The sequence below is a fragment of the Euprymna scolopes genome, chromosome 5, assembly GCF_053919585.1.
Source record: "Euprymna scolopes isolate OS-2025 chromosome 5, ASM5391958v1, whole genome shotgun sequence".
In the NCBI taxonomy this organism is placed as follows: Eukaryota; Metazoa; Mollusca; class Cephalopoda; order Sepiida; family Sepiolidae; genus Euprymna; species Euprymna scolopes.
This window is the reverse complement of record NC_136486.1, coordinates 109,381,887-109,453,975: the sequence shown is the minus strand read 5'-3', so window position 1 is coordinate 109,453,975 and position 72,089 is coordinate 109,381,887. Positions and strand designations below refer to the sequence as shown.

The 72,089-nt window shown below is 35.0% G+C and overlaps 1 non-coding gene across 1 annotated transcript; it reads right to left on the bottom strand.

Annotated features, from left to right (window-relative positions):
• Positions 1 to 42,774: 42,774 nt before the first annotated feature.
• On the bottom strand, positions 42,775 to 42,847 carry Trnar-acg (transfer RNA arginine (anticodon ACG)). Its single transcript has one exon. It is a non-coding gene; the product is annotated as a tRNA-Arg (tRNA).
• Between the last annotated feature and the right edge of the window lie 29,242 nt (positions 42,848 to 72,089).

Below are 72,089 nucleotides of genomic sequence, written 5' to 3'. Positions count from 1 at the left end.
TGACTCTCGTTTATTTTTAGTTTTGTCTGTTTTTTCTTTTCAAAATGTGTCTTATTTATGTATGTGTTATCGCTTTAACTACTTTTCCAAAACTAAGTTGTTGTTTTTTTTTTATTGTGAAACTTCAGCACGAAAAGTTTAATCAAAATTTGTTTTTGTGGGAGGAGAAAAAATGCTGTTGTCGTCTTTATAATATGGGCTTGAAGTACGGTGCATACACCGAAAAAAATAATCAGTAGTCGTCTTTTTTTTTCTCTTTTTTTTTTCTTTTTGTTAGGGTGGTGGTAGTCATAGGCGGCGCTGTTGAACATTAAACACGCACATCAAAGGAAACATTTTTGACATAAACATTCGTGGCCGGAAATTTATGAAGTGAGCCACCACCGCCACCGGCACAAACAACAAAGACATAAATAACTAAATAAAAATAAAACAAAAGTGTAAAGGTCTTAGTAAGGATTTCGTTGACAGCCATCGAATGAAATCGACAATAAAAAGGCAACAAGTTCATCATTAAATATTAAAGGGTAAAAATATAAAGTATAAAAAAGTATCCATTATGCTGTTGGTAAACAGAAAAATAGGACTCGGTGGAAAAGTTCGAAAAATCTAGCGTCCAGCGAATAGATGTGGAAAGGTTTTCAGGGATAGCTAAACGATAGATACAGAAATGTCCTTCTTTGGAAATAAAGATTATTCAACAACAACAACAAAAAGAGGGATTAAGAGGGAAGGGAGAGGGGGAGAGATAGAGGGGAAGAGAGATTAATGAAGTAACAGGAGAAGGAGAGAAAGAGTCAGGTGTAAAAACAGGAGAGAGGGACAGAGAAATTAATGAAAGGAAAAGGTGGAAGAAAGAGAGAGAGAAAGAGAGAGAGAGATGAAAGAACACAAGGAAAGAAAGGAAAACTGAAAAAGAACAAGAAAAATTAAAACAAAAAAAAGTAGGAAAAAGGCAGGGTAGATTACGAGGTAGATAAATGAAAGAATATGAAAAGAAACAAATATAAAGAGGAGAAAATAAAGAGAAAGAAAGAGTCAAAGAATAAGAGAGAAAAAGAGAGATAAAGGTTAAGAAACAAGAGAGAGAAAAAGAGAGAAGTTAAAGAAGAATAGAGAATAAAAGAAAGAGATTGAGAAACAGGAGAAAAACTGATAGATTAACGAATAGGAAAGAGTGGGGGATACGGCATAATCACGTTGACACATTGGTTCTCGTTAGATCACCAAAGTTAAGCGATGTTGATCTTGGTCACTACAAAAATGGGTGAACAAGGTGATCTCTGCTTATCTTTGCATTATTTCCGGTCGGTCTGGACTTCTTTCCACTAAAATCATACAGATTCGATTCAGGAGAGGTGTGGCTGGATACTGCGTTACCCTTGCTTTACAATTACATGCGCATCTACACTTGTGCATGGTATCCATTGTCTCTCAAGACAGAACGGAGGCAATTATGATAATAAGAGATAAAGAGTTTACAAGTTAATAAAAGGAAAACGGAAGAAATATAGAAAGACTAGCGAGGGCGGGCGGCTTTGTCCGGTTGTAAAATACGCTTAAATATGATATTTTACTTTGTCCAGATTTCGTATGTATTATTATAAAATCGTGATTTCAAAAGTAAAAAAAAATGTATTAGTGTTATCAGTAAAATTGAAACCAAAACTGTTGCATTCAAAACTGGTAGCGTTACCAATGTACCCACGTGATACGCATATGAACTGATTAAAAATTGACTAAGATGAATGTACAAAATATATAACAGTTTTTTTTCACTTGTTTTGTCCACTTAAAACTATTTTAACGGGCTAAAGATTCATAAAGAACAGCCCATAAAAATCCAATCCTTTGAGGCCCCTAGCGCCACTCTACGACTTTTAGTTTCGGAAGAGAGAGAGAGTTTGAAAATAAGGAAACAGACAGACAGACAGAGTGCCTTTTGTAACTTAGATAAAAGTTAAGAAAGAAAATAGAAATAAAGACAAAGAAGGGAATGGAGAGGCATATAAGTAAATGAAGGAGATAGAAAGTACGTAAGAAAGAAAGAAAGAAAGAAAGATAAAAGTATATGCACGTGAAAGAAAGTATTTCTACTCCAGTAGTTTCTTCCCCAGAACCGATAGACTCTGGAATTCCATTCCAGGTCCCTGCTTCCCCAACTGTACTGACATGCAGAAGTTCAAGTGTAACGTGAACCGACATCTTGCTGCCCCAACTGTACTGACATGCAGAAGATGCAGAAGTTCAAGTGTAATGTGAACCGACATCTTGCTGCCCAAATCCCAACATAGTGCCCCAGTAGTTGCTGCCCCTGATAGTAGCCCCCTACACCAAAGTGGCAATGTGCTTTGTTTGGGGTGAAAATGTAAAAAAAAAAAAAAAAAAAAAAAAAAAAACAGTACAAGTAGGAAAACAAACATAACAAGAAAACATGAGAATGAAAAATAAAACGAGATGAATAAATAAAGAAGAAGAAAGCCAAAGAGAAAGAAATTAGAACGTTAATATGAAGAACGTAAGAAAAAAAAGAAAACATAAGACGGGACGAAATAAATTAAGAGGATAAAAATAAGTTAGTGAGAAACATAATATAAACGAGAAAAAAAGGTTGAAATAAAAAAGAAAGAAAGTAAAATGTTAGAAAGAAGGTGACAAAAGAAAGGAAGAGAAATAAAAATGGAACATGACAAAAAAGATGTAAACAAAGAAAGGAAAGAAGGGAAAAATGAAAGAAAGAACAACAAAAGGGAAAACATACTGGAAGAAGTTAGGAAGAAAGAAAGAAAGAAAGAAAGAAAAAATGTACAAAAAGACACAAAAAAATTTTTTAAAAATAAGGAAAAAGAAGGCTAACATGTATTGGGAAAAGAAAACAATGAACAATAGAAAAAAAAACAAGGAAAAGCCGATACATAAGTACTGGAATAAGTTTGATACACAAGAAAGAAAAAAGAAAGAAAAGGGGAAAAAAGGGAGAAAGAGATAATCACATTTAAAAAAATGGTGATACGACAAAAAAAGAGAGAAAGAAATAGACAAAAGATAGTGAAAAGAAAAAAGAAAGAAAATTAAGAAAGAAAGAAAATAACCAAAGACAGTGAAACTGTCTTTGTCTTTATCTCTTTTAAAGATTTTAAAGAAAGAAAAATAAGGGAGAAAAAATAGTGGAAGTAAAAAAAAAGAGAAAGAAAGAGACAGTGAAAAAAAATTAAATTAAAACCGGGTTATTTATTTTTAATGAAGGCGTGTGTTCTAAAAAATATTTGAAAACTTATTCGAGTTGAACTGGTTGAACAGTTTTTAACTTTGGAATTTATCAGGCAACACTTTTTAGAAACAGTCAAAGAAACGAAAACGTACCGTAGGAAATCATTTCTAAATCAAGCAGTTTACGAAGAACAACCAAATATTTTCAAATGAATTGCATACAGCAAATCAAGGAAAAAATAATAAGTCATATAATTCGAGCTTCTAGAAATAACGAAGCCACGATTAAAAAATGAGCAGAAAATAAAAGCGTCCGAAAGAGTTGCACAAGATTTTTTTCTAAATGCAAACAAAAAGAGAACGAAGCGTTAAAGAAAACACAAACACCAATATCCACCCGAACCAAAAGTAGGATTGAACAATTAGAAAATGGTTCGATTTTCCAGGTTCTAACGCCTCAGTTTTTTTGTATAAAGATAGACCTACCAAAATAACTGAATTTACGCAACGAAAGTCGGATGTCATTCAGCTAACTAATGAATATCACTAAAGAAACATAGACCTTAAATCGAAGTGTAGCGATAGCGCGTATACCATACAAGGTAAAAAAAAAATATTCATAAACACCACCAAAACCATTTTTAAGTTAATTAGGTGACACTAGACGCACATTAGACATATAGAAAGAGCCGATCGACGCCATTTTCGAGACCTACAACCTCTAGCCACTCAAATCAGAACAGCAAAGAAAATTCACCAACCACTGACCATCGATTCAAAGTGGAAAAGATATTAACAAGCTTTTTGCAGTGTAAAACAGCTGGGGGAGGACTCACCCATGAAAAAGATATGAACTGTATGATTAAACCGACAAGTACCAAAAGAGCTTTTTAAAAAGACAACCGAAATTTTCCAAAAATTCTACGAACATCTCAGAAAGCGACGTAGATATCATTATGTAATGTTGTACAACGGAGAACAATGGACGGGAATAGAAAATTGCTTCTTCGATATAGCCATAGGACCCCTGGACTCAGCACAACTAACTGACCTATTTAGACTATATATATATTACATAATTATATTACATAACATTACAATGAAGCATGAAATAGAAATAGAAGCTATGAATGTAAAGTGTGATAGAATTAGAAGAATAATACATAACAAGATTGACGAAATAAGTAGTAATTTAAGTTAAATTCTTAGATGTTACGTTTTATTTATAAAAAGGCATTTACTAACCTTACATTAAAGAAACCGCTAACCCTATGTATGTCCACTCACAGTCCATCCATCCACCGCCATTATTAAACACATGCCAAAATACATTGAAACCAGAGTAAGTAGCAACTCTTTTGATAAAGAAACATTTAATAGACAAAAACACACCTATAATAATCCACTTAAGAATAGTGGGACAAAAACCACAATATAAATTATGAAAATAGTAATATAAATAAAAATAGAACTAGAAAGGTGGTAAGATAAGATGATGTACTCCGCCTTTCAACCTTATGCTAAAAACTAAACTAGAAAATAAATTCTTACACCTCATAAATATACATTTCCATCCAGATTTCATAGGATGTTTAACATGAATACCTTAGAATTAAGCTATAAACACAATAGCAAAATATTAACGACTACTATTTCAATTAGAGATACTAATAATACAAGGGGCGTGCAAGAGGTAATGCCCCTGACCCACTTCCAGTTTTCTGATCTAGCTGAAATGTTGCATGTGCAATGATTTATATCTCTACGGGTTATGTGGAAAATTACAGCTCTGAACTAGTTGTGGTTTCTGTTTTACAGGTGTTTGAACTGAGTCAGGTGTGAAATGGAGCCTGTTGAATGTTGAGCAGTGATCCGGTTTTTGTAGTTGAAAGGACGCACACCACAGGAGACGTTTGATGAAATGAAAGAAACTTGTGGTGATAATGCCCCATCATATGACCTTGTAAAACGCTGGCATCGTGAATTCAAACATGGCCGGAAGTCTGTGGAAACAGCTCCCAGACCTGGTCGCCCCCCCTTCTGCCATTGATGAGGCATCTGTCCGTCAAGTTGAGGCTGCCATTTTGGAAGATCGGCACATTACTATTCGCCAAATAGCCCAAGATATCAAGATTAGTACAGGGTCTGTGGAAACTATCATTCATGACGATGGGTGAAATGCATATGCATAAGGTGTCTGCCAGAGAAGCGATTGCTGGATGCTCGAGGATGAATTTGGAGATGTGCCAAGAAGATGAGTCAAAGTTTTTCAAAAGACTGATAACAAAGGATGAACCCTGGGTCCATCACTATGATCCAGAGATCAAACCCCAGTCAATGCAGTGGAAGCACTTGGACTCGCCACCTCCAAAGAAGGCAAGGGTGCAGCCCTCCGCTGGCAAGGCCATGCTCACAGTCTTCTGGGACCAGGACGGAGTAGTGATGACAGATTTCCTGGCAAAAGGTACCACGATTGCAGGAGCCTATTATGCTTCACTTTTGAGAGAATTAAGGAAAGCAAAGGTTCGCTCTTCCTGCAGGACAACGCTCCGGTCCACAACTCGTATGTCGCCAGATCAGAAGCATAGGCGTGTGGTTATGAAATCATTCCCCCATCCTCCATACTCTTCTGACCTTGCACCCTCTTACTTTCACCTCTTTCCAGCCATGAAGTCGTTTTTGAAAAGAAAGCGCTTCCCAGATGATGCAGCCTTGATTTCTGAAGTCACGTCGTGGTTGGAGGGCCAACCTGGGGTGTTCTACAAAAACTGTCCCTAGAGCTGTATCAAACGATGGGAGAAATGCATAACTATGGGTGGTTCCTATGTAGAGAAAGACTAATTGTTCCGTTTCGTTGCTCTACTGCTATGGGAAATGGATCAGGGGCATTACTTATTGCATGTCCCTCGTAACAACAAAAATAATAACTATAATTGCAAAGGACCAACTGAATTCTCGCTAAGTAAACGAATGCCTTATATCTTCGTGGGAGTATTAATAATACATTAAGGAAAATCCAATACTAAAAAAAAATTTAAGTAGGGAGTGTCTCAGTGACATTTAAAATAGATTCTATGAAAATATACTTTTAATGAATAATATTACATACGAAAAGAACACTTTCGTTGCATTACTGGAAATTAATTTCACAAAACAAAAGTCCTATACTTAATAGGAAATATTTAGGAATGCAAAAGGCTGCAGGTCATTCAATTTACCTTGTTTTTTGTGCCTAACTGGAAAACATGAAATGATTAGATTTAAAGATTGAGAAAAAATATTCAATATTAAATTAAAATCGGCAATAAGCTGTAAATATTTCAAATCATATGCACTAAATAAAAAGCAAACAAATCCAATCAATAGAAGCGATTTAAAATCCTAGACTTCCTTATTTTTCCTATAGCCTATAAAAATAAGAAGAGATAGAAAAGAGAACAGTGTGTGTATGTGTGTTGGATCAGTACAGTTTTAATCGAAAATTAAATTAACCCCCGAAAGAAAGTATTCTGATGACTAATGATTAGTTTGTTTTTTTTAAGAAACCCAGCTGAGTGCTCAATTAAATTGAAAATCCGAAAAATAGGAGCGTATTTATATTTTGTATTTTGTGTACAGAAAGTTGTTAGATGAGATAAGTCATTGGTACCGTCGGTTTCAAGCTCGATAATTAGGACTGTTTTAGATATCGATATCAAGCTCTCTTCAGCCAATACTCATCTCTGATGGCAAACTACAATGTATATATATATATCTGTATAATATAAAGCTGAACGTCTGTCTGTGTGTGTGTGTGTGTGTGTGTGTGTGTGTGTGTGTGTGTGTGTGTGTGTGTGTGTGTGTGTGTGTGTGTGTGTGTGTGTGTGTGTGTGTGTCACGAATAGACTCCTATATGGTTGACTATTTTAAAAAACCGATTACATATAATGATAGAAGATGTATCGAGGATCAGGAATGGGTATGTTTGATCTGGCAGAACGGTGGTTCATAAAAATTGTGAGGTCTGCGTTCGCGGCTGGGTTCCAGTATGGAAATAAAAAATTATATATATATATATATATATATATATATATATATATATATATATTCTTATTGCAGTTTTGATTTAAAACTCGAAACATCTTAACTTTACTTATGCTGTTTTGCTATTTCTCTTGTTTTAAATCTTTTTTGTCAAATATGCCTGGTACTACTCTGAACCAGTCCTTAAATGAGATTCTCCAATCCAAAAACATAAGCCGACTTCACAATTTCCATTATTTGAACTTAATTATAAGGTGAAGCTCGAAGATTCTACCTCGAGGTATCAAAAGCAACAAAAAAAAAATTCCACGGATAAATATGGGAGGGGAAAAAAGTACTATCCTAAACTGGGAATGGGGCAAAGGACTTATACCAAGTAGATATTAATAAGTCCCTCTTACCTTTATTATTTTATTTTATTTTATTTTATTTTAATGGAGTGGATGCGTTATCGGCAGCTCCAGTAACGTTCGCTTCTCCTTTTCTGTCCCTCAGTCCTCATTTCCAATGAGTGATGTTTCTGACAAAGGGTGAAGAAAAAGCTGCTTCCCAGGTCGGTAGTACTTTGTGAACAGTAGTCTGAGATGCCGGAATTTTTCTGTCTCTATGCCAATCGTTGCGGCCATGCCACTACTAAGGCTGCTGGAGGTAAACGTTTTCATCTGGGCTGACGTTAACCGCCTGATAGTCAGGGACCCGAACCATGGATTAACCACTAAGAAGGCTGTCCTATCAACAGGTGTAAAGTACTGAGGCTACTGTATTGCCATTTGGTGAATGGATTCTGGACCATGTAGTAGTCTCTGGTGGGGCCTCTCGATGCCATACTAGTGGGTATTTGTTACGGCTTTATCTTACCATGTGCTACAAAAAAAAATCCCGTCTTTTCTCTCTTACTTTCCCTCTCTGTACTGCTCTAACCAAGTATGCTGACCTGTTCCACAAATCCCAAAATACGCAACATGAAATATCCCCCCCCCAAAAAAAACACGAATAAACCTCCTCCAACGTAGACCCCTACTACCATGTCTCCTTCTCCAACATCAGGGGTCTACGTTCTAACCTTCCAGAGGTTAAACCCCAATTACAGGAGACGAAACAGAACATATTCTTTCTAAACGAACTGGAATAGGGTCGACCACCTCCCTAGATGAGTTCATAATTAAAGGATACTCTAACTTAACATCTAAATCTGACCCCTCAAGATCGCCATGGGCATGGAATATGTGCCTACATTAAAGATGACTTCCCGTGTGGCAGGGATATGTCCAGCGAAGACCCTAATTTACCTTATATGTGCTTCCGGGTTGCACTTGCTTACCACTGCATTTATATTTACCCTCTTTCGCCCACACAACAGCGGAGTTAATATCTTTAAGAATATATCGGAGAAAATTGACCAAATCCTGTCTGCTCATCCTTCGGCTAACATTCACATTTGCGGTGACTTCAATGTCCATAATGTGGAATGGCTGACCCACTCAAATAAGACAGATGATGAGGGGAGGTTCTGTCATGATTTTGCCATTGCCTATGACCTCACTCAGATTGTTCGCGTGCCCACCCGTGTGCCCGATACTACCGGTCAGTATACAAGACCTTTTTCTTTCCACTTCCCCTGAGATATACACGGAAAAAATAAATATACAAGAAATAAATGTTGCCATAGTCAATAAAAGTTCAGTTCATGTTTTTTTGTTTTGAAATAGTTTTTAATGCTCTTTACTAGAAATAATTTCAGCGACCGAAATTAAAACGAAATTTGAGGCGATAACTACTTAAATTAAATTTTATATAAACTACACCATACATGCCATAATCGAATATTCCTCAAGCACAAAAGAACGAAAAACATTAAAATATGTTTATAAATATTCCTTACGTTGACAGAACTCTCTTAAATTGTTAACACAGAATGCTCAGGTGCCCCTCCTTCAAATTGAAAACGGGGCTCTCTATTTCAAAGTTGCTGCCATTTTGATTTTTTTTTTAAACCCGGTTCGTGAATTTAAAAAAAGATTTTTTTTTTTTTTTACAAACTACTTAAAAATACAAACCAATGAACTTTTCTACCATAAACGTAACTTTTATTGACTATGGTAACATTTATTTCTTGTATATTTATATCATTATATATATAACCTTTTCTCTTTGTAAGGAAACATCATTTTGTTGGTCACTCTTGGCTACGAATGGAAACAAAGTTGATATAAAAAATATATTTTCGCGAAAATTGTGTTTACTTTCATCATATTTTGCTTAGGGTAAAATTTTTGAGTATCAAAACCTATCTCTTTACAACCCCCTCCTTTTCATAACCTACCATACTTTCATCAATCACAGTCCATTTTCTGTAGGCTGTTTTTGAACCCAGTCAACGACGGGCACTTCTGCTAATATATATATATATATATATATATATATATATATATATATATATACTAGCAGTTAGCCCCGACGTTTCCCGGGATTGAATATTGATAAACAAATGTTTCACACACCCATATTATTATTGTGGATCGGGTCGATGAAATAGCCCATTTGTTTTTAATCAAATCGATTGATTGTCTGCTTTAGTTAGGGATCCATTGCGATGCACCTGGAGGAACCTTCACATGCCTCTCGAAGTAACTAAGTTCGCGATTTATTATAGTTTACATTGCGCTCTAGAGAATCTAGAGTTGATTTTATAAAATTATTTCATAAAAGAGCATAGTGTTGATATATATACCTATATAAACGTTTTTACCGTTATGAAATGTTTTAATCATAGTTATGTTTCTCCTTATGAAACGGATTAATAATTTCACAATTTTGATTTTTCGTCCTCTCTATTAATATATTGATATAGCTCTCGGTAATTACATCTGTTGACTTTATCATATATCTGCAATACCCCGAACACAGATTATAAATTGAATTTTTAAAAATCTTAATTCTGCAATATTTGGTTATAAATTTATTATATTTTTACTAGAATATCTTGTTTTTTTTCTTTTTAGTTTTAACAACTAGTCCTTTACTTTTCCATGTTTAAGCTTAACCAAGTTACTTTTCATGCCTGCATTTTTCTATTGTAATCCATGATTTTTCTAGGCTTCCGGTAAATTCACCTGTTCTTTGTTTAATTTCAGTCTTATTTTTTGCCCCCATAAACACATATGTAATAACAATGTATGCTACTCGTCTGCTTTCAATAAACTCCCCTCAATTATCTCCCTTTCATGCTTTCATTCTCTTTGTTTCCTTGTTACTTCTCTTTTCGAGACAGCAGTGAATTAATAGTAACAATAATCGCTGAAACAACGTGATTGCCATGGAAATTAGTCATTAAAAGCGTCGCTCACATCCTTACATATTTTTACAATTTTGAACACCAGTAAATTCATCATAACTTTTGTTTTACAGAACGAAAATTGAATTTTTATTGTTCACGGTATAACTGAGAAGGTGATCTATAAACTGTAATAATTGTTTGAAATTTAGTCGGAAAATGAGTGGGCGGTGAAACTTTAAAGCAATTCTAAATCACTAAAACTACCACTTAACCATATATTTATATGATATTGTTATGATATATATATATATATATATATATATATATATATATATATATATATATATATATATATATATAACTCTCTCTCTCTCTCTCTCTCTCATGAGGTAAATAAAATAAGAGGGAAAGAAATTATGAATAAAAAAGAATCAAATAATGATAGGAAGAAAATTTAAAAAGTAGAGAAAAGCGAAAAAGCTATACGGAGAGGAGGAATTAGAAAGAAAAGGTGTAAGTCTGGAGAAAAAGAAAGAAAGAAAGAAAGAAAGGCAAAAAGAAAGAAAGGAAAAGTTGGGATTGGTCTTGCGGAAACGACCAATCCGAACAAATGTGAGGGACTCCGCTTCGAATTATGTTACAAAAACAGCCATCAAGCTTTATCTCTTTATCTCAATAACAACCATATCATACACGGGGCCGCCCCAAAGCTGATCTCAGCGGGTGGGGCGATGGGGCCCACTGGAAATGGGAGGGGTGGTGATAAAAAGGTGGAACCCGACGTAGCTTATTATTTGTTATGTTGGTTCCGAGCAGTTCGGTTCAGGGGTGTGGGTCGGTTAAGATTCCTGGGCGTGCAATTCTACCCCCTTTGACCTTTGCGCTCTGACATTTAAATAATAATAATAATAATAATAATAATAATAATAATAATAATAATAATAATAATAATAATAATAACAGTGAAAAATCTGATAGAAAAAAAAAAAAGAAATAACTCACTGACGCGTAAGATCAAAGGACGAATCAAAGTTCTCCCACTAAAAGAAAAATTGCTGAATGGGGTCCGTAATTACGGGTCGATAGAGGGGAGATAAGAAGGGATTATTAATGCCATTTTTCCTCCTTTTGTTTTCTCATCTTTTTTTGTTTTTCTTCTTTTTATATTTTAAACAGCAAATTTTTTTCTTTTTCTATTATTTTTTTTTTTTTTTGAGGTACCGTGAATGGTCATTTGTCAGGGCAGATTCAGCAAACAGAAGTTATGTTTAGATTATAATACTGATCAGAGATTGTGGTTAGAAGCTTTAGACATTCCTATACATACACACACATGCATGTAGATTGTACAGACGCGTATGTGTAATCTGCTCAACTATCATATCGCGTCCTCAAATCCCGGTAGGACGTCTCAACAAGAACTTGTTTACATTGGACTTGAAAACGACCATGTTAAGGTCAGCTGGGAAGAAGCTTCCCGGTATTGTATTCCACTGACGAACAGTTCTAGGAAGGAAACTTAGGCACAGACAGAAAGTAAGTGAAATTGTTGAAGGTTGTTGTAGCCAGATGAGTATTGGTTGCAAATATTTTACAGAGGATTAGAATCCCAGACAGGAGCTCAGTCGAGCACCTGCCATGAAGGAAACGATAGAGCAGAGATAGACGAATTTTCATTAGTTGTTAGAAAAACCGAATGGTATCAAATAAACCTAGTTACAAATCGATAGATCAATATGTTGTTCGGAAATAAAAGTTAAATCACCCTGGCAATGAACCCGGGAAAAAACAGTGTACGTATCCCCCATCCCCTGGGCAGTAACAAATCCTAGTGTGTGGACAGTGTCCTAAGATGGCCGAAGATTGTGAAAATGTTTATCACAATATAATCTATAATATACATCTCACCTATCTGTTTAAATGTATGTATGTATGTATGTATGTATGAATTAGTGAATGTATGTATGTATGTATGTATGTATGAATTAGTGAATGTATGTATGTATGTATGTATGAATTAGTGAATGTATGTATGTATGTATGTATGTATGTATGTATGTATGCCTAAAACTTTCGATAAGAGGCGACGGATTTTCACGAGATCGGTATCATTTTGAAACACGATGTCTCCGACGACAAATATCGAAATATTGGCCCAAAACATTGATTCCTTCACCCTCAACTGGGCAGTTTTCTACAAGGATGAATCGATTTTTTGCGAGCCATTTTTGCAAGTTATCGTATCAGTTAGATTGACTTTGCCTAATTTTAACATTCCGAACTTCCGTTCCCGTCATGGAGTAGTGGTAAGACGTCAGATTTTCTTTCACTTTCTTTTCCGCCTTCGCGTCACGGGTTCGAGCCTGTCTGCCTACTACATCTTTTTTTGTTTCAACACACACCTACAAACACTCGGGTAACGCCGAGCGCCCAGGCTAGTCTCTACTTAAACTAGAAGTGGGTGTGTAATTTGTTCAGTTAGCAAAATCCCATGCTCGAATCCCGGTGGAGGTGTTTTTTGTAGATTTAACTAATACCCTTGATTATGAATTCAGCTAACCCTTATTGGAAAACGGGAGGATAGTAAAACAAGATATAGAGTAGGGAAACGAGTGAACGTTGTTCGTTAGTGTTGCGACATTTACATAAACCGCACCTTGCGTATCAACTTATCAAAATAAAGTTTAGGGGATGCCGTGGAAGACACTTGAGGCTCATTCATTAAGTCAGTGATGCAGGGCAACTTAAGCTGATTTGAGAGGATTTCATTTTTTTTTTTTTACTTGTAAACAGTAAGACAACACTCTGGTTGTGGAACTTAGTTAGAGCTTAATTATATAAGCGGGAGGTTCAACAAGAATTTATTTAGATTGGGCTTGAAAGCAACCATGTTATGGTTGGCTAGGAAGCAGCTCCACGGTATTATGTACCACAGACGGGCGGTTCTAGGAAAGAAACTGTCTTATATAATTGTTCGTTTAGTTTTAGACATAGAAATGGGGTGAATTGAACTGTTGGCAGTTATTGAAGCTAGACGAGTATTTGGTGCGAACGTTTTACTGGGGGCGGGGAACATAGGTTGAAACTCAGTCGAGCATCTGCTATGAAAATAACGCTAGAGCATAGGCAAAATCGCAGCGTCTCTTCTGTGAGAAAAAGGAAAAATAGGGAGGCGAAAAGGCGCTCGCTTACTAGATTTCAAAGACGGTTTTATACCCTGTCAAGGCCTGGTGCTATCAGATCAGGCTATCTATTGGCTTCCCGAGAGCAAATGCACCTACATCGATTTTCTGTTTTTGTTTTCTCGTTTGTAAAACTTAATTATGTTCTGCAAAAACAAAAACAAAAAAACAGCCCCTCCCCCTTCTCCTCTCCTTTATTTTTCCTTTCCTACTTCCCAACCCTGTCGGTGGGGCATTAGAATACACTGACTGCTCCCTGCAGAGATTAAAGTCCCTCAATGGACCCACCTGTTGGCCATAGGTGGCATACCGTAATGTCTATGAAAAGGATCCTGGTGGCTGAGCAACTGATAGATAGGGAAATAAAGGTATCAGTTGCAACACTCCATTTTGGCCTCGTACTGGGCCAGACGGGCGGTCGGAGAGGCCCGATTCGATCAATCGGCTGGTCTCACCACGTCTATCTCACCACTTATACACATATAATCTGCACCAAATCTAAATCGGTCCTGGATATGACCTTAAACTATATCTGATGGTGAAACCCCAGCTTGCGGGCTTTGGGGAGTGTTGAGCCATCCTTTAATTGCCATTGCTCCCAGGTCCACTCTGACTCGGATTGGTAGTACCTGTAAGGTTCCCAACTATGGGTTAAATAGAAACTGACTTAAAATATATATATATATATATATACTCTATTGAAAAATTGTTCTTCAAAATCACTGGATTCGGCATTAAATAACCTGAAAAGGGTTGATATGCCGTAAAAAAAACAACCAACCTGCCAAGGCAGGAAAAGGGTACTCTTAGCAGCTCTTCCTCAGATGGCAACAATACTCCATCTTGTATAGGTAGAGGATTGAGGTATTTCCTGGGGCGATAAAATGGTCCAAATATTTTTCCAACGAGTGTGGCAACCAATTTGATGTACGTCTTTAAGTTCAGGTTAGGAATGAAGGTCAGCCCCAGAAGTTTGTCAAAGCAGAGTGCTCCCTCAAGACGAGAGCCGTTCATATCAATTGAGTGAAGATCAGACAGAAATTTTGTTTTGAATGTATTAATGAAATAATGCATCCAAATAAAGCTAACTACCCCCTCCCGATTGTACCCGCGTTCAAAATAGGAGTGAAAAACAAGATCTTGGTTTTGCCGACCTTTGTGTGTGTGTGTGTGTGTGTGTGTGTGTGTGTGTGTGTGTGTGTGTGTGTGTGTGTGTGTTTGTGTGTGTGTTTGTGTGTTTGTGTGTGTGTTTGTGTGTGTTTGTGTTTGTGTGTGTTGGGGGGTTGAATCATATTGTGTCGAATAAATTCACCTCATAAATTCACGTTCTTATTAAAGTGAAAGCCAAAAAAAAAAGTCGGAACTTTGGACAATTCTCGACACAAATTTTGCATAACTCTGTTTTTTCCTTCTCCACTTGCACGTAGCACTCTTTCGAAAATAGATAAATAGATAAATAATAAAAAAATAAGAACGTTACTTGTTATCGTGTCAAAAGAAAGAAAACATTCTGCTCACGTGATTACGCGTCTTTTTAAAAACATTTACGTGGCCTTATTATTTTTATTTATATATCTGTTTAAGCTTTTTTGTCAGTGTACTAGAAGGAATTCGGTTGATTACAATCCTTTCTGCGTACAATAGTACAACTCTGAATCCGACGGAGCAATACTAAACCGTTCAATACTGTGAAACTGAAACGAAGCTGTTCTACTTGAAAAGGGCCCCATTTTCTTCTTATTCATATTTATATCGATTCTCTGCTTTAAAAAACTAAAGTAATTGCGTGTTTACTTTTTTAATATCCCATTTTGCTGTTTCGGATTATTTTACTAAAGTAAATAAAGCTTTATTATTTTTCAAAACTGTTTTAGTTTCTTTGTTTTTCGATATTTCGTCGATATTATTTATTAAGAGTGTTTAGCAGAAAAACCAACAAACGACTACCCGAAAAAATAAATATATAAGAATTAAATGTTACCATAGTCAATAAAAGTTCAGTTTATTTTTTTTGTTTTGAAATAGTTTTTAATGCTCTTTACTAGAAATAATTTCAGCGAACCGAAATTAAAACGAAATTTGAGACGATAACTACTTAAATTAAATTTTATATAAACTACACATGCCATAATCGAATATTCCTCAAGCACAAAAGAACGAAAAACATAAAAATATGTTTATAAATATTCCTTGCTCTCTTAAATTGTTAACACAGACTGCTCAGGTGCCCTTCAATTTGAAATTGAAAACGGGGCTCTCCATTTTAAAGTTGCTGCCATTTTGATTTTTTTTTAACTGTAATGAAAAGAAAAATTTTTTACACCTACTTATGAATTTTTATATAAACTACACATGCCATAATCGAATATTCCTCAAGCACAAAAGAACGAAAAACATTAAAATATGTTTATAAATATTCCTTACGTTGACGGAACTCTCTTAAATTGTTAACACAGAATGCCCATGTGCCCCTCTTTCGAATTGAAAACGGGGCTCTCCATTTCAAAGTCACTGCCATTTTGATTTTTTTAAACCGGTTCGTGAATTAATTTTTTTTTTTTACACACTACTTTAAAATACAAACCAATGAACTTTTCTACCATAAAAGTAACTTTTATTGACTATGGTAACATTTATTTCTTGTATATTTATATTATTATATACATAACATTTTCTCTTTCTAAGAAAACATCATTTTGTTGGTCACTCTTGGCTACGAATGGAAACAAAGTTGATATAAAAAATATATTTTCGCGAAAATTATCTTTACTTTCATCATATTTTGCTTAGGGTAAAATTTTTGAGTATCAAAACCTATTTCTTTACAACCCCCTCCTTTTCATAACCTATCATACTTTCATCAATCACAGTCCATTTTCTGTAGTCTGTTTTTGAACCCGATCAACGACGGTTACTTCTGCTAGTATATATATATATATATATATATATATATATATATATATATATATATATATATATCGCTGTATTTTTAATACAGAACTCACGAAAATGAGATTGATTAATGAGTACGAAAATATACTTAAAAAGTAATATAGTGCCACACAGTTCAATACAAAAATAAAATCACATTGTAAGAGACAATCTTTAAGTTCCCCCTGTCAGTCCAGCACCTTTTGGTAGACAATTTTTTTTTTGTTATTATTATTTTATTTTATTTATTTTTATTCTATTTTTTTATGTTGTTTTGGGGGGGTCGAGTGTTCCCTTTTTTACGTTCTGTGAAGAATTTCTGCACGTTATAACATCCTTGCAACAACGGTGATATATTATAATAATGTTCGAAAACGAGGTTACATCAAATGGAGATCACTTTCATATTCTTGCCCAGTGCTGCCAGATTTGACATTCGCAACCAAATACCACGAATGTGGCCTTTTTATGAAGCAGTTTGGCTATTTGTAGATATAATTTTTTTTGTGATGTACGGACCAACTAAGGAAATAACATGATTAATATTATATAGATCGTAACTTTACGCATTAATTTTACTTTTAATAAACTCTATTCCATAAGTAGAAATTTAACCTACATTTGGGTAATCCCCACAATGGAGTTTTGATCTGCTTACTTTTAGAATTTCTTTCAAAGTGAACCTCGTAAATACTGCTGAAAAATGTGTCACACGCGAATGAATCTACAAAACAGAAAAAACTAAACTAAATAGAACTTACCACCAACTCTACAAGCAATACTCTTTCTTGATATTCTACTCATAAACAATAATACATTAAATTACAGAGCTCACCGAAAACCAATCAGTAATAACGATTATGTTCATTTTTATTCGCAGCACAATAATAAAGTAAAAATTAACATCATAATTGGTGTTCAGAGCGCTGAGAATATGCAACAATAAAAATGTGAACGAGAAATTAAAATACATTAAACACATTCCCAAAAAATTCACAGTACAGTGCTTTATAAATAACTCAAAAAGAAAAGCTATCTACATTCACTCAAATAGCAAACAAAATAATTCACAAACTACACCCTATAAAAATAGACACGTACTATGACCATTAACCATCCTATTCACATGAAATTGAATAAACTAGGTATTGTCATAGCACAAATAACTTCATCTACTATTTGGGAAATAGGCCTCAAATCTAAAGCTGACACTAACAACGACAATCAAATCTGGCATATATGTTATTTCTTATCTGGACTGTAATAGTCTTTATATTGGAAGTACCCGGCGTGACCCCGACATGGGAATTTACGAGCACAAAAGAGACATCAAAATTAAAAACACATTCATTCCTTGTATACTCTGGAATTCAATAATCGTTTTCACTTTAAAAACGGAACTTAAAACCTATACAGAACAAATCTACACAACTATTAATCGAGTCAACAGATACCATAAAAAAACGGCCTTATGTTTCTGAAATTTTTAGGCGAGAATTAGTTATTCGTATTATGGTAATTCCTAAAGAGAGGTCCAAAGAAATTCGCAATGGTATTTTTCGGTCGACCACACTGAAAATTCAACCTTCAGCCTTCAAGGGAATATCAATTTTACAAATGCGCAAGGACCCATGGCGCAGTGGTTAGACTACATGAAAAGATCAATTGTAAAGGGTATATTCTCCTAAAGGTTGAATGTTCAATTTTCAGTGTGGGCGACCGAAAAATACCATTGCGAATTATTCTGGAATGGCTAATGGAACGAAAGCATGCTAACTCCGTGAAGTAAATAAAGGGTTTCGTTTGAACTTTCGTCGAAAATTACGAGTTTAACAGAAACATTACCGAGTTTGACTGAATATACCTAAAGAAGGTCGGAAGTTACATCGACCGAAATGAGACTCAAGATGAGAACCGTATTCAGAAGAATCACATTACTTGACGAACGGATTTTTTTCTGAAATTTTCTTATTCATTGATGTTTCAAAATGGAAACGTTATTGTTGGGTAACCTTTGACTTTTTATTATTATTTAGATTAATTGTTAAATTTTGAGTAGGGGGTTAATTTTCTATGTAAATTTAATATAAAATGTTCTTTTTGACTTTATTTTTTATTTTGTCGATTTTAAGAGACATTTTCGAAATTTTTACTACAAAGAGAGTATTTTACTTTAATCAACTTGTCAATATTTTATTTAATTCTTTTTATGCATTTCCAAAGTGTGGACGTGTAATCGCAGGAAAATAAATGAAAGTTCATTTATATATTTCTGACGTTGTTTTTTTACGTTCTTTATTTTAAAATAATTCATTTTGACTTAACTTTTTAAAAATTGGTAAAAGCTGCATTTCACGTCGTAAGAAAGTTAAATTATTTTGAAAGTTTGTTGTAGTTTGTTCCAAGCCGTGGGCATAGTGTATATGAAGTTCAATGGTGATATCCCTTTCGTTGAACACATCGTTTGATGAGGAATCGCTAGTCAGCGTTTTGGAAATCCATCCTTCGTTTTGCCTTCAACTCTCGTGCCGTGAACAAGGGAGATGGGCGTTACATACAACAACTGAGCAACTTGGACATTGGTTAAGGGCAAGCAGCGATTCTGTATCAATCTGCCTTCTATCTACACCAGAACACGGCAGAAAACAAGAGGGGACACTGAAGAATGATCCTTAATACAACATACAGAAAAACATGACACACGAAACAGCGTCAGAACAGGGGAAGACAGACTCGGACAGAGGGAGATTCGAGAGGAGGAGCAATCTGGGTGTATAGGCCATATACTCCTGTTTTTTTATTATTCTTTTTTCTTCTTCTTCTTCTTCTTCTTCTTTTTCTTTAGTTTCGTAGAAATTTATTTTAACGACAAAATATTCCTTTTGGCTAGGAACAAAGTTGTTTTTGTTTTTATTCCACAATTTATCTTTTCTGTTCTTAATCAATGAAAGAGAAATCGTTCTAAACTGAGAAAATTTCTTTATTTTATGACAATCTGGAGTGCAGGTTTTGAGAGAGCTACATGTTTCCCACATTAAAACCTGACTTTGTCCCTAACTTTGCCCTCACCGGGAGAAAAGTAAATAGGGACCAAATAACGTTATTAAGATACTGATAATGTTTTCCACCGGGTTAAAATCACATGCACATAGAACATTATGTATCTACTGAATTATTATGTTATGTAAACAACATGTTTTCAAGGAAGAGAGAAATAATTTTTAATAAGAAACAATTCCACTATCTACATCACAGGAGGCTAGATCTGTGGAATTTAATATAAACTAGCCTGAGTGCCCGGGTGTTGGGGGGGGGGTGAGCAAAAAAAAAGTGGTATTAGGCAGGCAGGCTCGAACCTGTACTGTGAAGGGAGAAAAGAACATAAAAAAGTGAGTCTTTTCCGTTGCGTCCATTACTAAACCGGAAGTGGCGAAGGTTTAAATTCTATCGAAAGGAGAGGATGACTTTCGAAAATATCGGCGAAAAAAGCAACCCCTCTTTTTAGAAAAGTGGCCACTTGAGAGTGAAATAATTTATGTTTTAGCCAAATTTTTCGATATTTGTCGTCCGAAGGGTCGAGTTCTAAAACGATACCGATCTTGTGAAAATCCGTCACCTCAATCGAAAGTTTTAGGCAAACATACATACATACATGATTGCAACGTATTGTCAGAAGAGTGCCACTCCCTCAGGCACTAAAAGTGCATGAGCCCAAAAATGATTTTTTTTTTTAGTCCTACTGATGAATTCTCACGCTCAAGCAGGCATGACACTAAAGACTATCATTGAGATCAGTTATTACATGTGTCCAGCATTTCAAGCATCCACGCGTCACAACTTTTCCATTGCCACAGGACCATTTTTATAGACAAATGCCTGAGGGAGTATCTATACACAGATGATGTTACAGAGTCCTAGCGTTGTACGACAGCTAAGTCTCTCTCTCAGTTCAAAATGTTGAGATCCAGCAACAAGCAAGAGCAAGATAGCCAGCAACAAGTTAAACTGCAGACCAGCTTAATGCGGGTACTGATCTCCCGCTTTATGTTTTTTTTTAAATCAGAGATTTGCTTCTCCTAGAAAGGTTGCCTTCACCACGGCTTAAGGGAGCCCTCTCCACCCAACACACACATACATACACACAAACACACACGGTGCTAGTTGGCCGTTGACCCCGAAAAAGGGTTCATTCGCCCTTTGGAAGGTCTTGTTTTTAATATATATACATACATGCATACATATATACATACATGTATATATACATATATGTATATATATATATATATATATATTATATATATATATATATATAGGTGCACATGTATATATACACATACATATATATATACATACATAAATGTATGCATATGCATACATGTATATACCCATATACATACATGTATATATATACATATATATATATATATATATACATATACACACATATACATACATGCACACATATACATACATGTATATATATATATATATATTAGTGTTGTACCGATTAATCGGAATCGGGAATCGGGAAAATCGGTAGTTTTCGGGGTATCGGAATCGGTATCGGAAAAATGTGTGCCTAACTTCCGATTCTAAAACCGATTCTTTTAATATTTTATTATGTTAATTTTTCATTGCTGATACCGTTGATAAATATTTATTCCTTTTGAACTATTAGTAAAACTAACCTCTATAGATCATGATAACATTAAAAGAAGATCTAAATTTATTTTATTTGCGTAAAATAAACAAAATAAAACTTGAAACTTTGCGAAAATTCGCTAGATAACCTTTAGAAGAATGCAGTTTATTTTCAAGGTATTGAAAAAATTGTTTAAATATAAAGAAATATTTTGTCAAGAAAAATAATATCAAACATTATTGCTAATTAAATCAAAAGTAGAATATAATAGTGTTGGATTTTGTCCGGTTAGGTTTTTGTCCGCTCCCTTACTCGGCATTGGCAAATATGACAAGGAATGGCAAAAGGTGTAAAAAGAATTGGTCTTCAATTGAATTTGAAATGAAATCGTGAAATGTCATACTTCCGTGTGATTTCCTTTGATTCTGCTGGTGTCATTTATGTTTATACTAGGGATTCCTACGGCGGCGCCAATGCCGTCTAGAGCCCACCAATCTCACTCCCCTATATAAGGCAATAAAAACCTAGACCACTAACTGAAAGTATTTGGGGGTAATTAACATATTCGATACCGTTTGGCTTCGACAATTTGACAGCATAAAATGTAAGTGTATTTTTAAATAACTATTTTAAAGGAATTTAGGAAAACTCGTCTCCGGAAAACTCGACCCCGGAAAACTCGACCCCGGAAAACTCGTCCCCTTTTGCTAGGTAGGAAAACTGGTCCCTTATTGAATAAATATCGATTAAAAACACATTTTATGACCGTTCTTGAAGAAGATATTGTCTTTAAAAGAGAATACACATCCGACAAATATTTTTGAAAAATATTTTTACTTGTTTACTGTGGTTTTAAAAAAATTAAATTAATTTTTCTAAGTTTTCGTTTTCTACCTGGCTTTGAAAGCTTTTTGGTCTTTCAACTTATTTTAAAGAGTTTATTTAATTTAAAAAAAAAAAAAGTAATGTCGAGTATTACGAATGAACAAAAAATGTCCGATATAAGAGAATCACGTTTTAAGAGGATAATTGCTTAAAAATAGAAAATTAAAGAAAATATTAAGGTCGATATAGTTTTAAAACGAGCCAGACCTCCAAAAGAAAATAAATTTGTATATTTCTAGGCATTAATGCTCATCCCATAATATTTTTAAAAATATTTTTACATGTTTATTGTTTAAAAAAGATTAAATTGATTTTTCGAAGTTTTCGTTTTCTACCAAGCTTTATAAGTTTTTGGTGTTTAAACTTATTTGAAAGAGTTTATTTAGTTAAAAATAAATAGCAAGTAATGTCGCACTCGACATTACTTAGTAAATAATTTTTAACAAAAAATGTCCGAAAATGAAAGAAAATAATGAAGTAGATATAGTTTTAAAACGAGCCTCCCCCACCTCCAAAAGAAAATAAATTTGTATATTTTAAGTACTGCACAAGTGTCCCCGAAATGACTTTTAAACGACACCCTCTCTTCCTGGCTTTCGAAATAATAACGTTATTATTTCAGCGCGGTACAAAAATTACATAAGACCGTGTTTTCTTTTTTGTCGTTTTGTAATAACACAAGAATTATTTAAACTGAATTAATTCTTCTAAATAAAATAATTGCTTTCTTTTATGATACGTGTTTTCTTTCTTTCTTTTTGTTTCGTAATGACAAAAAAAGTGTTAAAACTAGAGTAGTTTTTAAAATAAATATTTGGTTTCGTTTTTCGTATCTTGACTCCGTGATCAAGTTTATATTTTTTAAGCAAGAGTTAAAAATATTTTTTTTTAATAATTTGGGGGTGCATAGTCTCTTTTAAAAATAATATCTCCTTCAAGAACGGTAATAAAATGTGTTTTCAATCGATATTTATTCAATAAGGGACCAGTTTTCCTACCTAGCAAAAAGGGGGGATTTTTCCGGGTACGAGTTTTCCGGGTACGAGTTTTCCGAGTACGGGTTTTCCGGAGACGAGTTTTTCCGAGACGAGTTTTCCCGGGACGAGTTTTCCCGGGACGAGTTTCAGGGCACCATTTTAAAGATATTCAAAATGTGTTTCATGATTTGAAAATTAATTTCCAGCATATTTTTAATTTATTTTTTTATATTTATTTTAATGTGATGCAAAAGTTCGAATTGTTTTTGTTTTTTTTGTAAAAGTCAAATACATTCTTTTGTTAGGTAGAAGTGTAACTTATCTTGCCTTTGGTAACATTTATTGAGTGGGTTTCTACTAGTATATATTTTTTTTAATTTTTGAGTCATTATCGAGAGTTAAAAGTCGTAAGTCGGCCTATTTTCTTGTTCTCACATAACATCCGGGGAACATAGTGACATTTCTTGGGTGCGTTTCTATCAGTACTTTGATTTCTGATTTCTGAGCTATTATCGAGGCTCGAATATGGCTTAAATAATATCACCATTTTTATTTTGTTTTAACTCAATAGGCTTTACACTACCATTATTTAGTTGAAAAACACTTTAAAATACATACATAAATACATGCATTTAAGCAGACAGGTGAGATTTATATCATAGATACTATCGAAAACTCGAGATTACAAACAAAAGAGTTATTGAAAAGGAATTGGTTATGCATTTGGGAAAGAGAGTTTCATGTTAGACTTTGTGTTATGAAGTAAGTTAACAGACAACGGACAATTAAAACAAATGACGTTAGAATTATAGTTAAAAATGTGGACGACTCAAACAATAGAGTTAAGCAAAGAGATGTGAACATACAGAGAGAACGCGGAACAGCAGCGCGTAAGAGAAACATAGCTAAGCAAGCTACAGCGAGCATTTTACTCACCACCTAAAATATGTATAAAAGTTTTCGCAGATAGTTAAGTGTAAATCAAATTCATTTTGTGAATGTGAATTTTAGTTTTCCCGGCACCTGTGAATGTAGACGTAAATAAAACTATAAACATCCCTTTCTACAGGCAAAGGGAAACTGTACGTGTTTTCTTCCTTGTAATGTCGTGTATACTAAAAACGGTTAACAAACAACAAAAACAACAACGCAAACCACAAAGAACAACAGCAGCAGATCGTAGCAATGAAAAAAAAATAGGAAGCCTTTCGAATTTGAATTTAGGAAAACTCGTCCTGGGAAAACTCGTCTCCGGAAAACTCGTCTCCGGAAAACTCGCCACCGAAAAACTCGACCCCGGAAAACTCGTCCCCTTTCGCTAGGTAGGAACACTGGTCCCTTATTGAATAAATATCGATTGAAAACACATTTTATGATCGTTCTTGAAGGAGATATTTTTTTAAATAGACTATAGCCCCCCCTATAATATTTTTAAAAATATTTTTACTTGTTGAATGTTTTTTTGTGTTTTTAATAAAAGCGTTTATTATGTTCATAAACGAGACCGCATATTTTTTTTATATTAATATAAAAAGAATTTACTTATATACTGTTGTTTATAAAAGGGTAAAATCGATTTTTCTACCCCGCCGACTATGTTGTTTATTTAATTTATTTGGAATCGTTTATTTGGTAAAGAAAAAAAACAGAAAACAAACAAAAAACATGTCGGTCGAGTGTTACGGGAGAACGATAAATAATGCCCGGTATATCACATCTTAGGGGGTCTTGATAATCGCTAAAAAATAGAAAATTAAAGAAATTACTGAGGGATATTTGGTTTTAAAAAGAAAATAATAAATTTTTATATTTTTTAAAATATAATTTAGAGAGAGGGGGGGGATAAAACCTATATCTCCCTTTGAAAAGCAACCAACAAAAAATGAAATTAAAAAGATTCTTGATAAACGATAGCGGAGTTTTCAATAAAATTGATTAATAAATTTATTTAGTGATTACTTTCTCTCTTAATGATTGATTTTGAATTTTGAAGTAAAAATAAAAAAAATTAAAAATGAGTTAACGAGAGATTGTTAGCATATGGCATCTCTCGCGCCAAAAAAATATTTCGCTTTTAATTTGAAAAAATTTGACAGGACAACAATAAATGTTGATAATTGATAAAATCATAATTTTAAATAACGCATGAGTGCATTTGGTATGACAGAAAACAAAAACATAATAACAAAAAACTATTATAATTAAAAGTCAGATCGAGCGTACCGGAAAACGAAATGAGATCAAATGAGGTCTCATTTCGTTAGTCTCATTTCGTTTTCCGGTACGCGGTACTCTCGATCTGACTTTTTGATCACCCGTCTGGTCGGCCATATAAGAGAATTATCGTTAGTTATTTAGACGAGACATGCACATTTAAATCATTATTTTCTCTAGTCCAGATGAGTGCAGTAAATAAACTTTTAACTCGAAATGACCCCTAATGTACTAATGTATAACATAAGACACAGAAAAGAAACATTTATAATGCGTGCACAGCTTTATTTTCTCATAGAACCACCGACCGCTTTCAATGGATTTTACCCCAAAAGCGTAACGAAGAATCGAATCGCTCCCTGTTTTTTAATTTTTGGGTTTTGTTCTTTTTATTGTTTTTATGACTCCAAAAAACATCGTTAAAATAAGAACAAAAAAAAATTTGTAATTAACTTTGTATGAACATAATAAACGCTTTAAAATAAGTTAAACCACTAAGAACTTAGCCAGTTAGGTAGAAAACGGACACTTAGAAAATCGATTTTATTAAAAAAAAAAAAACAAAAAAAAAACATTAAACAAGTAAAAATATTTTTTTAAAAATATTATAGTTTATTTTAAAAAACAATATCTCCTTCAAGAACGATCATAAAATGTGTTTTCAATCGATATTTATTCAATAAGAGACCAGTTTTCCTACCTAGCGAAAGGGGACGAGTTTTCCCGAGACGAGTTTTCCCGAGACGAGTTTTCCCGAGACGAGTTTTCCCGAGACGAGTTTTCCCGGGACGAGTTTTCCAAAATTCGGCTAAGTTCTTAGTGGTTTCTCTCACTTTAAAGCGTTTATTATGTTCATAAACGAGACCGCATTCTTTTTTTTTATATTAATATAAAAAGAATTTACTTACTTATTTACTGTAAGGGTAAAATCGATTTTTCTACCTCGCCGGCTATGTTGTTTGTTTCGGTAAAGAAAAAAAAACACAGAAAACAAACAAAAGCATGTCGAGTGTTACGTGAGAACGAGAAATGATGTTCGACATGAGGGTATATCACATCTTAGGGGTCTTGATAATCGCTAAAAAATAGAAAATTAAAGAAATTACTGAGGGAGATTTGGTTTTAAAAAGAAAATAATAAATTTTAATATTTTTTAAAATATAATTTAGAGAGAGAGGGGGGTGTAAAACTGAATTTAGGAAAACTCGTCCCCGGAAAACTCGTCTCCGGAAAACTCAACCCCGGAACACTCGTCCCGTTTCGCTAGGTAGGAAAACTGGTCCCTTATTGAATAAATATCGATTGAAAACACATTTTATAACCGTTATTGAAGAAGATAGTGTCTTTAAAAGAGAATACACATCCCATAATATTTTTAAAAAAATATATTTTTACTTGTTTACTGTTGTTTTAAAAAAATTAAATTAATTTTTCTAAGTTTTCGTTTTCGGCCTAGCTTTTGGTGTTTCAACTTATTTTAAAGAGTTTATGTAGTTAAAAAAAGGTAATGTAGAGTGTTATTATGAACAAAAAACGCCCGACATAAGAGGATCACATCTTAGGAGTCTCGATAATTGCTTAAAAATAAAAAATTAAAGAGGTAAATATAGTTTTAAAACGGGCGCCCTCCAAAAGAAAATAAATTTGTATATTTTTAGGTAATAATGCACATCCCATAATATTTTTAAAAATATTTTTACTTGTTTACTGTTTTAAAAAAATTAAATTGATTTTTCTAAGTTTTTGTTTTCTACCTAGCTTTGTAAGTTTTTGGTGTTTAAACTTATTTGAAAGAGTTTATTTAGTTAAAAACAAATAACAAGTAATGTCGCACTCGACATTACTTAGTAAATAATTTTTAACAAAAAAAGGTTCGAAAATTAAAGAAAATAATGAGGTAGATATAGTTTTAAAACGAGCCTCCCCCACCTCCAAAAGAAAATAAATTTGTATATTTTTAAGTATTGCACAAGTGCCTCCGAAATGACTTTTAAACGATACCCTCTCCGTCCCATGTTTAGAATGGCTTTCGAAATAATAACGTTATTATTTCAGCGCGGTACAAAAATTAAATAAGACTGTTTTCTTTTTGTTGTGTGGTAATAACACAAGAATTATTTAAACTGAATTAATTCTTCTAAATAAAATAATTACTTTCTTTGATAATACGTGTTTTCTTTCTTTCTTTTTGTTTCGTAATGACACAAAAAGTGTTAAAACTAGAGTAGTTTTTAAAAATAAATATTTGGTTTCGTTTTTCGTGTCTTGACTCTGTAATCAAGTTTATTTTTTTAAGCAAGAGTTAAAAATAATTTTAAAAAAATATTATGGGGGTGCATAGTCTCTTTTAAAAATAATATCTCCTTCAAGAACGGTAATAAAATGTGTTTTCAATCGATATTTATTCAATAAGGGGCCAGTTTTCCTACCTAGCAAAAAGGGGGGATTTTTCCGGGTACGAGTTTTCCGGGTACGAGTTTTCCGGGTACGGGTTTTCTGGAGACGAGTTTTTCCGGGACGAGTTTTCCGGGCACCTCGAATTTCGATTAACAGTTCTATTAGAACCGGGCTATGCTGTATATTCTCTAGTGCTTTATGGCTAAAAAGTCTGACCTATGCATGCAAGTGTCCTTCAGAAGCTGCAGGTGTACGACGATCATAATATGTGTTTTTTCGTGTTTTTATATATCCACGTGGAACTGGGTTTGCTAATTAGCCAATCAGATTCTAAGTTATTAATACGACCATTTATTGTAGTCAATAATTTTGCGCTTCTGTTTCTTCATTGTTTTTTTTTTGTTTTTGTTTTTTGTATTTCTCTGTCACCTAGGTTAAATTAGGACGTTTATTTACACGTTATGTCATGCTAGAGTGTCTGTTATGCATTTGTTTTTATGAGGTGGTGACTAGCAATTTTTAAAATGAATTTTAAAAAAACTGAGGTAATTTATTTTTTTAATATATTTTAATGAGAGTGGTAATGTAGTATCCGATCTGTTGTCATATCCCAAGAATAACCCCATCCCTTTTGCTCTCATGATGTCATCCTCTCAGGCATTATATCCTTGCTGGGATCGGATCATGATATCATTATTTCAATCGTTAGCTCATTTCTTTCAAAATCGGTGTATCACGAGTTCACCATTATTTCATCCTGCCAGTCTAACAAGTACATGTGACCAGTATATATTTGCTACTTATATATATATATATGTGTGTGTGTGTGTGTGTGTGTGTATGTGTGTGTGTGCGTGTGTGTGTATTTATATATATTTATATATATATATATATATATATATATTATATATTATATATATACTAGCAAAAGTACTCGTCGTTGACTGGGTTCAAAAACAGCCTACAGAAAATGGACTCTGATTTATGAAAGTCTGATAGGTTATGAAAAGGAAGGGTTGAAAAGAGATAGCTTCACACTGAAACACTTATCACAATATTCTGTGGATCTATATTAAAAAACCTTGTTAAACTTTGTGACATATTTCCATTCTATGGAGGTCAGGCGCGAACGAACACCCCATAATTTTATTATACCATATTTCTTCAAACTGAAACATAATTATCAAAGTATACTTACGCAGATAGATATGAAAAGTCTTTATTAAAGTTTGTGCCTATTTCCATTCTATGGAGGCCAGGTGTTAAAAATGTAACACAGTACCAACTAGGAAAATTGATTTTGGGTTTTGGAAAGCTATTATATATATATATATATATATATATATATATATATATATATATATATATATATATATATATATATATATATATAAATGCTGTTAAAGACAAAAAAGAGTTTCCATTTGATTAGGTCATTTTAATTTTTTCTAATTTTTCTGATGATCTTTTAGTGTGCGGATCAAAAGTTCGAAGTTGCCAGCGGTGTTGCATTTCGTCTTTCGAAGAAGACATCTTCAGGAGGACTGTGTGAGAAGTAGTGCGTGTAGGCAGACTTTTATATATAGAAGTAGCGAGGAATGCGTGCGTGTTGTGGGTTCAAAGGTTGGGAAAAATGGATGCCCTTCTGTGGTCAGTGCTGGCTTGTCTCCAAAGACGAAAAGCAACACCGCGGCCAACTTCGAACTACACGCGGAACATACAAATTCTTTTGATCCCTACACTAAAACGATCATCAAAAAAATTGAAAAGTTTTTTTGGAAAGTCTAATCAAACGGAAACTCTTTGTTGTCATTAACAACGTTTGTTTAGAAGTAAGAATGCTGCCTACATACATTTAATATATAACCACACACACACACGCACACGCACACGCACACGCACACGCACACACACACACACACATATATATATATATGTATATATATATATATATATATATATATATATATATATATATATTGGTAATCTTTTAAACTACTGAATATGAATTTGAGAATATATATTCTAGGCAACAAGTATAACGCGTATAATGGCCGTATTATTATTTTATGTACATTTTAAAATCTTAAATTTGGATAAGTTTACTAACAAGGTGAAAATCATATTCCATATATATAAAGGGAAAGGGATATATAAGAAAAAGAGAGAGAGAAAGAGAAACAGACAGACAGCTAGATAGGTAGTTATATATATTTTTCATAAACACATCATTAAGAATTTTTGAATATATATTCTCGGCAACAGGAGGACATTATATTTTTGCAATAGTGTTATTTAAGGTGTTGTCCTGAACGAAACTTGTATCCCCCCCGCAAGTTTTTAAAATAAGTTCGATACAAAAATTTAAATAGAAAAAAGTATTTTTCATATAGAATTTTATCGATTTAATTTCATTCGAATTTTTTTGGAACGTTTTATCCAAATTATGCTTTCTATGAACAATTAAAATACTCCAATAAAATGTGTATTTAATGAGATATCATATCTATTATTAATTTTTTTTAAGTCGGAGGTATCTTCATTTTAACTAAGAGATTCAATCCCTTTTTACACCCTTTGCATAAAACTAAATGAAATTTATCATGACGCAAATGACGAGACTTACGCGTAGCAGCTGTGTTCAAAAATTAATAATGATTCATCAAGTATACTCGCATATACACATACCATTAATTGCATAACTAAAAAGTAGCTGGCTCAAACTCTCTAAGGTGAAAATATTTCCCCTTATTAAACCCTCCGGTGGCTAGGGCATCTACCTACTTTTTAAACTGGACAAGGATTAAAATGATGTATCTGTTCTGTCCTAGATCATACGAGTAGAAATCATTCCCAACTGCAATAATTTTTCCCCATCCAATGTGCATATTATAATTGACCCTTGTGTGTAGGTAGTAAAAACGATTTGATTTTTTTTAAACTCGTAGAAAACACGTGGAGATCACATGGAAATCACGTTGGAACTACGCATACGTATTATTATGGTGTTTGTTCAGCGTCGGATATTCCATCTTTTAGTGGAAATGGAATTTTACGGATATACAAATCCACATAGGATCCCAAGTCAGTATTAATATCCCGGTTAATGAAGATATCGTGTGTTCAGGGCAAATTTAATAGAATAACATTTTTTTTTCAGTTTTGTTTTTTATATTTATTTATTCATCCCAACTTGGCTTGATTCTAAAGTTTAAACCTTCCTTCATTCATACATTCATTCATATACAGGATGACAACAATTATGTATGGCAGCAGGATTCGACCCTCTGCCACAACTCCAGGAAAAATCAAAAATGGTTGTCGGTCAGTTTTGACGACTACACAAATCCCAATGTTTGGCGTCCTGATTTTAACCCGATGGTTTTTATGTATGGAGCGTTGTCGAGAAATATACGAACCTCCGTGCTGGAATGCAAGAGATCAACCAATGAACACAATTAAAATGATTTTTGAGGTTCTTCCAAGGGAAAAGTTTAAAATCACCTTGCTGCAGGTTCCGGGCCCAGATTAAGGTTGCAATACACTCTAACGGCGATTATTTTGAGTGGAACTCTTCGACAATAGTCTAATTTCCTTGCCTATTAAATTTCTTTGAAATCAATTAAATTTCTTTGAAATCAATTAAATTTCTTTGAAATCAATTAAATTCTATGGATACCGAACGCCTTTTTTGTTTCCTGATAAAACTGTCAAATGTATTACACGGAGCTTAGTATTTTCAAATGGTGAATCGTCTTGCACTAATCAGGTTCAACGTCGTTTAACTTCGGTGATCTAACAGGAACCAGTGTGTCAACGTGATTATACAGTATACCGCATACACAAACACACACGCACAAAATGTTATCGAAAAGAATTATTTGGTGTGAACCCCGTTCAAATTGTAACAGGAAGTGCATTCCATTTTCTCTCTGACCGCTTACAAAACTCTCTCCACTGAAACGCAATGACATTTGGGTTGGCGCAGCAGGACGTTGAACTGAGAAGTCTCTCTCTCTCTCTCTCTCTCTCTCTCTCTCTCTCTCTCTCTCTCTCTCTCTCTCTCTCTCTCTCTCTCAAACACACAAACATATACACACGTACACACACACACACATTCTCTGTCTGTCTCGCTTTCTCTCTCTCTCTCTCTCTCTCTCTCTCTCTCTCTCACTATCTGTCTATCTATCTATCTATTTATCTTTTTCCAGCGACGACGACGACTTTACTCGTTTATTCGAGCCTCCCTTCTCTTTCTTTCCGATGACAAATAGTTTTGTGTTTAATCACACCGGCTACCGATGTACAATCAATCTCGCTAAAACAGCGCCGCCGAATCAAAATTGTTTTCAGACGAAATTAAGGAGGAAAAATCATTAATCATGGATTTAGTGGCGGTAAGCTGATTGGAAATAGCGCCCATTGCATCAACGGCGCTTTTGGCGAACCGGCAGGGAGGAATTTTATGGAGCCGCTTTCCCTAACGCACGTACGTACACACATTTTAAACTGGAACCGTATCAGTACTAAAAAGAAGAGTGTTTTCTTTTACCTTTTTTTTTTTTTTTTGTCTCAAACATTTTACCCCGGACAATTGACCCAGTTAGGTTGAAGTTATGCAATTAATGGTATATAATATATATATATATATATATATATATATATATATATATATATATATATATATATATATATATATATATATATGTATATATATATATATATATATATATATTTTACCCTTCACCAGACTATCCATTCACGTGAAATCACTTTTTTCTTCACCCTATTCACTCTGCTTCATTATTTGTTACCAAGTAAGATCTATGACTTACTTGTAGTTTCATTAAATACTTTTGCAAGCAAAATCCGATCCTGCATTTTGCTAAATCCTTCCCCATTGATGAGAAGGACAGTATTTTTTCGAAACTCCGCAGATTAAGGACTGTCACTTATTTTGTGCTTCCTTTTTAACTCTTTTTCAAAGTGTTTTTTAATATGTTTTATTAACTACTTGTTCTTATATATATATATATATATATATATATATGTGTGTGTGTGTGTGTGTGTGTGTGTGTGTGTGTGTGTCTGTGTCTGTGTCTGTGTCTGTGTGTGTGTGTTAAGATAACAAATCATTATTAATGTTTTAATATAGCTGTTACGCATAACACTCGTAGTGCATGCTACGATTAATTTCATATACTTTTATGCAAAAGTGGTAAAAATGGGTGATGGAGTCTATTCGGGAAAATTTAGATCCCTCTGATATTTATGGACTTTTTAGCAATAGGTACTAAACCTCAATTGATAAATATTCCCAAAATGTCACTTGTACTTATTCAAAACTACCAGGCATTGCCCGGCAGAGGGGGCAATAATATAACATATTTCCCTGAAAAGTCTAAACTATACTCTATATTTCTCTCTTTCCTCCTTCAGCCTGTTTCTCTCCCCATCTCCTCAGCTCAGTTTTTCTTCACTGTCTAGACCATTTCTCTTCTGGAGATACACATACACGCAGACAACACGTTTTTTACAAATTCTTCGAGGAATGAGTCGACATAACAGAATTAACTGATGAAAAAATGAGATATGTCTCTTTAAATACTTAACTTATCTTACAAACAAAATTTAACATAAACTAAAAAATAGTAATAATAGTAATAATAAACGTCTTTGAAGAAGCATAGAAGTCTGTTTCTTTTTTTGTTTTCTTGGGGTTTTTTTTGGGGGGGGGTCTTGCTCGTACCTATGCAATACACTCATAGATGCTCAAAATGTCATCCATGCATTTCATAGGGGTGTCTGAACCTAGAAATCCTTTTAATTTATATATATATATATATATATATATATATATATATATATATATATATATGGGGCACAAAGGAATAATGTATATATGGATTTAGCCAGCAGAGGAGAGAGTTCAGTAAAGAATACCCCCTAGGATACAAATCTTTAGCACAGGAAACTGTCTGCATAAGTCAACTATATAGTCGTGAATATCCCGACTGCAAGGACCATTGATCTATGTTATTTATGAACAAGCAAGATATAAACAACAAAATACATATATATTCGTTTATAAACGAGAAGATGGTTCTTCCTGTGTGGCGTTTCGGTGAATTGTCTTATTGCTTGTAATGAGAAAGGTTAGCAAATTCAACAAATCTATATTTACTAATATATAGTTTTTGTGACTTCATTTTTATTCCTATTGTTCTCCTATAAATATATTTATATATATATATATATATATATATATATATATATATATATATGTATGTATATATATAAGTATAAATATATATGCATATATATATATATATATATATATATATATATATATATATATATATATATATATATAATGTAATAATAAACTGTCTAGGCCCGGAAGGTCTAGTCTCTTTTTATAAAGCTTACCTTTCGTTTGGCTTTCACTCTCTGTTGTTGAATGGAGGTGTTCTCGCCAATGGCCTTTCTACCCCATAGATCTTTCCCCAGAAAGGTGTAGGTAAAAATCAGGATAAAGATTGGCAGGAAATAGTTTATAAACATCAAAAATAAATTGTACCTTGAAGATATAATAAAAAAGGCAGAAAAAGAAACAATCAAAATTCTATTGAAAACATTATGTCACAAACGGAACAATATCAAGGCACAGGGATATTGTTTCAATATGGCGATATTTTTTACCGGCAAGCAATTACCGGATGCGCATATCGTTGTGTACCGTTGTATTGTTCGAGCGAATAAGAGGAGTTTGAACCAAAATTTGAAATAAAATACAACGATTACAGAAAGCTACGATTAAAGTTATACTAGTAGTTCATTCTTGCGTTGCTCGGGTCCTATGTATAACTTTATGTGCATATGTATGTATATATATTAAAAAGTTAGGCTCATGTTCAGATAACCTACATTTAAAATTTCAATTGGCGGAGGACTTTGGTAGAGTCTGCAAAGATCAACTCTTTCAACTTTGACCTCTTGGCAGCCAAATTTTTGCCCAACATCTGATTAAAAATCTCGCTCCATGTCTGAATACCCTTTATGTAAAATTTCAAATGTTTAGACAAAAAATTTATGTAAAATTTCTAATGTTTAGACAAAAAATTGGCTGACCACAGAGGTCAAATCTGTTGAACTTTAACCCCTTGTCTGCCAAATTTCCGGTCGAAAATAGATTAAAAAGCTAACCCTATGTCTGAATACACTTAATGTAAAATTTCAAATGTTTAGACCAAAAATTGATTGAGTAATTTGGTAGAGCCCCCAATTCATAATTCAGTTTTATCAGTATTAAATTGTATATTGCTTTAAAATTACTTAATTTTACATAGGTAATATTTATATTTTATATTGAATAAAGTTCAGTTTCAGTATTAATCGAACTGTTTCTTTTTCTTTTTAAAAATGTTTCTCTTTTTCAAATGACCCTCATATAGTACTGACAGTCTGACAGTCTAACAAATCTTACCTACATTGCTTGCAGACATTTTTCAGTTAACAGGCCTTTTTCTTACTCTCGGTGGCCGTACCCGAACACAGTAATACGAAAAGTTGGATAAAATAAATCAAGCTGAATATCAACCGCATTTTGATCCTTTGGGTGTAGCAGCTGTGATCCAAAATTCAAATTTTGTTAATTAGTTTAGGAGTGAATCCTATATATAAAATATGTGAACATATAAACATACCTAAATTTATAAAGATAGAGATACATGCCCAGCTGGAGAAATGCAACATAAATCAAATGCAGTAAAGTGGAATACTGTAGGATTGTTGATAGAAAGACATGGACTTTTTCAAATAGACGAAGTTAAAATTTACAAAGAATAACTTTCATACACTTCACCTCTCTTTTATTTTTTTTAAAGATGAGGTCACACGGCCGTTTGCAATGTAAAATAAGTATTTTTTAAATTTTTATTGACTTTTCTGTTAAATAGATAGGATAAGGTGCTTCTAGCAGCTCTGCCCAGATGTGACAACAGTATTCCATCCTTGGACGTACCTGTCTCTTATACAGGCAGAAAGTGAGATATCTAATAGAGCAGTAAAAGAATCCCATAATTTTTCCAGCAACTTAGGCAACGGATTTGATGTACGTGTTCCATTTCAGATCAGGAGTAAAGTTAACATTCAGAATCTTGCCGAAACATGGAGCCTCCCCAAAGACGAGAGCCGTTCATTTCAATTGATGCCAGACGGAGTACCAAAGCGTTGATGATGTAAAAATGCTTTTTAAATTAAAGGAGAAACCCAGGTGTAAATTGAAGAAATTAGTCTTCGTTGATATTCGCGAAACCAGAATGTGATAGTTTCATAGTATGTTTAATTATTCTCATTCTTTGTTTCATTTTACTTCAATCTAGATTCTCATACGAGGTGCCTTCAATAATTTTCCAAACTTTTTTGTATAGGCATTTAAAATTGTCGTAGACCCAGGAACATTCAGTATGTTATTGCTACACATCTTATGAGATGACTTACCAGTTTTTATAATTTCAGCTTCATATGAACTACTGCAGCAGGAATTGGATTACATCCTACTAAAACCTGATTGTCACAGATAGTGAATTTCAAAAATGCAATCTGGGCGTGAGGACACTTTAGAAGAACGATATGCAATAAGATTCTGTTTTAAACTTGGAAAAATGCACAGAAACGTATGGAATACTTCACACTAGTTTTGGACAATCTTGCATGAATCGAGCATCAGTTTTTTATAGCCATAAGAGATTCAATAAATGCAGGGAGTCTGTTAGGGCTGATGAGAGGTGTTAGAAGAATGAGGAAGTCAGAACACTAGAGTTGATTGGCCAAATAAAGAATTTCATGGATAATGACTGTGGTGTGCTTATAGAGACGATAAGTGCGCAGCTTGATGTCAGTTCGGGAATTGCATACACAATTATTCACGAGGAACTAAAGATGCAGAAGATTTGCGCAAATACAACAGTCTACAACTCCATCCGTGTCACAGACTATTTGACCAAGATTGGAATCAAGACAGTTCCTCACTCTCTCTACAGTCAATGTCTTGCTCCCTATGACTTTTGGTTATTCCCTAAACTCAAACATTGTATAATAGCTGTTTCCCAACAGGACCTTACAACTGAATGTCACGTGACCCACACTCTCCTTACTTCTGTATGCGAGAACAGGTATTTGTTGCTGGTGAGATCATTCATCTTCGTAAAAGTGTTAGGTAAACGCCGGGTAACGCCGGGTAGAAATCATTTATTCAGTTATGGGGTTATCTATCTATCAATCTATCTATCTATTCATCTATCTATCTGTCTGTCTGTCTGTCTGTCTGTCTGTCTGTCTAGCAAAGTAAATACCAGAGATTGAATCGTGGGAAACAATAAGTTGAGCGAGCATGCAGGTGCAGAAAGGGTCAAAGGGTCATGATGTTACATGTATTAAACTTAGTCAACCGGTCAAGTTGCACCGGAAGTATCCGAATGGATGCCGGACGTTTCGTGTCAGGTGTTCCGGTTTGAATAAGCTCAGTGATTTGTGTCCGAGAAGTCGAGGAAGCAAGATGGGTTAAAAGGGTATCCCAATAAGGGGACGACGGTCTCCACATGGATGGATACAGAGAAACGCCACAAGCCCGCAAGTCCGAGATCGTCAATTTCACTTTATTCTTTGGAAGACGAGATGCCTGGGAATGAAAAAAAAACAATATATAAAAACATACATCGTCTTGTGTGTCTTGCATGCGTGCTTGTTATAACCCGACTCAGCTTCCCCAAGACATTAGTGAATCCGCCAGGAAGCGCCAAAAGACAGAAGGCCACGCAGCAACAGGTATGTCGTTATAAATGTACTGTGAATTATATATAATACACGCACGCACCCACGAACACTAGACGAGTCACAGACTGTTAAAATAGACATTAAGGGATCTGAGGACAAAAGTCCGTTAAATAATCAGTTATAAACGCACAGTTAGATAAGAACGAAAACAAAATACACAACAAAAGTCTTGATATATTGGGTTGTCATTATCATCCTCTACTAATTCTGGTAGAGCGATCGTCCTATTAGCTAGTCTTCAGTAAAAATTGACTTGAAACACCGATAAAAAAAAAATGCAGCAAAAAAAAATGCATTTAAAATCAAAACTAAAAGAAATTATTTCTGTTAAAATTTTGAATCTAATAATATTCAATGTCATTAGAAGATAAAATAGAAAATATAGAATCCCGAATATTTAAAAATTTAATATCGGCGATAATATTTAGTTCAGGTATGCCTTATACGGTGGAATAACGGTATAACCTACATTTCTGTTTCGTATCAAAGTTAGCAACGTTTGATATGTGTCTTCTTCAAGCATGATTATTAAAAGAATATATATCATTTTAAAAATAATATATATATATATATATATATATATATATATATATATATATATATATATATATATATATTTCAGGTTGACAAAAAAGTTTTTGCGATTTGAACTTTTAAATTCAGATAAACATTTCTCGGCTCAAACAAAGATTTATTTATCGGCATAAGCACCATCAGACTGAACACACTTTTGGCAACGCAAAACAAGTGTATTCATGCCAGTAACGTAAACAATCTTGCGTTCTCATGGGGATGAAGTCGCTGAAGGTGTTTCTGATATCGCTTAGTTTTTTTAAGCATTTCAGACGCAAAAAGTTGTCGAGATGCTTGAAGAAGTGGTAGTCGGTAGGCGTGAGGTCTGGAGAGTATGGCAGATGAGACAGACTTTCATAGCATAATTCATTCAACTTCTGCAGGGTCGGTTTAGCAACGTGCGGTCTGATAGTGTCGTGGGGGAGAATTGGGCCTTTTCTGTTGATTAATACTGAGTGTTGTTGTCGAAGTTTCTGATGCATTTCATCCATTTGTTGACAGTACTTCTCTGCCGTAATCGTTTCGCTAGCATTCAAAAAACTGTAATGGATGAGAAAGGGTGCAGATCACCAAACAGTCGGCATGACCTTCTTTTGGTCGAGCTTCGTCTGCATCTAACCACTGAGCTGAGTGTCGCCGGTTGTCCTAAAGAATACACGTTTCATCGCAAGACACAACCCGGTCGGAAAACAGGTCGTTCTTGTTGCGTAAAAAAGGGAAGATGAAACTTCATAACAGCGTTTCTTTTGGTTATCGTTCAATTCGTGAGGCCCCCATTTATCAATTTTTTTTTTGTCTTTTCAAGTGGTGAGAAATCGTCGTACACGTTACATCTAATTCAAAAGCAAGTTCTCGAACAGTTGTGAATTGATTCGCTTTGACTAAGGCTATTAATTAATTGTTCTCAACATCCGATGGCTGACCACTATGCTCATCATCCTCAATACTCTCGTTGCCACCACGAAATTTCTTAAACCACCATTGTGTCGTGCGTTCAGTATTGGTTCCTTCTTCGTTGATATCGCGGGCTGTTTCGGCAGCTTTTCGGCCTAGCTTGAATTGAAATAAGAAAATTGTTTTATTCCATTTTGTATTCAACGTTCTGGAAAAAGATATAATTGTTTTAAAACGATTGTAATTTAAATGATTAGATAAAGCGAAAATATCTCTTAAAAATGATATATAAAGCAAAGATATTATAGCAAAACTTATTTGAAAATACATCATTTGAAATTAAAATTATAAATTCCGCAGTAACTTTATTCTCAACTTAATAATAACTGTTTATTCATTATTGTACAATAAACTTGAACCTGGTCAGTACTATAACGCATGATCATTTGGGAATTCCAGGTTTTGTATGTGCTCTCCGCTTATTTCGGCACTGTTTCTCCTTGCCACTGGACTAAAAAATTTCCGATTCAGGAGATGTGGGTAAGTAATTGTGCAACTCTTGCCTCAGAATTTCATGCGCAGCTACTCTTGCGATGAGTATCTCTTGTCTCTCGAGACTTTTTTATTTTTTTTTTACATAGGAATCACCACATTATCAAGGCAAAGAGGCCACTCAAGGATAAGGGTTAAAGAGTGTACAGTAGAAATTGGACAATATAGTAATCGTTAGTAATGAAAATTTGGTAAATTTGATAACTTATATGGAACGGCTCATCAAGAACTTATTTACGTTAGACTTGAACACAACCATATTGTAGTCAGCCGGATAGCAGGAAAACGGGAGACAATTCCACAGGCGTGCAGTTCTAAGAAAGAAGCTTTGTTCATGGAATCTACGTTTAGGTTTAGGCACAGATAAAGAATGGGGGGAATTATTGATAGTGTTTACAGCTAGACGAGTGTTTTTTGTGAAAGTTTGGCGAGGGGGGACCATAGACTGAAGCTCAGTCGAACACTTTCCATGAAAATAACGATACATCAGAGACAAACTCGCAACATCTCTTCTGTGAGATAGAGGTTGCAGGGAAGAGAAAAGGACATCTCATACGAGGCTACGAAGTCTATTTTGAACTCTATCAAGACAGGACAAGTCCTTTCTAGCAGCTCCTGCCCAGATGTGGCAACAGTATTCCATCCTTGGACGTACCTGGCTCTTATATAGATAGAGAATTGCATCAGCAGTGAGACATCTACTGGATCGATAGAAAGATCCCACCATTTTTCCAGCGGCCTTGGCAACAGATTTGATATACGTGTTCCATTTAAGATCAGGAGTAATGGTCAAGCCCAGAAGCTTGTCAAAACTTGAGGCCTCCTGAAGACGATAGCCATTCATTTCAATTGATGCCAGATGTGGATCGGAATGTTGATGATGTAAAGAGAGAAGCTTGGTTTTACATGCATTAAAAGTACGGAACCGAAGCTTTCTCAAGAAAGTTTACTTCCTTACTTATGCTTTCCAATCTTGTATATTATAATTCTTTATTACTGCTACAACTTACACAAAGGTGTGAAAATAACTGAATTTGGTTGAAGGGTATTGAAAGAATAGATTCGATTTATAATATGATTTAACATGTTTTTCATTTGTCAAGTAAAAATGAACAATATGTCTACATTAGATTTAACCCGTTGAGTTTTATTTTATGACTAGCGATGAGTACCCGGCGTTGCCCGGGTGTTTGGAGGCGTGTGTGGAAACTCCGGGGTGGGGCTGGGGTTAAAATATGTTTTGGTAGGTAAGTATGAGGATGGAACCCGAACCGTTGAGGCAAAGTTGTAAATTAAAGTGTGAAAAAAAACGCGCGACGTTAGCCATTGCCCCACCGCGAGATGCTAACGGAAACACGTTTGAATTTATTTAATTACTTGGATTTGGTAGGTGCCCATTTTAATGAGTTAATGATGTTAATTTTGACTGCGAGATTTTTATTTTCCCAAGATGTTATAGGAAAAAGACTAACCCACATGCGGCTAGCGAGACATGTTGAATATTTCTCTTCCCGAAATCGAGCAAATTAAATAGACAGGCGAGCTTCGTTGTTAACTGTGAGATATTACGATTTATATGTGATATAAAAAGTTTTTAAAAGTTGTGAACCGACCGACTGCTTCTCTGAACAAAGCCTTTTGTAGACATACAGAAAAAGCGAACACACATACAAACATACATACATTTTCGCTTTTATATTTATAGATTACAATTACTGCCCCCGCTTGGCTGTCATGGCGATTAAAATGGCTGAATATTTTATTCTCCCTCTCACAGCAGGAAGATTTGACACAAGGTCAGAAAAGCGAGATTTAAAACATCAGCACTCGAGAGGAAGAGTACTCTGGCCTGCAAAATAAGAATGTATAGACAGCCCCAATCGGCATTCCCTGGTAGAGCTACCATTGGCGATTAGCAATAAACTAACCTCATTCTCAAATGATGAAATAAACAAAGCCTGCAGGTGGACCTGCCAGAACTGAATGGAGCCAAGACATATACCTTATTTAATAGAGCATAAACAATCTCAACACTGGACGCGACTCTGGTGGCTTTGCTGCCAAGGATAAACTGTCAACTTCTGCTGAATAATTAATAAGAAACTAGATTAGGGCATGAGATACTGATATAATTGAACGACCACTAAGATCGAGGCCGCAATTGTTAAAAATCAACAGTGAAATTAAAAAAAAAAAATTATTTTAACATATTGGATTCAGCAGATAAATGATTGTGATCGAATTGTATAGGATGATCCCATCCAAATAAATTAAACCCATGAAATCGTTAAGAAAATTCATAATCCTTTCTTCAATAAAATCATATTTAGTAAAAATAATTTTAAGTCAATTCCTGAACTGTCCACAACGTTTCGTTCATGAACATCCAACGCTCTTTGTTTTAGCGCCGTTCAATGATGCAAAATCACCAATAACACTAGAAAGTGACGGTAGTTAACGACACTGACTGATACCCTGGGTGTCCCAAGTGCATTAAAAATCCAGTTCGTTTACCAAAATTACTTTCACTTAAAATGTTTGCAACATTCACGTGGTCCTTCTCGTAATCTCGCATGTCTTTCTAAAAAGAATTCTGACTAGAAAAATATCGGGGAAACCAATGCCAATAATAGAATCTTTGGAAACATGCGATATGCCAATAACACTTAATAGTCTATGATTGTTTCGGTAGAAATAATCATAGAGAAAAAAATATGAGAGGTTTTAAGTTCGATGAATGTGAAGTTCATTTAGAATAATCTCCCTACTGATGAGGTGATCACTAAAGTGCCGTCGTATATTATTGAACTTAGATCAGATAAAGATTGTTGGACATGCAAAAGTGAAATTTGGAAGGCAAGTAAAGCATTTGTTAAAGTTTATTTGTCCGAATGTGGTTGAATTGTGGGAAAAATGTGAATTTTATTTTAAAAAAAATTTTTTTTTTTTAACTAGCGGCTCCGCCGCATCGGCACACACAACGCCGACTAAAACACAAAATCGAATACACTCAACATCAAGTACAATCAACATCGTCTTACGATCAACGCTTACCTTGTGAACTCGGAGTATGGGAAATTTCCATATGCACAAAACAAAATCAATGAAAAATCCAAAATACCCTAACGAAGGGTAAGGATAATGAGTAAACGTTGGATAAAATGATGGTTAAAATGTTTACGAACTTGCCAGGATTCGAACCTGGAATCTTCTGATCCGTAGTCAGACGCGTTATCCATTGCGCCACAAGTCCTGTCCGTACGCCGAAAGGTGTCACCGCGACTGTATATAGACAGTGCTAAACTCCGTTAACATGGGCAGGTAACTTTTTAGACAATTGCACGAAACGGCCTCAACCCCCATTATTTCGAGCTTTTTGTGTGACTTGGCTTACGAACCATATATAGATAAGGACAATTTAGGGACTCATACTTTTCCGGGAAAAAAAAGAATTTTTCAATTCGGTGCATCCGTTCGAAAGTTTTATTGGTACATACACCCATCCACACACACACACACACACACACACACACACACACGCACACACACACATAAATAAATAAACATTTAGAATTTTATTAATAGTATAGATTATATGAACGAATTTTCGGGTGTCATCCTCCACAGTATCTTATGTTGATGTTTCAACAGGTAATTTAGTGCAACATAGTCCCAGTGTAGATATTACATCATCAGGTAAAACATTAAGAACTACATAAAAGCAATAAAAAAAAAAACGAATTCCGATATCGCATCTTGTATTGTTGTTACATCTCTTTCCCATTTGAGGGTTCTTGATAAAGTGCAGAAACGTATCTGTAATTTGATTGGCCACTCACTTTCTCTTCTCTCTCTCTCTCTCTCTCTCTCTCTCTCTCTCTCTCTCTCTCTCTCTCTCTCTCTCTTACAGATATGATGTTATTCGTGTCAATCTCTTCTATGACTATTAATATGACGTATTGCTCAGAATCTTTTGCCTACATTTTTGTTCCAGTTCCTTTGACTTGTTGGTCAAGTGGTCCCCATTAATTCGCTGTTTTGATACCTCATTGTAATACTGCGTCCTATTCCAGTAGCTTCTTTCGCGAGAGAACTGCTCTTCTCCTTTGTGGAACAATCTATCAGTCGACTGTTTACCCCCTACCTATAGGCTTGATCTGTTCAAGGTTAAAGATTACAATAAATTGGTATCTGCTACATTTTTGGTAATTATCTTTCTTTTTTGTTAGTTACTTACATAAATTGACTTCACACATTTTTCATTGAGCGATTTCGATTGTTTTTAATAAATTTAACATTATTACAGAAACTTGACTTATCCAATATTATTTTTTTTTTTTTTGCATTTTCATTCCAAACAGGGCGTAGTGTCACTTTGATGTACGAGGCTACTATCTGGGACATAAATTGCAAGGATACTATGTAGGGAGTTGAGCAGCAAGATATCTATTTACATTACACTTGAACTTCTGCATGTCAGTACAGTTGGGAAAGCAGGAACCCGGAAGGGAATTCCAAAATCTAACAATTCTGGGGAAGAAACTATTACAGTAGAAGGCTTTCTGACATCTTGGGATTTCTACTGTGTAGGGTGGGATTTTGCTGCTTTTCAGGGGTATTTACGCCGAGGGGCTAGAAGGGCTAGTAGTTCGTCAGAGTATCTACCATTAAAATACTTGTAAAATAGGAAGAGGGATGCAGAGGTTGAAGCTTAGCTGATAGTTCGGGGCCTATTATGGTTGGCGACTCTCTTTTGAACCCTGTACAAGAGTGGGAGACTAGTAGACTGAGCAATCAACAATTCCCCCGCTATCCAACAATCATGAGGTTGTTTGCACGGCAACCGAGAAGGCTAACATACTTGCCTGTCAATTTGCCTCAACCTCCACATTGGACCTAGCAAACCACTCCCTCCCTGACTTTCCTTTGCGGACAGACGTCACACTGGATGATCTGAAAATCACCCCTTCTCAGGTGTATTATATCATAAAAACCTAGACATCTCAGAAGCATGTGGACCCGATCTCATTCCGGCTGTGCTATTAAAAAATGCTCCACTAAAGTTGCTCTAGTTCTCTCCAAACTTTACAACAAATGCATCAACGAATCTTGCTTTCCTGACTGATGGAGAACTGCTTCTTTGGTACCAGTTTACAAGAATTCTGGCGAAAGAACTGCTCCATTAAATTATCGCCCCATGTGTCACCTCGGGCTCGACAACATATTCGATTCCATAATTAATCAAGCTCTAGTCCACCACCTTACAGTTGCTAAACTTCTGACCGACCAACAATATGAATTTAGGCAAGTCCGTGTTACAGCAGATATCCTAACTTTGATCTCTGAACGTATATACCATATACTGGACAATGCAGGGGAGGGTAAAGCAGTAGCCCTAGATATATGTAAGGCTTTTCACAGGGTATGGCACGATGTTCTCAGGAAAATCAGATCATACGGTATCACTGGACGAATACGTAACATAAATAAATCCTTCTTAAATAAGAGAAAATCCAGTTTATCATCGACGGTCGTACATCGAAACAATATGATAAAAATGTGGGTGTACCTCAAGGGTCGATTATAGGACCTTTATTATTTCTAATATTAATGAATGACCTTCTTGACAAAATTGTCCCTGTGATGGGTATATTGGCTGATGACACTACGCTCTATAACAGGCACGAGAGGAAAACAGATGAACACAAATCTAAAGAAATGGTAGAAACATTAGAGGAAGACCTCCAATCTGTAGTGGAATGGGAATAAAAATGGATAGTCACATTAAACACTGCCAAGACTAAAATCGTTTCCTTCAATAATTACAAGAAACCTTCTCAACCACCAATAGCTATAGCTAAATATACATTACTGGAAAGTGATTATTTCAAATTCCTCAAATTAACGTTCACAGGGAACATGAGTTGGAACAGATACATTGAGAGCATTGGCAGGGCCGCTTCAAGGAAGGTAGGCTCTCTCTACCATGCTAGAAAGTTACTTACGCTTGAATGTATCCTGTACCTCTACAAGACCACCATTTGCGCATGTATGGAGTATTGTTGTCACATTTGGGCTAGTGCATCTGCTACTAGTCTCTCGCTCCTAGACAGGGTTTAAAAGAGAGTTGCCAACCTGATAGGTCTTGAACTGTCATACAAGATTTAACCTTAGTCCCATCAACGAAATGTCGCATCCCTCTGCCTGTTCTAAAGTATTTTAATGATGGATGTTATGACGAACTAAAATCCTTGTACTCCTTCGATATAAATACCTCCGACAACCCGGCAATCATCAAAATCACACCCCTACACAGTAGAGATCCCTAGATGTAAGAAAGCCTCGAATTGCTTCTGCTAGACTTTAAAATTCCTTTTCGGGCTCCTGCTTTCCCAACTGTCCTGACATGCAGAAGTTCAAGTGTAATGTGAACAGACATCTTGCTACTCAACACCCTACATAGTATCCCTGATAGTAGTCCCCTACATCAAAGTTGCACTTTGCCTGGTTTGGGGAGAAAATGAAATTAAATGTATATATATATATATATATATATATATATATATATATATATATATATATATATATATATAAAGAGAGAGAGAGGAGGTGTTAAAGAAGTATAGAAATATTATCTGAATGGAGACTTTTCGATATTATAAAACGCTCACTGTAGGTAAAGCTTAGGAAAATATATTTATAATAGAAAAACATGTACTGGTGGATATAGATTCAATTTGAAATAGAGAATACCATACAGCCTGTAATGATTATGAATGCTATTGTATTCACTTGTTTCAAATTGATTAATAAAACTTTATTTTATATACCTTATAATACCTTAAAAAGTATACATTTTCATATATATATATATATATATATATACACACACACACACATATATATATATATATATATATATATATATATATATATATATATATATATATATATATATATATATAATTTTCGTATCATTTGGCTCAAGCTGCGGATGGGACATGCTACCAGGTACCAGACATTAAACCGCTATCTCATATATTCCAACCGAGAGACATTATTACCATTCCAACCGTCCATTAAAATGCAATTGGTTGTATCACGCTTGCACTTCGTTCACTGTGTATATTCGCCAGGTAGTTTTTTAAATTCTTTTTCATGGATGCGGCTGCTCATATAATTACTGGGATTATGCAAAACTTCTTAAGATTCCAGTATCTGTTCATGTCGTACACACACACACACACACACATATATATATATATATGTATATATTAGTGATGGGACGATTTAAATATATTTCCCGATTCCGATACAATTACCGATTTCGATTATTTATAAATCTATAAATATTTAGCTATAGAACTTTTATTTCCCCCGATTTCTGAAATTAATGTTAAATATGCTGATATTTTCCTTAACGTAAAATTACACTTGTGGAGAGTGATCTATAGATTTTTGCTTTACTGGTATTTTAAAATCAATAAATGTTTTATTTTATCGTTATTGCTATTAGCAAACGAAGATTTTGCTTTAAACAAAATAAAAAAAAGCAATTAATAGAATCGTTTTGGCATCGGAAAATATGCAGCAATTTTTTCGATTCCGAGAAGGATTTTGATACCCCCAATTTTTTCGATTTTTCCCATTCCCAGTTCCGATCTCGATTAATCGTCCCAACACTAATATATATATATATATATATATATATATATATATATATATATATATATATATATATATATTTGTAGTCATCGACATACATTCCTGCTTCGTCAGTGCCACTAGACTAGCACCTCTCCCAAGTCGAGGATTGAACCTAGAACCATCACGTTGATAGTCAACAGATCAACCGATCGACCCACGGGAGCAGCGCCCGCAAAAAACCTCGCCAAATGTCCTTTTTTTATTATTTTTTATTTTGCAAACATCTGTCCACCACTTTTATAGTGCTCAAACCGCTTACTCACAAACATATATATAGAGATATGTATATATTTAAATTAAAATCTCCCCGCTCATAACCCCCACCCATGTTACATTCTAACTTTGTAAACGAAATAAGAAAATGTTTTTGTTTGAAATATCAGTTATCGACGATAATTCTTGGCCTGAAAACGTAATCCCCCAACGCGGGTGATTACAGAAACATGTATGCACATATGCAGCCATCAATGTTTGTATAAATAAATTTTATATATATATATATATGTATATATATATATATATATATATATATATATATATATATATATATATATATATATTGACGCATGTGCAGAAACGTATAAATATATGTTTAACGTTCAACGAGTAAATGTCTATACATAATACGATAGAGGATTCCAGTAATACTCTTGCTTGAACTCCTCCGAATTAACTTCCTCACCCATCCTCGGTACATCGCAATACGTTCACAAAGTACCACTACTGCTTCCTTTGTCTTCTTGGACAACCAACTCTGCCCATTGCCACCTTTTGACACGAAACTTGAAAAACTGATCGTTCATGTCACTTCGACTATTCGTCAGAACTAAATGATGCCCAGAACCCGCGGAAAAAGTCCCTCGCCGTGTTATCCTCTCCCTCGCACCGTGCGTCTTTAAAGATTCGGCGTAAACGCCGAAAGCTCTCTTTGAGTCCTGTGCCATCGACGCGTGAAGAAAGACATGGAGCTTCTGCGTTACTGAAATTGACAGCAGATCTAACCCCGTTGGGTCAACGCTGACGAATTATTGACCAACGTTTGGCGGCATGCCAGGTTTTCACTCTTCTGATTCCTCTACCCTGGTTTTTCGGACGTTTGCAACCAGACGGGCGAACAATTAAAAGAGCGAAACCTATCGCCCTTCGACAAATTTTACAGCCCCCACTCTGAAATCCATTGATTCGGCCAATCACCCTACCCTCACCTCCCTTTGTCCCTACGTCACCATTACCGAATAGACATAATTCATTGCTTTTATATTGGTGCCATTTGATGTGGTCAAGAATAATGAGTGCGATGGTCAGCCGATACTGGTGTTCTTCAACCAGCGGACTGGACGTTTAGGTTTTATTGCCAGGATTACTCACGCTTCATTCTTCACTCGTCCTTCCCTCTCTCTCTCTCTCTTTCTCTCTCTCTCTCTCTCTCTCTCTCTCTTTCACCTTCACAACACATTGTCTATTCCCTTTACCTCTGTTTCTCCCATCTGTTATTCTCTGTAATCTATCTCCTCCATATCCTTTTACTTCGTTCACCTCCGCCTCCATTACCTCTCCCGATCCAATATTCCTTTCTTTGTCTCCCTTTCCCTTTTTCCTATCTATCTATCTCTCTATCTATCTATCTATCTCTCCACTATTATATAAAGGAACTTTGTCTGATATATATATATATATATATATATATACAGAGAGAGAGAGAGAGACACACACACACACACTGTGTGTGTGTGTGTGTGTGTGTGTGTGTGTGTGTGTGTGTGTGTGTGTGTGTGTGAGTTCTCTATGGACTCGGATTTTTTTTTTTTTAGAGATTTCACACGGAGGTACTTGATGTGTCTGGAAGTATTCTTACGTAGGTTTTGTGTCGGAATGTTTGGTAAGTATCGAAAATCCATAATCAAAATAATCGGATTAAAAAAATATAGTCTGATTTTGACCAGAGTTCACACTTTTATAACAGCTGACATCACAAGTGCATTTGAGAAGTTTTATCACCGCACAAGCAGAAAGTCCTAGCGTATATAATCAACAGTAGGTACTTCAATCAGACATGGGCGCGTTCGAATTGAATATTTCTGTTAAGAACCACGACACTCGAGTTTTGCATTTGAAAATTTTATTGAAGCCATTATATATAAAAATAATTTTATAAAATCAACAATAGTTTCTCTACAGTGCAATATAGACTACAATGTATTGTGGGCAAGGGACTTTTTCCGTGGGTTCTGGGCAATACGGCATAATCGCGTTGACACACCGGTTCTCATCAAATCACCGAAGTTAAGCAACATTGAGCCTGATTAGTACAAGATGGGTGACCATTTGGAAATTCTAGGCGCTGGATGTGCTCTCCCTTATCTCGGCATTTGTTTCCAGTCGTCCTGCAATTCACTTGCCACTGATATTTAACAATGTCGATGCAGCAGAGGTACGGTAGGAACTGCGCACCTCCTGCCACAAAAATTTCACGCGCTGGCACCCTTCCTGGGTATCCATAGTCTGTGAAAGACTGAAGAAGCCTCATCCTCATTGTGGGCAAAGTCATTGTAGGCAGGAATGTGAAGCTGCCTCCCGGCACAATGCGGAGGGTTCCCAACTAGAGTAAAAAATTATGAAGGGTGGAAAATTTGTTCATTATCATTACTGGACTCTCTCTCTCTCTCTCTCTCTCTCTCTCTATATATATATATATATATATATATATATATATATATATATATATATATATATATATATACGTGTGTGTGTATGTGTGTGTGTCCGTGTGTATATATACATATATATATACACACGGACACACACACACGCATACACACACACAAACACACACACACATATATATATATATATATATATATACATATATATATATATATATATATATATATAAAGCTGAACGTCTGTGTGTGTGTCTGGTCACGAATAGGCTCCTATATGGTTGACTATTATAGAAAACTGATTACATATAATGATAGAAGATGTATCGAGACACAGGAATGGGTGTTTGATCTGGCATAATGATGATTCATTAGAATTGTGGGATCTGCGTACGCGTCTGGTCCACAAAGTATGGAAATAAAAAATTAAAAAATAAAAAAAACGTTTACAAGTGTTTTTGATATAGATGTACATAATAATACTTTGATAAGTATGTTTTAACTTAAATAGGGATGGTGTAATAAAATTGTAGCGTCTGCGTTCGCGCCTGGCCTCCATAGAATGGAAATAGGTACAAACTTTAATAAAGACCTTTCATATCTATCTGCGTAAGTATACTTTGATAATTATGCTTCAGTCTGACCTCCATAGAATGGAAATATGTCACAAAGTTTAACAAGGTTTTTTAATATAGATCCACAGAATATTGTGATAAGTGTTTCAGTGTGAACAGGTATGGTATAATAAATTATGGGGTTTAGCTATTTTATTTTTACTTTCATCATATTTTGCTTTGGTTTTGATACCCCCAAATTCGAAGCTATCTCTTTACAACGCTTTCTTTTCATAACCTATCATACTTTCATAAATCAGAGTCCATTTTCTGTAGGCTGTTTTTGAACCCAGTCAACGACGAGTACTTTTGCTAGTATATATATATATATATATATATATATATATATATATATATATATATATATATATATATATATATATAATTATTCATTTATACCTACAGACACTACGCAATCATCAGTGTAGGGGTGACTGTGGAGTATCTGAAAGGATGAAATACAGAGGAGACATAGCATCATTCAGACATCGACTGATTTTTTATGAAAGTCGCTCCAGACAAAACATTAAGCCACTTGATATAAGAAGCTAAAAAGAATGAAATATGATTCGATAAACGTAAAGACAAAAGATGCCTATTGAGCTTCGTCTTCAAAAGACCAAAAGTTTACAGAAAAAATTCAACAAACTTTCAGTTATCGGAAAGAAATTACTAGAATAAAAACAGACGTGTTATTATAATGAGGTATCTGAACAACAAATTGATGAAGACCACTAGACTAATGAGTCAAGCGAGCTGGAACAAAGGAAGCAGAGAATGGAACGAGTTTTGCTTGAATACTTACTGGTATGAAGTATTAAAATCTTGAGGTGCATGGAGATTACTGGAATCATTTCAGATAGTAATAAATAATTGATGCGGGAACACTAATGATGCTGCAGTAATGATCGGCAGAAACAGAAAGGATTGGAAATCGGAAGATACTTTCTGTAACGAACAATCAAGGCAAAAACGTCTGTTTTTATTAATAAGTAGACTACTATTGAAGTAAAAAAAAAAAATTGTTATGAATTAATTCTGAACACCGAATAGAATTAGCCAAAATCTGAGAAAAGAAGGCATGGTTATATCAGTTTTAATCAGAACATGTGAACCAATCATCAAAAATATTGAAGCTTGAGACATTTAACCGATTAACGAAATGCTGATAAAAAAGAATGGTGTTATAAAGATACAAAGTTGGATAAATCGATATGAGGATACAACAAGAAAATCAATCGGTTGTTAAATAATCGTGGGTGATGATGATGATGATGATGATGATGATGATGATGATGATGATGATTTCAGTAATGAAATCAATGTCGATGTTAATGATGATGATGACAATGTCGATCTCGTTGATGATGATATGACGATTTCGATAAGGAAATCGATGTCGCCGCCGCTGCTGCTGCTGCTGCTGTTGCTGCTGCTGATGATGATGATGATGATGATGATGGTCATCATCATCATCATCATCATCATCATCATCATCATCATCATCGACATCGATAATAAAATCGAAGTCTATGATTATAATGGTGAAGACTCCGAAAATGAAATCAATGATGATGATTATGATAATGATGCTGATGCTGCTGATGCTAATGATGATGCTGCTGCTGCTGATGATGATGCTGCTGCTGCCGCTGATGATGATGATGATGATGATGATGATGATGACGACGACGACGACGACGACGATGATTATGATGATGATGATGATGATGATGAAACATAATGCCACTTTACAAACAGTTTTTAATAGTTTCAGATTGCCGTCATTTTGTTCGGAAGCAAAGCGTAGCACCTGTTCTGAAACTACACTTCATCTCATTTTGTCCTCGGTCAGTGAGGGAGCAATGCGAGTACTTCTCGGCTACGGATTTCTATTTTTGTTGTTAATGTTATTCATATCCCAATCGAGAGTGTCCCTTCTGGTGGGGATTGAATTTCCTCCACAATAAAAATTAACCTTGTGTCTAACTCTGCCCTAGTGAGGAGTCTAGTAAATCGGGACAACACACGCACGTTGGCTTAACAACAATAACAAAACTACGAGACTAATTACTCTTAAAGGAAAACGACACATTATAAAAACTTTTTAATAATGAAATCGCTGCCTATACACGCATTCGCGTTCGATACTACTACTACTACTAATAATAATAATAATAATAATAATAATAATAATAATAATAATAATAATAATAATAATAATGATAATAATAATGATAAGAAGAAGAAGAAGAAGAAGAAGAAGAAGAAGAAGAAGAAGAATTGTCAAAGACAACTTCGTATTAAATTGAGTGTATTTTTCATGTAGTTTCCTTTGATGTTGCGCAGCATCCCGCTGGCGGACGTCCCAGTCTCCCCCCTGCATCCTTCACTTAAATCTCCACTCCGTTCTCTTCACGCCTCCATCGCCCACCGGTGCCTCCACTCCCTCCGTCGTACACACCATCGGAAGAAAAGTGCCTTGTTTACGAAGTTATCCGTTTTTTGGAAATCCGATGATACAAATCAAAGTTGTTTACTCGCATCTCTCGGAATAGTTTTTTTTTTAATTCCACTCTCCGACACTAAAACGAAAAAAAAAGAAAAAAGAATGAATTATTTTCAAAAAAAAAAAAAATGAGCGTAGACGAAAGAAATTCGAAGAATAGAAAAAGCACTTGTGTTTATTGAGCTATTCAATATGAAAGATTTCGGCGGGGGGGGGGGGGGTAGCTCCCACCCACAGGACGCTTTTACGCCACTCCCGGCTTTCGTGCATCCAGCCGTCTCCACCCGTAACGCACTTTCTAAAAAGAGTACCGAAAGAACGCGTCAAAATCTGATTCTCTTGGTGATCAGCGATTGCCAACTCATCGATTCCTCATTTGTTTCGAGTCTGCGATAAATAATAAAAGAAATATCTAAAAGTTTTTAATTCATCGAAACTTTTGTCGGAGAATGAATTACCTTTTTTCTTTTATAATTCCTTATCAAGGCTCTCTCTCTCTCTCTCTCTCTCTCTCTCTCTGTATATATATATATATATATATACCCCCTCCCTTTCTCCATCTTTATCTATCTATCTATCTATGAATCTCTCCCTCCCCCTCTCTCTCTCTCTCTCTCTCTATATATATATATATATATATATATATATATATATATATATATGTATATATATATATATATATATATATATATATATATCTTTGGTAGAGTGCTTGCTCGCATGCAAAAGGCTCGAGTTTCGAATCCTGAGTTCGGCTTTGTCTAACTGATGAGCCGAAATGAGAGCGAAACTCGAGTCTTGAGCTTCCGATTCCTTGATTGTCATGGCTCTTGTGGGCTTCGACGTTGTTTGGCTGTGGAATTTATTATATATATATATATATATATATATATATATATATATATAGAGAGAGAGAGAGAGAGAGAGAGAGAGAGCGAAATAGATAGATAGATAGATAGATAGATATAGATGTTATTTGTTTTTGTGATACGTTTTGAATGAATTCAAATATTTACGAAAGTGCATTTTTACCTAAATGCGAGTTGGGAATAATTTTCTCTAAAACGAACTTGGTACCCCAACATTGGGAGCAGCATACATATTGTTTTTCAAATATAATTATCTACTGACACGCGTTCGTTGTCTACGACTCATCAGAGTGGCTGGATCTAGCGAGATTCGAAATCGGGAGCCCGCATAACGAGCCCAAACCCCTTACCCGCGCGTCCATCTCGCTCGACTGTCTGGATGTGTCGCGATTTATTTAGATGTTATTTGTTTTTGTTTTTGCGATAAATTTTGAATGAATTCAAATATTTACGAAAGTGCATTTTTACCTAAATGCGAGTTGGGAATAATTTTCCCTTTAACCAACTTGGTACCCCCATATGGACAGCTGCATACATATTGTTTTTAAAATATAATCGCAAAAACAAAAATTAATAACTTCTAAATAAATCGCGATACATTCAGACAGTCGAGCGAAATGGACGAGCGGTTAAAGGGTTTGGGCTCATTACCGCGGGTTCCCGATTTCGAATCTCGCTAGATTCAGCCACTCTGATGAGTCGTAGACGACGAAACACGTGTCTCTCTTCATATATATATATATCATGCCTCATCTTTCTTATTCCCTCTTTTTATATCGCTCACCTCTCTCTCTCTCACTCACTCAGTCACTCAAGCTATCTCTCTCTCTCTCTCTCTGTCTCTCTCTCTTTAGCTATCTGTATCTCTATTTCTTTATTTATATGTATATGTATATAGAGAGTGGACCGATAAAAGTGTCGCCCCCCCCCCCAAAAAAAAACAACAGTACAGCTTATTTTAAAACTTTTATTGAAAAATCAATTCCAGTTAATCATGTAGTAAAGCTGACATCTTATTCAATGTAGCCGCCTTCAGCCTCAATCACCGCCTCGATACGGGTCCGGAATTAGAAGTATGCTATTTCCCCAAGCGCCGGCGGTTGCTGGCGAATACTGGGCGGATGACAGCGATCAGGCTGACTTTAGTGTAGTTTGAGGACCTGTTGGTGATGTATGACCAAACGAAGGAGTCTAGCGGCCAGTGAGAGAAGGGTATAAAGCCGTAACACTCCCTCTGGTCCCAAGCCTGGGTTTTTTTGAACTTGTGAGCCGGCGCCGAGCCGTGTTGCCATACCCAGAGTCTGTCAGCGGCCACCTGATTATACCAGGGGATCACCACGCATCCAGGTACCCTTTGATGTTGACTTTCAAGCCGACTTCGAAGATGTGAGGTGGCATGATGCGGCTTTCACTTAAAACCACAGACCATAAACCAAAGATCATAACCGTGGCCGGAAACTTTGTTTTTTTATCACCCTAAACACGTCCCTATTATACGTGGCCATCCAGCAATGCCTCTTTAAAGGTGCTGGGTGGCAATGTCCCTGGTATCATAACTCGAATCGGTAGAGTGCATTATTTTTACAGCGGCACATCTCCGATCTCGCCCGTTAAACATTGCGTTACTTTCCGACATGATAGAAGACTCCTAATCGCTCTTCGGATTTGTATACAACTGGCCAACCAATAGATGGTCTGTAACAAAAAAGCGATTTTCAGAAAACGGAAATGGAATCATTTTGTCTTTTCCAGGGCAACAATTTTATCGTACCACCCTCTATATATACATCTGTCACTTTGCTCAATTTACCCTCTTCTTCCCCTCGTCTTTTCCCCCTAGCCACCACCCTTTTTCTGTCATTCTCCCTCTCTTTCTTTCACTTTTTTTTACTATCTCTTTTTAGTATTTGCTAAAGAAGTCCCGAATAACACCAAATATTACGATCATAAATGCACATATATTACCAAAAACCGAATGAATGTCACAACGGAAATTTATTACGCAAAGAAGTCTTTTTTTTTTTTACATCTTATGACTTATATTGCATAGCCTAACTTAAAATAAGAGTATCCAACTTACACCGAACGCGCATATATATATATATATATATATATATATATATATATATATATATATATATATATAGAGAGAGAGAGAGAGAGAGAGAGAGAGAGAGAGAGAGAGTGTGTGTGAGAGAGAGAGAGAGAGAGAGACCTGGAGTCTCCAGAGCAGAGTTTATTTTAATGCATTAGTAAATGTATAAATACTTTTAAAAGAAAACAGTGCCCATTAATAATAATAAGTTCAATAGGTATAGGTATCCTGGAGCTATATTACTATTGAGTAAAACGATTCATAATTGTGGATGAAAAATCAGTTTCAAACGGAGAAACAAACAAAATCAAAATTGATGTTCTTTTTTTCTTTTGAAACTGATTATGAATCGTCTTTACTCGATATATATATATATATATATATATATATATATATATATATATATATATATATATATACATATATATATTCACGTATATATAAATGTATATGTATATATTTACATATATATATACATATATATACATATATATATATTCACGTATATATAAATGTATATGTATATATTTACATATATATATATATATATATATAAAATAAATTCCACAGCCAAACAACGTCGCAGCTCACAAGAGCCATGACAGTCAAAGAACCGGAAGTCCAAGACTCGAGTTTCGCCCTCATTTGGGCTCATCAGTTAGACACAAACGAACTCAGGATTCGAAACCCGAGCCTCTTGCATGCAAGGCAAGCACTCTACCAACTGAAGTTCTAATAGGAGATTTATCAAAGTTTAAAACCATAAGACATACTTCATCAGCGGTCTCTCGCGCAGGCTACTAAGATATGATATGATATGTATGTATGTATATATATATATATAACTTCATTTCTTTCAGCGATAATGGAAACTGAAACGCAAACTTATGAAGAATTCTTAGTAAAATTATTTATTACAAGAAATGGAAGTGCATAACAATTAAACGACCCGGATGTAAGCGTGACACAGAATATAACACACGTTCTATCATTTTAATATATAGATGTTAAAAAAAAAAGCATATGTATGGATCAAGTTACTTATCCAGCATTTAGTGGGAGACTCGTTTAGATATTGTTCATTATGGTTTTCTTCTTATTTATATTAGCTAGAAATCACTCACCTGCGTTCTTATTTTAAGTTACGGCATGCTATATATATATCATAAAATGTGACATTCATTTTTATCGGACTAAAAAATAACAAAAAAAAAGTTACTTATAAGTCCCAGAAAGACTGTAGGATAGTGTTTATAAAACGTTGTCTTCGTTACCATCTATATGATACATATCAAATTTACGAATTAGAGATTTAGGACATTCAGAAATAAAATGATAATTAGGTATTATTAGCCCGTATCAATGTAGTCTATTACAATGATGAGGTGTATTTTTAATTGTATTTCGATATGACAAATGTTTACAATATGCATTCAAACGCTACTATATTCCTCTTACAGACCAGTTAGGGTTAAGGTCAGCCTTGAAATCCAATGCCAATCCAATGCCAATGTTAAAGGTCATTTTAAAGACGATGTAAAGTGAGACTTGCGCACAAAAAAAAACGTCTTCTGTAATAGGGGTAAGATGACCCGTAGGTGCATCAGAAATTTCGTGAAAATAGTGAATAATTCCACCCCATCTTTCCAAGCTTATAACTCCTCGAAAAATGTAATTCAAGCCCTAATTTTTTTTTCAATTAAAGGAGCAAGGACCAAGGTTTCATTAAAAAAAAAATGAGTTTTTTTTTAAAAAAAGGTTTTAAACTTCGGACTTTACAGGTAAATTTCTAAAAAACGGGTCTTTTTTTTGTTTTAAATTTGAATATATTATTTATTGACCTTTTCTCTTCAATTTGTGATATATAAAACTATTAAACATAAATTAATTATTTACTTTTTAATAGACATTTCAAAATGAGAGGCGTGAATTATTCGACCCCCTGTATTTCCAAGCTTATAACTCCTCGAAAAATGTAATTCAAGCCCTAATTTTTTTTCAATTAAAGGAGCAAGGACCAAGGTTTCATTAAAAAAAAAAAAACAATGTGTTTTTTTTTTAAAAGGCTTTAAACTTCGGACTTTACAGGTAAATTTCCAAAAAACGGGGTTTTTTGTTTGTTTTAAATTTGAATATATTATTTATTGACCTTTTCTCTTCAATTTGTGATATATAAAACTATTAAACATAAATTAATTATTTACTTTTTAAGAGAAACTTGAAAATTGGGGGGGGGCGTGAATTTAAAAAAAAACGTTTGTCTAAAATATTATATTCGGTTTATTGGAAAGAACATAAAATTTCACATTGACCCTGAAAATATCGTAAAAATAGAATCAATAGAAAAATTTTGATAGATTTTTAAAGTTTAAAAATTGAAAAATATTGAGTTCGGAAAATTCATTACTGTTTTTAAAAAAAAAAATATTTCTATTACTTTTAAAACAACTTTAATAGTTTATTTTGGAAGTATAATCCATAAAAAAAATAAATAACCCACTTTTAACAGAGAAATTACGAGATTTTTATATTTTATTCCCAGTTTCGTGTTAGGGGTGTCAAAAATTCCTACAAAAATTCTGATACACCTAGGACCGATTCCAAAAATGGCAATTTAAAAAAAAAATTAACGCATATTTTACGTTTTATGTATTTTCCGATGATGGGAGGCCTGCCTTCTCATTGATGCAGAAGATATGGACACAAAGAGATCATCTATGTTTAAACACTTAAATTAAATTCATGTACATTAAATTGAAATCGTTCAACGCGATTTTTTTTATTTTCAAACTTGATTAAAAACTTCTATGATATTAAAAAGAAAAGACGGGCATGAACAATAACACTTGAATAATGTGAATAGTGTTACATGATAAGGGCTGTCCCCTTTTCATGTAAGTATAAAAATGGAGAATTTAGTTTAAAATGAAAATGAAATGGCATAGGCGAAATTCGAACCTCGTAATCTAGTTTAGAAATAGATTACGTGTGAGAATTTAAAAATGTAAAACAAAACATTTGTTTAGAAATAGATAAATATTTCAAGAAAAGAATGCGAGCTGTCAAGTTTATTATGAAATTTTAAATTGAAAGAATGCAGCTTATAAGATAATGTTTTTAACATATTGAATATAGGTTAAAATTCCTTTTGTAGAAATAGGAAAAGTTTAGGACACGTATGTCCAGGACACGTGAAAGAATGCATATGTTTTAACATGTGTATGACGTCACGGAAAATAGAAAGTTCTAGAATAGAGAAAAAACTTTAGTTAGAAACGAGTCAGTGAGAAAACTCAGAGGGAGGCGGTCGTCTGGGAGCGAGACGTCACATCAAGGAAAAATGTGAGACTTGAATTCTTGGTGCTGGAACACGGCCGTGTGAAGAATAAACCATTATGTTTTTGTAAAGCTCGTCTTGTGTCTTATGATTCCTACAGAAAGGTAAAGTCCAATTGTATTATGTATTTGTGTTAAAATATGTCTTTACATACACGTCTCAACATCATAATGTCCGAACTGTTTGAACACTGTGTCTTCACTCCAAGAGCTTTCTTCTTTCTCCTTCTTCCATCAGCAAGATCTAAGAAAGAACATTTTAATATATAAGAATTATAATATGAACTATCTATCTAAGTCTCTCGTACAACAACTTATACAACTTCTCTCTCTCTCTCTCTCTCTCTCTCTCTCTCTGAGTCTTACAACATCCCTCACTGTAATAAGACTCTTTCTAAGCATCTATATAATAAGACAAGAACACTCACTAAGATAAAGCATCTCTCAATAAGACTCTTTTAATGAAACCGATATGCAACAATAGAACATATCAACTAACACACAACCATGCACATAATAACATTAATGATGAAGATGAAGTCATAAACGCTAAGCTTAAAATAGAAAACATGGCATTTCAATTAGCTAAACGAATAGGAGATTTATCAAAGTTTAAAATCATAAGACATACTTCATCAGCGGTCTCTCGCGCAGGCTACTAAATCCCGCCCAAAACTAAGTAGGAATAACTAGCAAATTTATTATCTATAAAATAAATCTCACCTGTCTGTTTCAGTGTATGTATGTATGTATGTATGTATGTATGTATGTATGTATGTATGTATGCCTAAAACTTTTGACAGAGGCGACGGATTTTCACGAGATTGGTATCGTTTTAAAGCTCGACCCTTCGGACGAGGAATATCGAAAGATTAGCTTAAAACATTAATTCCTCCATCCGCAACTACGCGCTTCTCTACAGGGATGGTTCGGTTTGGGGGAGGGGGGGGTCGACGATATTATCGAAAGTCATCCCCTATTTTCAATTGTCTAGCCTTAATTTTAACCTACGTCACTTCCGGTTTGGCGATGGGCGCAATAGCAAAGACGTCACATTTATTTTTTTTCACGTTTTTTTCTTCCTTCGCGGTACGGGTTCGAGCCTGATTACTGCCTGCTACTTTTTGAGTGGTTTCCTCAACACACACCTCCAAACACCTGGGCAACGCCGGGCACCCAGGCTAGTTATACTAAAAGTTTGAATTTGTTTATCGTCTCAAATGTTAATCTCATGACATCATTTCTAAAAAAAAAAAAAACTTAGTTCGGTTTTGATTCTGCCTAATGGCAACCAAGTTATTGTTTAACCTTTGAAATAACTACTATGTATTGGTTTCAATATAATAATAAATGGAGTATTGATTCTATGATAATAAATAGAAAGTCTGCATGAATTAAAATATATTTAAGCGTATTTTTGCGACCAGGTTACGCCGGGTTACGCCGGGGCGCGGTATTATTGTATATTGGGCACAATATAATAATCAACGGAGAATTGGCTTTATAATAATAAATGCGAAATCTGCATGCATTAAAATATATTACGACCGGCCAGTGCCGGGCGCTCTTCTATTATATACTAATAAATATACCCGCATCAATTGTTTCAGCTAGCACTGTTTATTTGGCGGTCTGCTGCGATAGAAGGTACACGCTAATCAAGGTTCCGATCTCAGCAATACGGCTCCCAGAGACTGAGTCATTTCGTTGTATTTTAGCTGTAGGGCTAAGGCATCTGTTCTGGATAGTCCTAGGAGGTCAACGCTCTCAGACCTTGCCGCTCGTCTTTAAGGCGGAGTAAATTTATTGCTTGTTGTCTGAGGCGCTCTGACAGAGGAATGCTGACGGGACAAGAGCACAAGTGTCCCTCTTTAGGGACGCTGTCTTAATCTGCTGATCTTCTGACCTTGTGTCACATCCTTCAGCGATAAGAGAGAGGTAAATACTTATTAACACATATAAACAAACAGGTCTTATACTTATAATTAGGGGTCTATCCATAATCCACGATTGACTGATCTAATGGTGTACCCAGCAAAAATAACTTTAAATTCACTCAATTTAATATTAATCGACTTTTACTTGGTTTCGATTCTAGCTGATGACAGCCGAATTTTTACTCTTCAAATCGCTACTATATATTAGGTACAATATAATAGTTCTTAAAGAAGTATCTCTGTAATAATAGATACGAAATATGCAAGAATTAAAATATATTTAAGCGTATTTTATGACTAGACAAGGTTGGGGGGGGGCTCCGCTAGTCTTAAATAAGACTGTCAGATATAAGCGGCATTGATAAAAATTACATTAAAACAAGTGAAGCATGCATGATCCCTTGTGAGTACACACTGAACGAGGCATAAAAAATGACTAAGTTCAGCATTTGCCCCCAACCCATTTAGCCCCAAAAGTCCCCAGAGGACGTCAAATCCTGATGAAAATGAACAAACGGTGCAGTTTTAGGCCTTAAATTTGAATTCTACAGCATGCAAAAAAGAAATGACTAAGTTCATCATTTACCCCCCCCTCACAGCCATTTATCCCCAAAGTCCCCAAGACCTTAACATATTTAAAATGAGTTCAGCACCATGTAAAACTGCTAAATAGACATACACAGAAAATTTTGGACAAATATGATAAAATAGTTCCAGAAAGGAGTGTTTTTGTTGGCCCTAAAATAACCCCTTAGAGTTATTGCGAAACAAAAATTATATAGAAATCAGTTAGTTACAAATTTTCAGAAAGTTTTATAAAAATCCAAGGTATCAATTTTTTTTTATTAAGCACAAAAGTGTCAATTTTAGTCGTTTTAACCCGAAAGGCAATCCTAGGAGAGAGCAACCGGAGTTTTCCCGGAAAATCCGCTCAGTTACTTTTTTACTCATATCATGTTTAATGTTTGTGCAAAATTTCAAAAACTTCCAAGGCGTAGTTATTGAGAAAAGTGCGGACAGACGGACGGACGGATGGACGAGGGTGAATTTACGGGTCCTCCCTCCTTTTGTCAGGGGACCAAAAAGCTATTGCTTTATGACCGCAGAGTAAACATTTTATGCCATCTTTTCAATAAAAATAATCAAGCTTTAAGTCCTTATTCGATGGGAACATTGAACATTTGTGATTGGTTTATTTACATACACTCGTTAAAAGATATATTACCTAATCACAAATTCAGGATTATGTCGTTACGACTCGTTTTGCCTTTCCTCAAACTGCAGCGAGCATATATTAGTTAAACTCTGCAAACAATTAATTGCACACCTACATAAATTAGCATTAAAATATATCAATCTTTATAACGTTAACTTACAGACTTAACATGCTACACACACAAAGTCTGCCATACCAAATGAAAAGCTAATATAGAATCATGTCGTCCACCTCCTGTATTCAAAAACCTTATACGTAATATTAGTTGTAGGATTTAAAACTTACCATCGAACCAAAACATCTTTTATTAGCCCACAACTACTAATAAGCTTAGTGAAAGAACGAATTTACGACATGAATTTATAGAAAGAGAATAATAAATTGGTTTACTCCCCCCTTATTTTTTCTTAACGTCAGAATAAATGTAAGTAATCTATTCGTGGAGCTCTTTCATATCATATGCCTTTGAAGTAATGAATGCAAACTGCAGCTTGTAAAAAACGAAATATTATTATGTCTACGTAAAGAATATGACTTATTAATCTCATCTGAAACAGGCAGAAAATGCATATTTGTGTCGATATTATTTACTCTTCAATCGCCATTGTAAGCATATCACAAATTCCGATAAAATAAAACGCTAATAAAAGCCCAGCATAGTGTTCTTTTGTCTTTTTTTTTTTTTCATCTTTGGTGCATTTTACTGAATACCATACATTTATCCGCTACTTAATCGACTCCTGCGAAGAAATCTTTGTTTAAAATTCTGACCGTCCTTTTAAGCACACTTGTTTGGATTTCTCTCGCATTTGATTCGCCCGATATATTCGCCAGGCAGCTTTTAAATTCCTTTTCATGAATCAGGCGGCTCCTGTGATTGTTGAAATGGGGTAGATCTTTCTAAGATTCAATCTTCGTTCCATGTCGTAAATAAGACCTTCGTATTTTGTTACTTTATCTCTCTTGTTCTTGTTTAAACTAATATCAGTAGAAACACTAACTTCAACCAAGGGTGCTACTTTCCCTCGCTTGTCTTGTATCACTATATCAGATTTAACGGCTCCGTTTCTTTGATACATAGCTGTAGGGATAGCATAGTCATAGTGAAATGGTGTATAACTTGTTTCCAACAGTGCTTACTTGCACATGTTCCCAGGACTTGCTGCTATAATGGACATTGAACTATTTTCAGATGGTCCAGTGGAAATATTCGGTGCGTCATTGTGTTGCATTACGTAATGACCATCCATCAGCAGAATCTTACAACTGGATGTCAGGTAACACACACACTGTACTTTTGTATGGCAGAATCTGCACTTGTCGTTGTTGAGATCATTCACCTATTTCGAGCCTTGATCTTGGGCGACCACCCTCTCCTGATCATAGTTGAGCGATTCTCTTTTGAAGCAGTCTATAGAGCCTTCATCATTTATATATTCCTGTAATATTTCTTTCAGAAAATATTTGGTATGTTATTGACTGACTCATCTGTCCAGTTTTCTTACCGTGAGAGGTCCTGGTGTATTTCTTACGATTCTTATCGGCTATTTCCGTAGCATTCTTGTTTGGTGTTTCTTGTTCAAAATGGTTGGCCAGATGTTTGTGAAGAAGGTTGTTTTACTCCTTCCTATTTATTGGATAGTGCTCAAGATAGTGGCTCTGTTAATGGTTAATTTCTGAGAGGTCCATACTTCCTGCTTCTGAGGAAATATACTGCTTTGGTAGATACTATTTTTTGTACATAACTCCGTATTGTGTAAAATGTTTTTGGCTTTAGTATCTAGTCTGGTCAGTCAATAATGCTAAAGTCTTACTTTTTATGATGCCTGAACTTATACATTCATGATATAGAAGTTTTATCTTTCTGTTGCTTATATTGACGGTGTGAGACTCTCAGAAAACAACTCTTGTCATGAACATGCGTCAGAAGCAGCAATGCGTCATTGAATTCATCCACGCAGAAAAAAATTGAGCCGATCAACATTCAACGGAATGTTGAGCTTTTATGAAGTCGATGCAGTTGACATCAGCATAGTTAGGAGATGAGCTCGTCGATTTCAGAGTGTATCTTAGTAGCTCTTTAATGTTTTAGTTTTTGAGTTAAAACATAGAATGCCTTGCATGCCTTACTTGATCGTATTCGCAAGTTACTTCGCAATCTCCTATTTTTACTTACGTGTGTTACTGTGTTCCCACGAGCATTACCTGCTCCATCGGGGTGGATTGGTTTGTGGCCAATCGCCTGAGGCGTTTTCATAAAGAAATGCAAACGGGGCCGACCGTGCCTAATTCTGTAACATCTACGGTGATTCCTTTTTTTTTTTTTTTTTTTTTTTTTAGATGGGCCCGGTTCTCACAATAAACTGACTTTGTGTATAACTTTATCGCTGCGAGAGGCATATAAGCAAACTACCAAAAAGCTACTGTATGTGTTATTTGTTTTCTAACAGCCACATATAGAGACGGTGGATAGAGACCGCTTCTGCCAGGCTTATTAGATTTATAGAGAAGATTACGATTGTGTCTGTTAAAACATAAAGAAAGCAGTAGTGGAACATTATAATTGTCTCTTTAGCATTTTCGCTCTCCGTTATTTTTCTCTTTTTCTCACACTCTGCATGATTGTCCTCTTTATTCTCTCTCTCTCTCTCTCTCTCTCTCTCTCTCTCTCTCTCTCTCTCTCTCTCTCTCGCTGCTCCTATCTTTCTCTTTCACTCTCCTTATCTACACACACTTTATCTTCCTCTATATCATCTTTCCTCGATTTCATTCTCCCTTCATCCTTTCCTCTTCCTGTTTTCCTCTTTTGCTATTTCTTTCTCTCCCTCTCTATCTATCTATCTATCTATCGATCTATCTATCTATAGTGCGCGTTCTCACGATTACGGATGTGGCATATCTTTTTTACTGTTATTTTTCTTTCGAGATTCGCCTCCTTACCATCTCGCTCGTCTCAATGCAATTCATTTTTTTTTTTTGTTTTTTTTTGTTTTTTTTTTGCAGTCTCTTCTTTTTCTTTTTCCACAATGCTCAATCTTTTTAAACTTCCGGTTTCATTTTAATTTCATACGCCCACTCTTCTTCTTCCCCTTCTTTCTCTCTCTCCCTCTTTCTCCCTCTCTTTCTCCCCATCCTCTCTCTCTCTCTTTCTCTTCCTGTATTATCTTACTCTCTCTTTCTTTTCCTCTTCCCCTTTCTTCTGACTCTTTTTCCTTCTATTCTTTTACTCTCTTTTTCCCCTCTCACCTTTTCTCCCCCCCCCCCTCCGTTCTCCCTCTCTCGTCGGCTTTCGTTATCTCGCTATTACCTTCTCTCTTTTTCTCTCACTTCGCTTGCTCATCTTCTCGTTCTCATTCTCTCACACATGCTCTATCTACCCATCTCTATCTCTATCTCTCCATGTGGTATTTGAATTTTTAAACAATCCTCCTCCTACTCCTTCACACTTTTCTTTCGTTTTGATCTTTATTTATTTATTTATTTATTTTGTAATTTTCTATTTGTCATTTCCAAGAATGACTATTTCTTTCTTTTGTAGTTGTTGGTATTATTTTATTAAACGAAACTTAAAAACAAAACGTTTTCGACAAAAGACGGCTACATGCACAGCATCCTTTGTTATCCTTCAGCCTTTGAAGTTTTTTTTTTTCTCTTCATACAAATAACACTCACACGACATTTTTTTCATCTTGCTTTTCGTTTTTTTGTTTGTTTTGTTGTTGTTTGTTTTGTTGTTGTTGTTGTTTTTTTTCGCGGCTTTAATTCCGCAAATTTTCTTTGACACTTGTTTCTGTCTTTCCGCCATTTTATCTTCTTCGTTTATTTCTATTTTGTCTTCATACTTTTCTTCTTTTTACGCTTATTTATTTTCTTCTACTCCTCATCTGACTACTTTTTTATTCTCCTCTTCTTTCTTCTTTTTAGCTTTTTATACTATTTCCTCCTCCTCCTTCTCCTCTTCTTTTTTTTCTTTTTTATTTATTCTTTTTCTTCTTTTCTTCCATGTTCCACTTCTTCATTTTTTCCATATCCCTCCTCCTTTCCTCCTTCTCGTACTCTACTTCTACTTCTTTTTTTTTTCATCGTCTTTTTTCTCCATCTGTTTTTATTATTCTTTTTCTTCATTTTCTCCGTATTACACTTCTTCATTTTATACACTTCCTTTTTCCTCCCTGCTTCCTCTTTCTCTTCTGCTTCTTCTTCTTCTTCTTTTTCTGCTTTCTTTTTTTTTCTTTCTAATTCAACTTTTTCTCCGCATTATACTCCTACATTTTCTCCACTAATTTCTTTCTTCCCCTCCACCCCTCCCTGTCCTTCTCTTTTTTGCTTTTGGTTGTTCATTTTTCCTCCTCATTATTGTTCTCTTCCTTTTCATTTCTTCTTTATTCTCATATTCCTTCTCTTTCTTTTTATTCTCCAATTTTTTCGGCCTATCTCTTCTCATCTTCCTTCTTCTATGTCATATTCTTATTTTTCTCCTTTATTTTAGTCTAGCAGGGGTGCCCGGCGTTGCCCAGGTGTTTGGAGGTGTGCGTTGTAGTAGGAAAGCAGGCTCGAACCTGTAGCATGAAGGAGAAAAGAACGGGGAAAATGTGACGTCTTTGCTGTTACGACCACTGCCAAACCGGAAGTGACGTAGGTTAAAATTAAGGCTAGATAATCGAAAAGATGGGATGACTTTCGAAAATATCAGTGAAAAAGGTGACCCCTCCCTGTAGAAAAGTACCCAGTTGAGGGTGAAGAAATTAATGTTTTTAATCAATTTTTCGGTATTTGTCGTCGGAAGGGTCGAGCTTCAAAACGATACTGATCTTGTGAAAATTCGTCGTCTGTCGAAAGTTTAAGGCAGACATGCAAACATACATACATTTAGATATTGTTAGCTAAAATTTTCGACCTACACCGATTAAAAGGCTTGCCCTATCTCTGAATACCTATTATGTAAAATTTCAAATGTTTAGACCAGAAATTGTCTGAGTAATTTTGTAGAGACCGCAGAGATCAAATTCTTTTTTTTAATTTCACCCCTATTATGACCCTTAATATTTATTGTTTTCGGCTCAAATTAAGTTATTAAGTTAGATCCATGTTCATGGAACCTATATCTAAGATTTCAAGTGTTTAGACCCAAAATTGTCGGAGGAGTTTGGTAGAGTTCTCAAAGGTCAAATCGTTAAACTTGACCCCTTAACAGTCAAATTTCTGGCGGATCACATCGATTTTCCCAAATCTCAGTACCCTGCATATCAAATTTCGAGTCTGTAGACTTGAAATTGACAGAGTTATTGCGTAGGGAAATGTACACAGACGCACACACACACACACACGTTCACTTTTATAGATATATAGATAGATATATTTATTCCTCCTTTTTTTCCATCTTACAACACTTGCTTTCCTCTTCTTCTTCTCATTCTTCTTATTCTTCTTCTTCTTCTTTTTCTTCTTCTGTTTGTCGTCGTCGTCTTCTTTCTCTTTCTCTTGTTCTTATTCTTCTCTCCGTTTATATTTCTAAATATTCTTCTCCCCCTTTCCTTTTATATTATCATCCTCTTTTTCATTAATATTCTTAATCTCCTACTGGTTCTTTCATTTCCTCTCTTTCTTCCGTCACTTCCTTTCTCCCCTCCTCCTTCTCCTCCTCCTTCCCCTCCTCCTCCCCCTCCATCTACTTTTGATCACTTTATTTAGATGTTACGTTCCTCCATATTCATTTCTCATTTTATTTCTATTCTAAGTTGTTTTCGAATATTACATATTTGATCCATTTTCTCTTTCATCTTTGCTCTTCTTTTATCTTTTCAGTGTTTTTTTTTTATATTCTTTCAACTAATAATCAATTTTGCATTTTTTTTTTCAATTTACTTTTTAATCCTTATTTTATTTATTCATTTATTTATTTTATTTTCGTCATTTCAAAATATGCATATTTCTACTGAAGAGCAAAGAGAGCTACAGTATTAGGGATTGTTTTATAACGGGTGCCAACTGGCTAGGGAGTTGAGCAGCAATATATTTGTTTACATTATATTTAAAATCGTGCATATTGGAACGATCGAAATATTAGGGAGCAGGGAGGGAAGTCCAGAAGCAAGCGGGCTGAGCTAAGAAGCTACTAGAGAAGGAAATCTTCGAGCAATTAGGGACCTCAACCGTGAATGGGGAGGGACTTTGCTGCTAGTCAGGTTGGTCGGTAGTATTTTTGTTACGGATATACAAGTGAATTAAGTTCAATGGAGCACTTTCATGACACTTATTTGTAAAACGCTCACGGGGGTGCAACACTTCAGCGATGCGACAGGGGCTTGGACTTGGCTGAGAGTGTGGAACCTATTGAGTTGCAATTTTTTTTTATCTTATCCTGCGAGAGGCTAGCGGTTTATACACTAGCCCAGATACTACGTGCGCTGACGAGTGAAGGCTTTATAGAGGTATAGGATATTAGTTGTTGTAAGCAGTTCTCTAATTTGTTGAAGGGAGACTACTTTCTTTGTGACAGATATGACAGCACTTTCTAGGCGTTTGTTCAAATTAACGTTGCCTGAGAATAATATGTTGGAAAGTGGAAATTAATTTTCGAGGAGCGTTAGGGTTAGGGTTAGGGTTATTAGTAGGGCTAGGGCAACAGCATATTCTTTTCATTGTTTCGACTCTCGAGTGTGTATCCGTTGATATCATATACTTTTATATATAGTGATGTGGTTCTCGGTTGATTAACTGTGTCTAACTGTGTCTGATATATACTCGAGAGTCAAAACAATGAAAAGAATATTCTCTTGCCAAAGCCCTAGTTATTAGTAATTGGAAAGGTGTCTTATTTGTTAAAAGAAAAGAACTTGCCTTGTTAGTAGTGAAAGTGGCCATCTATTTTTAATTTTATGCAACTACAGACCGAAGATAACTTTTCAAGTATCAAGCAATTGCTTTGCGTGTGTATACATACGATTTACTCAATTGCTGTGAATAAAGCCTCGTGTTAAACAATTACAGGCAATCGTTTATGATTGTCTCAGCAAGATCGGAAGATCGGAATTAATATACGAATAAAGCTTGCTATTTTTTAGAACACAAAAAGTTGAAGAGCTACGAAAACGGAAGTGGTAACATTGAAATAAGCAATCTCTCGTGCTTCAGAATTTATTTTTTCCATAGAGTCACCACAATGCTCAATGTATTTTTACCAGCTATGAACGATGGCTGTGCATGGGTGTTGGGAAACGCGCTTTGTCATACGAGGGCCGTTCACAAAGTAAAGCCTCATATCATTTTAACTAAAGAATTTGAAGAACTACGAAGACGGGAGTGGTACCTTGAAAACGAACGACCTGTTGTGCTTTAATATTTTCCTACACGGCCATCACTATTTTGAATGCACGTTTGCTAGCGATGAATGGTGGTTGTGCATGTACGTCCAGAGCCTGCTTTGTCATACTAGGATCGTTCCAAAAGTAAAGCCTCTTATTTTTTAACTCAAAATGTTGAAGACCTACGAAGACGGGGATAGTACCAGTAAAACGAGCGACATTTTGTGCTCCAGAATTTATAATTTTACATAGTCACCACCATTCTCAAAGCACTTTTGTCGGGAATTCAATGAAGCATATCTGTTTCTAACGCACATCCATAATAGTCTTTAAGTCTTACACGATAAATATCTGCAACAGAGAGATGAAACTTTCAGATCATGAAATAATAAGTTCAGTCATTAAAACAATGCAATTTGTAATCCCGATGATCTATTGGGTCGAAATAAAAAAAATAGGAAGGAATACTTTTCAAGCACCTTTTGTATATCTAAATACCGATCCCTCTGACACGCCTATATTTACGTGGTGTTGTGTACTACTATTAGTAATTAATATCGTTATTTTTATAACAAGAGCTCGACTGAACTCCAATATATGGTTCCCCCTTGCCAAACATTCACAAAAATACCCGACTAGCTGCAATCAATATATACGATTTCCCCCAACTCTCTATCTGTGCCTAAATCTAAATGCACATTCCATTAACAAGGCTTCTTTCCCAGAATTGTCCGCCCGTGGAACACTGTTCAGCTGGGCTGCTTCCCGGTTAAATTCAACATGGTAGCCTCCAAATCCAATGTAAACAAGTTTTTCTTGCGCCGTCCCTATATATAATCAAATTCTAACTAATTTACACAATTAACAATCACTACACTATCACCTTACATTCATTAAACCTTATCCTCAAATAGCCTTCGGACCTTGATAAAGTGGAACGGACAGACTAACAGACAGATAATTTTCTTAAAAATGTTAATGCAAATAATTATTGACGCGTTTAATTTTTATATACATTTTTCACGTTGATATTCTTTGTTTACTTTATTTTCGTTTCATGAAACGCAAACAAGTCTTAAAAATGCATTTCGTTTATTTACGTTCTAATATACTTCAGTTATTTCATGAACCGAGCCGATAATTGTCCTTAGTGCCCCAAGATAAAATTGAAGGGAAAATTCAATGGCGTGCTTTGATTATTTGAAAATTTAACTCATATTGAAACATAGTTCAATATTCATATTGCTAACATATCGATTTCTATGACACACTAAATACTAATATATGCATGTACTAGCAAGGAGACCCGATGTTGCCCAAGATTGAATGATGATCCTTGAATGTTTCACACTCCCATATTTATATTGTCATCAAAATCGATGAAATCGCTCATTTTTCAATCAAATCGATTGATTGTCTGCTCTAGTCGGTGACCCACCGCCATGCACCGATCGGTGGGGAGGGGGGACTTTACATACCTTGCCATAGCGACTTAGTTCGCAATACATTGTAGTCTACAGTCTGTAAGGAACCCACTGTTTAATTCATACAATTATTTTCATACAATGGCTTAATTTAAAGTTTAAAATACCAAAGTCAAGTATCATGGTTCAGTGGTGTTCTAAACAGAAACATTCATTTCGAACGCGCCCCTGTCATATCAAAGAGCTTACTCGGTGATCTCGATCGTCGTCAGGAGTAGTTGTTGTTGTAGCTGTTGGCTCGACAACACCTACACTTTCACTTGGTGTCCTGTCAGCTGAAACTAAAAAGAAAAAAACGAATTACCCGCAGATTCGAAACAAAAAAAAATGAAAGTTCAGTCGGGTTTAACCGGACATTTATATATATATATATATTTATATTTCAATAAATATAAATGATTTTTTTTATAGCGACGGGCACTAGTGTTTCATAATTATGCAATCATCAGTGCAGGAAGTGATAATTACTGCTGGTTGCTGGATTCAACCCCAGTCCATAAAGTCAGCCTTGGCTTTGCAGGCTAGCATTTATAGAGAAACAGCGAGAGAAAGAGAAAGGTGGAGAGAGAGGGTGGAGAGGGGAGGAGTAGAATATGGAAAGAGAGAAAGAAGACGTATATTGATATATTATGTTGGTGCAAATTTTTTTTTTTTTTTTTTGGCATGAAGTTGGACGTCAAAAACCTAATTTATTTATTTATTCACTTCTTTTTCCCCCCATTCTGTGCGCTAATCATCTCTTTCCCTTTCCCTCCCTCTGTTGA